The 64,592-nt window shown below is 43.8% G+C and overlaps 2 protein-coding genes, 3 long non-coding RNA genes and 1 other non-coding gene across 10 annotated transcripts; 2 read left to right on the top strand and 4 right to left on the bottom strand.

Annotated features, from left to right (window-relative positions):
- The first annotated feature begins 6,134 nt into the window (after positions 1–6,134).
- Positions 6,135–16,065, top strand: LOC124265762. 5 transcript variants are annotated; one of them, XM_046700581.1, is made up of 9 exons: positions 6,135–6,545; positions 7,781–8,092; positions 8,729–8,764; positions 10,336–10,461; positions 12,502–12,615; positions 12,819–12,867; positions 13,219–13,262; positions 14,228–14,305; positions 15,674–16,065. In XM_046700581.1, exons 1-9 carry the CDS (start codon positions 6,488–6,490, stop codon positions 15,793–15,795), a joined length of 939 nt encoding a protein of 312 aa, XP_046556537.1. In that variant the 5' UTR covers positions 6,135–6,487; the 3' UTR covers positions 15,796–16,065. The 5 variants fall into 5 exon arrangements, with proteins under 5 accessions (XP_046556537.1, XP_046556536.1, XP_046556539.1 ...); XM_046700580.1 differs by having other exon boundaries at positions 6,137–6,545; positions 12,496–12,615; XM_046700582.1 differs by lacking the exon at positions 8,729–8,764 and having other exon boundaries at positions 6,140–6,545; positions 7,781–8,119; positions 12,496–12,615.
- A 953-nt stretch (positions 16,066–17,018) lies between these two features.
- On the bottom strand, positions 17,019–17,290 carry LOC124265764. Its single transcript, XR_006895535.1, has 2 exons — positions 17,142–17,290; positions 17,019–17,098 (listed from the first exon to the last, which is right to left on the bottom strand). It is a non-coding gene; the product is annotated as an uncharacterized LOC124265764 (long non-coding RNA).
- Positions 17,291–34,563: 17,273 nt separating this feature from the next.
- On the bottom strand, positions 34,564–35,969 carry LOC124265755. The gene is made up of 3 exons (XR_006895527.1): positions 35,941–35,969; positions 35,497–35,543; positions 34,564–34,637 (listed from the first exon to the last, which is right to left on the bottom strand). It is a non-coding gene; the product is annotated as an uncharacterized LOC124265755 (long non-coding RNA).
- A 1,389-nt stretch (positions 35,970–37,358) lies between these two features.
- LOC124265754 lies at positions 37,359–38,335 on the bottom strand. Its single transcript, XM_046700575.1, has 3 exons — positions 38,204–38,335; positions 37,830–37,958; positions 37,359–37,636 (listed from the first exon to the last, which is right to left on the bottom strand). The coding sequence occupies exons 1-3, from the start codon at positions 38,331–38,333 to the stop codon at positions 37,359–37,361; spliced, it is 537 nt and encodes a 178-aa protein (XP_046556531.1). The 5' UTR covers positions 38,334–38,335.
- Positions 38,336–42,446: 4,111 nt separating this feature from the next.
- On the bottom strand, positions 42,447–44,653 carry LOC124265768. The gene is made up of 3 exons (XR_006895536.1): positions 44,534–44,653; positions 43,845–44,013; positions 42,447–43,001 (listed from the first exon to the last, which is right to left on the bottom strand). It is a non-coding gene; the product is annotated as an uncharacterized LOC124265768 (long non-coding RNA).
- A 6,627-nt stretch (positions 44,654–51,280) lies between these two features.
- Trnam-cau lies at positions 51,281–51,352 on the top strand. Its single transcript has one exon. It is a non-coding gene; the product is annotated as a tRNA-Met (tRNA).
- The last annotated feature ends 13,240 nt before the right edge of the window (positions 51,353–64,592 follow it).

The following is a 64,592-nucleotide window of genomic DNA, read 5'->3' as shown; positions in this document are numbered from 1 at the left end:
AAAGGTGATTGGGCTTGTAAACAGTATGTTTCCATGGATGTATCTGGACATACCCAGAAGCAAATATTCAGCAGCTGATCTGCAGCAAATTCTCAGTAACGTTTCACTCTTCAAAATCTGTACATCATCCTAAAATGACACTGAATATAAGGAAATCCATTTTTATTCATCTTTTCCAATTTATTTTTCTGTGTACTTTGTTGTGGACTCCTAAGTTACAAACCTCCACTATACTGGACTTCATGAACTGCCAGCATTTATCTACAGGTATGTCACAGCACCAGAACACAAAGAAGATCCAAGATACAGTCTGCACCTGTACATTAGCTGACCCATCTTCCAGAAATAGGAAACCTGTGATGCAAAATCTTTGAACAGTGGATCCACAGTTATCCAAACAATTAACTAGCATTGAAATAGAATGTTACTGAAAATACAAATATATTGCTTTTTCTTCAGATATATTCAACTGCTAACTACTAATGTAAGTTAGGTGCCAAGAATATATCCCAAGTTCAAAGCTTTATGTCAATAAAATTGGATATTGACATTATTGCTACTTAAACAATGGTAATCTTTGTTTTATTAGATCTGAGACCATATCCCTAGATATTGATCTATTTTGATCTATTTCCATTTCTGAGATACTTACTAGTGTCATAAAAAATATAGTAAAGTTGATTCATAATTTGGTAAAAGTCATAACAAAAGTTTAGGAAAACACACATGGCAATGTCCTGAAGCTTTCCCCTCCTAGCTGCAAACCAGCGTACATTTTGTTATGAAACTCATTTTCCAAATATCCATCAACAAACCTTGAACAATTTGTCCAAAACCAACATTTTAATAAACATTAGGTTTGACTCAGACTTCAAATATTGGTAATCTCCTCAAAAGCTGATGATTTATAGGAATAATTACATCGGATTTGGTTTAAATATATGTTTTAATATTCAATCCAGCTACATGAGAAGTCAACTGAGAATTGTTTAAGTTATTCTGTTCCAGGACTGAATACTGCCTGACCAGGATGAGACCAAAACGTAGCCTTTGTTGTTGCTTTTTCAATAAATTTAATGAGTTATGATACTAGCAATCACTTTACGAATTATCTTATTAGTAAATATATTATTTAAAAAACCAAAGATATCTTAAAGCAGGAGCCAACAAACTAAGTACCAAGCGATTGTTCTGTGATGGTATATAATGTTTGTTTGTCTAGTTCTGGCTTAAAATCATGTGAATCTGATGTGTCAATCCATTAAATAATTATTCATAATTAATTAGATTATTATTTATTTTATTACCTTTCCACATTTACTAAATGACGCAAGATTCTTAAAACATACCTCGCTATCATTTCCTGTGAATTATTTAAAATGACAGTTGTGTTATTACTCCTAAAATGTACCAATATACCTCCCCCACATGTAAATAATTTATGTTGTAACAAAAATATAAATATTGTTCTCATAATTAAGCAATACACTTTATTGCACTCCGTCCAATATTCCAGAAAGCCACTATTCTTCTCACATAGTTTTCGTATTCGATCCACATGGAATAAGGTAATTCAATTCAAGGTCCCATATCGCTTTATAGAAATGCTGAAATATTTAAGGCATGGTTTTATAGGCATTCATGTGAATTTATTTTGATATTTGGATATTGCATGATAGGCAATTGCTGACACTGACCATATTTCCGTTTGAATAAAAAAAATATTACTCCTTGACTATTTTTGCACTATTAACAGACACTGAAGGCCTTCAGATTGTGTTTTGAAACTTTAAAGTATCCTAAAACGTGTGACAAATTTAGGAATTTCTAAGAGCGAAGGCAACAATATCAACAACAAGGTTTGCTATTTCGGTCGACCTTAAGCGAAATCAGATCGCTGACAGATTTGTTTTGTGGTGCTTTATGGTATACCAACTCAATGCCAAGTAGTGACTAAAAACGTTAAGCAAAAAACAGTTTTGTAGCTTCAAGAATTGTCCGTGTTTGTAACACTTGCAAATTCATAAACTGCTATTTGTTGTCATCTATTGGTAATGATTTTGCACATGTGCGAAAGTGTGGAAATTCGTGCAATTTCTCACCTTCGAGCAGACGTAGGTTTCGTGAACGGTAGTGCCGACATTTAACTGATCGCCAGGCTTATCGCATTCCTTGATCCACCTCAAATCTTTTGTCTTGACCGTAATGGTTTTGATAAAGGTTCATATGAAATCGCAGCAATATGTAATAGATCTAGCGAGTGTGTAGGACATAATTCGAAGCACATCGCTTCGTAGTCATCGCTTGACCCCGGAAATAAGTCTGACAAATCAACAATACGCGCCCGGCCTGCTGATTGGCCAAAACTGACTCATGCGCCAGCTTTGATTGACAGGCTGGATCGGTCTATTCTCAAGTTAACATAACATTGAAAACAGGTGACATGCTCTGGTGCAGCTACATTGTAAGTGGCGAGTTGAAATATTCTCCTGCAGTTGCAAGTTTAGATGCCACGAGAGAGGACACGATTCACAGACGTTCCATCACATCCCGATCCCGTACGTTATTTGGGAATATACATGTGTCTATACATCATGAATACTATCTGCCACACCCATGAAGATCCGAATTACAATTGATCTTCAGCAACCCATGGTTGTTGTAAGAGGCGACTAACGGGATCGGATGATCGGGCCCGCTGACTTGGTTGACACGTGTCATCGTATCTCAATTACGTAGGCCGATGCTCATGATGTTGATCACTGGATTGATTTGATTATTTTCAGACCGCCGCCATAGAGCTTGAAGTGTGCCACGTTAATCAACAAACACACAAACCCGTTTTCATAACAAACTTTGTGCGTCATTGCTTAGACAGAAACAACAGAAGACGCTTACTGTCTGACTGAAATGCATAGTCTAACATGCTTTGGTCGATGCCCATTGTCATTGCAGCATTGTAACAAAGTCAAAATAGCAAGACATTGCTTAATCCCCGGGAACTGAACATGCATAAAACTAGTAGTAATGTTGGGCGATATGTAGACTGAGCAGCAAAAGTAACGTCAGTTTGGAATTTTCCTTCGCAGAAACGGATAACTGTAAACTCATTTAATGTCTTGATTGTATATGTTTGACAGCATCTCAACAATTTTACCTGAGCAAAGACATACCTTCCCAAACTCCGACTTGAACCCAGGAAATGGTCTCAAAAACGCAACCTGACCTCGGAGATGGTACGGTGTTCCCCATGTTCTTCATGCAACTCATGCTGCACTCATGCTGCACGTGCTGTTCACAAGGACCAGCCCTATAAAATGCACACCGAAACCTGGTTGAAACATTCTCATTACAACGTCAGCAGGATGCCGCGACTCACGACAGCTCAGAAGGACCAGGCGCTAGGAAGACTTGAAGCTGGCCACACTGCACAAGCCGTTGCCAATCACTTCCAGGTCAACGTTCGAACCATCTACAGGCTGCAGCAACGTTTCCGTGCCACCAACACCACAAATGATCGCCCCCGTACTGGCAAACCAAGGGTGACCACAAGACGACAAGACCGCCATGTTGTGCGACAGCATGTACAAAATCCCTTCATGCAGGCATGCGAAACAGCACGCCAGACAGTGGGAACACACGGAAGACCAATCAGTACTGATACAGTACGCCGACGTCTTAACAGCGGGGAACCTCCATTGCCGTAGACCTTACCGTGGACCTATCCTCACACCTCGTCATCGGCGTGAACGTCTACAGTTTGCCCTACAACACCAAAACTGTCGATACAGGCAATGGAGAAATGTTCTGTTTCCAGATGAGAGTCGGTACTGTGTATCAACTGCAGATGGCAGAACAAGAATATGGCGACGACGTGGCCAGCGTTACTCAGACCAATGTGTCATGGAAAGGGACTCATGGGGAGGTGCAGGCATCATGGTAAAGAGTGGGATAGGCCTGAACCAGAGAGTGGGTCCTGTGGTGTTTCAGAACCTTGGTCCAGGAAGAGAAGGCGGCATCACAGCGGTGCGTCACAGCGTTGCTACATCGGCCAACCTCTCTGATCCCACGTCATACCACATTTCACACGTCACCGGAACAACATTTTCCAGCATGATAACGCCTGGGCCCATACTGCCAGAGCTACAGGGGAATTCCTACAGCAGAACGGTTTCCACATTATGCAGTGGCCAGCCGTTAGTCCTGATTTAAACTCAACTGAACATCTTAGGGATGATTCAGAGGAGACTGAATGATGTCATACCAAGGCCGAACACAGACCTTTCTCAGAGCGTGGTTCAAGGTGCCAATGGCCTCCATCAATTGAATGGTGCACTCCATGCACAGACGCTATGCTGCAGTTATTGTCGGTCGTTGTGTTCATACAAAATACTGAAGTCAAGAGTCTGAATGGACTGCAAGCGTTCACGTACGTAATGTCTTGAAATTATGCTAAGTTATTCATTGATGTGTCAAAATATTGTACAGAAAAATGTTTTTGATCCGCTTATTATGTCCATTTCTGTAATGATTTGATTACAGTATCTATCTAATTTTGAATTCGTACTGGCGTTTTTCTTGCTGCTGAGTATATTTCTTTCTCGAGATCCGTAACCTCCTGTATGCCATTTACAGTCCACGCTGCATAATCTGTATGATTCCAGATACAGTGTATTGATATATACTGGGTGCATTAAGCAAACAACATGACATGCGGCCGTGTCATGTTTCATAGATAATGCTGCCATACAATCCGTCATTCCTGTCTGTCAGAGCGCAAAGTGAACAGTGTCTGTGTTTCTCAGAGTGGAACGTGAACAGTGCCTGTGTCTGTCAGACTGCAATAAGAACAGTGTCTGTGTCTGTCAGAGTCGAAAATGAATGATATCTATCTGTCAGAGTGCAAAGTGACCAGTGTCTGCGTATGTCAGAACGAAAAGTGAACAGTGTCTGTGTCTGTCAGAGTTCGAAAAGAACAATGTCTGTGAGATAATGCTGCCATACAATCCGTCATTCCCGTCTGTCAGATCGCAAAGTGAACAGTGCCTGTGTCTGTCGGACTGCAATAAGAGCAGTGTCTGTGTCTGTCAGAGTTAAAAAAGAACAATGTCTGTGAGAGTGCGCAGTGAACAGTGTCTGTGTCGGACATAGTGCAAAGTGAACAGTGTCCGTGTCGGACATAGTGCAAAGTGAACAGTGTCCGTGTCCGTCAGAACGAAAAGGGAACAGGGTCTGGTCTGTCATAGCACAAAGTGAACAGTGTCTGTGTCTGACAGTGCAACGTGAACAATGTCTGTGTCCGTCAGAACGAAAAGTGAACAGTGTCTGTGTCTGTCAGAGTTCAAAAAGAACAATGTCTGTGAGAGTGCACAGTGAACAGTGTCTGTGTCTGTCATGATGCAAAGTGAACAGTGTCTGTGTCTGTCAGAGTTAAAAAAGAACAGTGTCTGTGTCTGTCATAGTGGAAAGTGAACAGTGTCTGTGTCTGTGAGAGTGCACAGTGAACAATGTCTGCGTATGTCAGAGCGTAAAGTGAACAGTGTCTGTGTCTGTCAGAGCGCAAAGTGAAAAGTGTCTCTGTCATAGTGCAAAGTAAACAGTGTCCGCTTGTGACCTATATGTCTACCTATATGTGAGCAACCCACTATATTTTCTGAAATAATAATTTTATGCATTACATATCACACATGAACGGGATAAACGGTTAATTCTTCGAACAAATCTGGATTGAAAAGGAAACAATTCCATAGTTTCCGATTCATCGAGACATCAACATAAAAGTCGATTGGTGTTGACATTTCATACAGAAGACTTGGATGTACAGGCAAATAATGCCAAGCCCATGACTCATATTGTTAACTGTGTGTATTCTACAGTTGATGTTTTTTTTTATCCATAGATAAGTCTCAAAACTGCATTTTAATTAAAATACATATTAAATCTGTAAATATACGTTCTGTGGCGCATTCCAACATAGGCTGCAGTCTACGTACAGCACCCGGTATACTGAGTATCAACAGAGTTATGTTGTTACAACAATGTTCACTAACCACATACTTTCATTCGCGTGTTTAACAGTGTTTGCAATGTCAAGGTAACTAGGGTATTTGAGCCGGGTTGTTTATCGACAATAAAACATCCTGGTCTGACATAAACTGGTATCTCATTCCGAATCAGGTTCTCTGCATGGTCGACAGGGTGCCTTATATTGAAATGTGGCTATTGGTCCGTGTCGTACCCAGTGTTACAGCATAATAACGACACAAGCTTAAGTCAGCGGTGAATACAGCCCACACGAGGGCTGCCAATGGCTGGGACAACGACGTATTATATGGACGTGTAAACGTAGATCGGGTCCTACAGAAGTGACAGTTTTAGTCGTGAGGGGTGGATCAGTAATCTTGTCACTGGAGATGAAAAGGCCATTTGGGCAATACGCAAGCTGAAATCCACAGTTACAACTGGTATATATCCTCACTGTGTTGACATGGATGTTCCACTTACAGTCGTGTTGTTCGCCTGCGGATGTATTACATATACAGTGGGTGAGTTGAAGCTTATCCTGGTTAGATATTGATTTCTTTCAGGTACAATTTCAGCTACCATGTCATGGCTTTGATCATGAGGAGTGTTCGAATATGTTTAATTACATGTAAGAGTAAGTTGAGTAAAACTTCCTTATTTCGGGTTTTGTTTGCATTTTTCTTGTATCACAAACACAATGACGAATAACTCGCAAGTACATGCAGTCTGGTTGTCGCATACTATGAATAAACAAGACATCGAAACAGCGGAAGTGGCCACTCATCAATACTTACTGACACACAACACATTAATAATATAGTGTAAAGTAGCAAGCCTTTGGCGAGCACAATGCAGTTTGTGCTTTATTAATGTATTATAGTTACAGGTATACACACCGAGCTAGTAATGCCGCTATCATCAACTGTCATCCGAAGAAAATGTGAAATTTAAGCAATATTCTCATTGACTAAATATTGCCGTGAAACTCCCAAGGCCACACGCCCAATAACAAAACTTCCTGTATGTTTATAAAAACATTTATACAAGATTGAAAATCCTAGTAGCATCCACACGTTGTGCACTCACTCACTCACTCACTCACTCACTCACTTAGATCACTCACTTACTCACTTAGATCACTCACTCACTCACTCACTCCATATATGTTGTGTCGATCTGGTGTTTGGCAGCTATTTACCGTCACAAAGAACATCACTCACTCACTCACTCCATATATGTCGTGTCGATCTGGTGTTTGGCAGCTATTTACCGTCACAAAGAACATCCAGGTCTGCTTCCCCATATGATAGAGATTGTGTAGTCTGTAATAAATCTTCCCCTGTTCAGTGCAAGTTATCATTACTTGGAAAAACACAAATTTTGGCTGCGGTCACGGAGACTTTGATGGTAAAACAATCGCCATACTGTCACAGTTTAGTCTTGAATGTGCTCGCAATGTGTTTCATCACCAATCTTCTCGGAAAACGAGTAACCAGGCAGCTGACATCAGTGTAAATGGGTTTATTTACCACAAATCAAGGTTGTTAAGACAATTCCTATTCAAATTAGGAAACAAATGTCAGCATTTCCGTGCATCCAATGACTCAAAATAATACGTGAATCTGAAAACCAACAATGTTTATCGAGATTGTAAAATACAAATGAATTAGTCTATTTCTCAAGCACTGTGTCTACTGATCTCCAGCGGTTGTGAGACATACAAGCCTACTGGAATGACGTTTGTTATTTGCTACAGGTTCCTCCACTCTGCAGCTGACAAGTTATCCATCAACAGCATCACCAGGCCAGCCGTACACCTTGATGTGTAGCAGTAGTGGCAGCAGTGGCAGGAGTAGAGAGTGGTACTGGAGGAATGATATAATCTTCCGTACACGTTATGTGTCAGACACACAATGTGCACTAGATATAGTTAACAATGACAAATATACTGAGTATCTGTCAGGACGTGTCAATGTCAGCTGCAGTAACAACCTGTACAATGTGACTCTCAGGGTGAACACTTCCATAGATAATGGATCTGTCTGGTGGTGCGTGGATAGTGAGGGTAGTCAGCAGAGCAACAATTGGACGATACGTGAGTGTGCTGTGCTTTGTTTATGTAAATAATCCGTGTTGTGTTGAAGCAAACTAATGCGCTATTGAGAAACGTGTATTGACTGTACAGAATACGGCCGCCCGCATCATGTATGCGGTAAAAATCATGTCGCATTACTCCAGTCCTCAAATCACTTCATTGGCTCCCAATTGAATCACGTATCAACTCTAAAGTTCTCTGTACTGTCTACAAATGCCTCCACAACCAAGCCCCATCCTACCTCACTGACTTGATCGCTGTATACACACCAGCCAGAACTCTTCCATCTCAGAACCAGCTCCTACTTACTGTACCAACTTTCCGACTTTCCTCATTTGGTATACGATCGTCCTTTCCCGCAGCCCCAAGACTATGGAATTCATTGCCAGTCCACATCAAGGACTCTGATTCTCTGACAGCTTTCAAATCACGACTTAAGACTTACCTTTTCTCCTCTGTATATAACTGACTCTCTCCCTCTTCCCCCCCGTGCTTTGAGCATGTACTAGTGTGTGGATTATAGCACATAACAAATGTCCATTACTATAATTTATTATATTATTAAACACGACTGTAAGTGGAAGAAGCCTAAACAATCTACCAATCAAGGTCAAGGTAGACTGGAGAGCAACAGATGGACGATACGTGAGTATGTTATGACTGGTCTGAGTGACTAAACACCTTTACGAGACACCTGTGTAATCGTATAATCAAACACGAGTGGAAGTAACCTGTAAGACAAACTACTTTCATTTGATTAATGTTAGATCTTAATTTTACATGATACTGAATTACTGACAATATATACTTCAGTTTTAAAGTAGACGACTACAGTACTATATGTATACGCGAAAGCCTGATGTCCATACCACTCTGAGCAATATGAACCTTTAACAATTTAGAAACCTCGTCAGTACTCCTGGGTAGGCCTATACAGTGCTGGGTATCGATGATCTGTCCCTGAATGACGAAGGCCGGGTTTTGAAACACATCTGACCGAATATTTCTCATCTTCATAAGACCCGTGAAGATCCGGGGTAGAATAGGGCTTCAGCAACGCATGCTTGCCACAAAAGGCAACTATGCTTGTCGTAAGCGGCGGCTAACGGGATCGGATGGTCAGGCTTGCTGACTTGGTTGACACATGTCATTGGTTCCCAATTGCGCAGATCGATGATCATGCTGTTGATCACTGGATTGTCTGGTCCAGACTCGATTATTTACAGACCGCCGCCATATAGCTGGAATAGTTCTGAGTGCGGCGTAAACCTCAACTCACTCACTCACTCATCATCATCATCATAATTTGAGAGAGATTCACATATATAATTCAATTCACTACCAATGTAACTACAACCTCCAAATTTTCTTTACATTACATTTACGGATAACACACGACTGATGTTATAATTTGGTTGAAAATTATCACTGCACAACTAAACTGTGAAAAGTGTTGAAATGTGATGAGCACTTATAATTGAATGAATCTACTTTTCTGTCGTTAAGGCCTCACACTGTTGTAAACGTCACAGAATGTAAACTAATTAGTTTGTGAATATATGTAAAATCTCAAAAACGCAGCATGAACATTTTCTGAATGTATCTGGAACCGAAAATGTTTAGACAAGGGTTTAGACATGCTAAGATAATTTGCTTCCTTATCCAGTAGTTATATTGTACTATACACACGCACTCTAGGGTAGAAGACAAAAATAGTTGGAAGTATTATCATGGCATCAACACCAATACCTATTACTTCAAATGCCTTTGCATGTAGATGTAGCAATAGAAGAATATCTAGCACTTTAATGGGGCATTTTCTTTATTCAAAACTATTATCAAGGCATGATTATGAGATTGGTCAAATAATTTGCAGCACATAATCTGTTATACTAAATGTACAAAGTACTTGATAACTACAACAAGTTCAGCTTCACGCGTACAAATACAATCACACAACGGTTCTATTCTGACTTCACGCTCGGTTTTAAACACGGTCAACGTCTCTCCATGAACGGTAACGACTATGTAGTGAGATCATTGCCCATTTCATTGCAAAATAAGCACAATCCCTATGTTAACTAATGTGTGACGTTGATTCTGAGTGGCTGTTTACAAATGACGCTACACGTTATCCACGAACTGACATTTCCACCATTTCCACCACTTAGTCAATATCCCGGTGTTAATGTAATAACTATGACGCAACCTTTCAGACGTATCAACAACTACTACATCAACTACAACTGCTGCAGCTAGTACAGCTACATCAACAACAATTTCGGCCACAGCTATTACATCCCCGTCTGATATGACGGGAAGCAGTTCTCCCCACGAAGGAGGTGAGATGCTATAATCGTGTCTTTACATCCGATGGAACCTTTTTACCAGGTCAGGAGCATGGCTCGTTTCTCTCTAGCTTTTCTATAAACAGTGAGGTGGGTTTACGTAGATAACAAGCTTCCTTTTTATTTCAACATACGTAGCATTGGATCAACGATGACCTCCACAACAACCTTTACAACAACTACTGATGAAGTCGGTAATAAATTCTCTTCTGTGACCTTGATGGGTTTTTTTGTGCTTTTTTGTCCCAGGTATACATACAGGTTGACATGTGTGAAGGTATACAGTTCAATATGTACGTGTAAGGTTGATAATACTTCAGTATAATTTTCAATAACATTGTTACATGTACACTGAGATAATTGACTTACTCAACGGTTCTGAATAGCATGTATAAACTGGACCGTAGTTTTAGGAAGTAGGGTCCCTGGTCAAGATTAATGTATACATATTTTGTGGCATTATAATATTGTATAATTTGTCTCTTGATGTATGACATAATTGGAATGATACCTTTCTTACTACAATTGTATATAATATTTTTGACGAAAATAATTATCGGATTTAATGCATAGTTATGCTCTCGTTTAATCCCAAACATTACCTGGCAGTCAGTAAGACTCAATTCTCCGTCTACAGTTCTGAGCCATATTTTCATTTCACGCCATATGCTTTCCACCATGTCACACTCCCAGAAGATATGATCAATTGTTTCGTCATGATCGTTACAAAGGTACATTTAGGGCTATCCACATAGGTGATTTTGTAGAGGAAATGTTTCACTGGCAATATTCTGTGAATGGTTATGTACTGCAACCATCCTAACTCAGTACTTGGAGTACATATATTTGCGATCGAGTTGAAGCATGTCCAGTCAAAGTCCGAGTAGTGAAAACCACTGACGTGTTCCCACTTGTCATAGCAGGGGAGTTTAACAAACCGTGAATCAGCTAGCATATCATATACTTTCTGATGTCACAGGCGACTGTATGTATATTTCATTATATAGGGATACACAGGATTACATAATTTACCTCCGGATAAACTAATGCCTATGGAATTTGCATAACATAAAACTGCTCGTTTAAGGCCCTCATATTTAAGAAAGTATGTGATTTGGTTCCTCCATTGTAATGTTCCCAATGTAATTTGGGGGCGATGGGGTAGCCAAGTGGTTAAACGTTGGCCTGTCACGCCGAAGACCCGGGTTCGATTCCCCCCGTACATGGGTACAATGTGTGAAGCCCATTTCTGGAGTCTCCCGCCGTGATATTGCTGGAATATTGCTAAACGCGGCGTGAAACCATACTCACTCACTCACTCACTCACAATGTAATCTGCTGACAATACAGTTTGAAGTTCGACATGTATGAAACAACACAAACAAATAGTTTCACGATTACTCTGACGCCGTTGTTTTAATGGATATAAAGTAATCAATGATTCAATAATGTTTTCAGTTCTATTTCATGATAGTGACACTCACATATCTCGTGTCACTTCAGGTAAAGTTTCTTTCTACTCACATTCCTTCTATGTGTCAGATGCCAGAAGGTTTAAGTTACACTCTGTGATACTTTAGTTGTTTATGTTCTAATTCGATTTCTTTTAATGAATGAATTGTTCAAGTCACAATATGTCAGAATTATTGCCGATGTGACACCAAAGACTCACTCACTCGGACAATAATACTGATGAGTTTGATACATCTATATGAACCACCTGCGTGATTAGTTGGTGGGTTGGTTTGTTGTCTAACCACACAATCAGTATATGGCGGCGGTCTGTAAATAATCGGGTATGGGACAGACAATCCTGTGATCACCAGCATGAGTATCGATCTATGCAATATGGATACTATAGCATGTGTCAGCGAGCCTGACGACCCGACCAATTCTAACCCGGATCTTCACAGGTCCAAATGCATGAATATGAGGCCGGGGATGTTTTCCAATCAGATAACTTTCACCCTTATATATCATCGGACATACCTTTTTGCAGGGAGTACGTTGAGTTACATTTCTTTACAGGTGCAGGTAATGAAGTTGTCTACATTGCTGCTGGTGTAGGGGGAGGTGTTGCAGTCACCATTGTCGTCGTCGTCACTGTTCTGTGTATACGAAGACAGAGACGACGTTCTGTCAGTAAAAGTAAGGAACACACCACCCTTTTCAACGCAACAATACTCGATGTTCTGATACAAGCTGTAGTTTGCTTCAAGATAATATATATCGGTTTGCAATGAAACAGACTTACTGTCACAGGAGCAAACCCTTATTGTTCTGGGAAATGATTACTTCACATCGTCTTGTGGGAGACAAATCATATCCTATGCACACTGATTTCGTTACAGCCAGGACGTGTGACCACAAGAACGGGCAATCACATACCTACTACAATGAGTAAGTAATCTCCAGTATAAAATGCTTCATGGTGTTTAGGGATACGTGTTTAACACAAAGTCGGAATGGTGCAATAGACTGGTTGGGGCGGAGATTTGTTATGAGTATAAAAATGTTTAAGTGGCTTGTTAATTACTTCCATGAGATATTTAATAATTTGCAGAACAGAAACCTATCGGATTCAGTGTGATGGCTGTTACGCCGCTTTCAGCAACATTCAAGCAACATCACGACATAGAAACATATCAGATTACATGTACATATTTGAAGCAAGGTTATAGTCTAAAAGATAAGAGTATATTGTATGATTTGTCTGTTGTTTTTCTTAAATGATAACAAAATGTATTTCAGAGATCATGACTTACAAGGACAAGACATCGACGACAAAATTGTCGGTAAGATCATACTATTATGTTATGTCTTTTTTGCTCAGGCGGCGATAGTTCTGTTTATATTTGGAATATACAATAGATCATCTTTATGTAAGTGTCTCATACTGCATAGCATGATAGCAACATGCTGATTTGTGCAGTGACCGGTGAAATATGGACCAGCGGTGTATATCAATGGTGATATATTGACCTGTCCATTGACCGGAGTAATATGGACCAGAGATGTACAGGAATGGTGATATCTTGACCTATCTATTGACCGGTATAATATGATCCAGAGATGTACAGGAATGGTGATATATTGACCTGTCCGTTGACCTGTATAATATGATCCAGAGATGTACAGGAATTGTGATATACTAACCTGTCCGTTGACCGGTATAATATGATCCAGAGATGTACAGGAATGGTGATATATTGACCTGTCCGTTGACCGGAATAATATGGACCAGAGATGTACAGGAATGGTGATATATTGACCTGTCCGTTGACCGGAATAATATGGACCAGAGATGTACAGGAATGGTGATATATTGACCTGTCCGTTGACCGGAATAATATGGACCAGAGATGTAAAGGAACGGTGATATATTGACCTGTCCGTTGACCGGTATAATATGGACCAGAGATGTATAGGAATGGTGATATATTGACCTGTCCGTTGACCGGAATAATATGGACCAGAGATGTATAGGAACGGTGATATATTGACCTGTCCGTTGACCGGTATAATATGGACCAGAGATGTACAGGAATGGTGATATATGTTCACCTGTCCGTTGACCGGAATAATATGGACCAGAGATGTACAGGAATGGTGATATATTGACCTGTTCGTTGATCGGTGTAATATGGTCCTGCAATGTATAGTAAAATGTAACTACAGATATGCTTATTGCTGTTGTTATCATATATATTAAACGCGTGAATGCATATCCCTGTTCAATATTTTCTTTTGGGTATTACAGTTGAAAATGATATTTATGAGACTTCAAATGACGTCACATCACCCAAGCAGCCTTCAACAAATGACCATGTGATCACAGGTAAGGAATTCACCTATCACTAACACACCAGCTTATTATCTTACGATCCCTACAAACAATATCACCAGCAACAATTTTAAAATTAGTTTGCAACCCAAGAATTCAACCTCAAATTAACACAAAACAAAACACACGCAACAACAACAGAATACTAATTCAAAAACCAGTCCCCTTTATTCTACTGATGCTACCATGTGACTACGTGATTATCTGGATATTATGAGAAACGTCCATCTGGTTAGAACATATTGCATCAGAGTCTAATATTTGACATAAAAGCACATTTTGAACATTTTCAACTCAATTTTCCTTAAATACTGATAATTACGACTTCCTTGCTATTACATCCCTGTGTTGTGAAGGATGTAGCGTGCACGCCAGACAGCGAGTATTGCATATTGTTTAGCTGTTTAGTCTGAGTATTGCATATTGTTTAGCTGCTTAGTCTGAGTATTGAATATTGTTTAGCTGTTTAGTCTGGGTATTGTCATATTGTTTAGCTGTTTAGTCTGGGTATTGTCAACTTGTTTAGCTGTTTAGTCTGGGTATTGCCATATTGTTTAGCTGTTTAGTCTGAGTATTGTCATATTGTTTAGCTGTTTAGTCTGGGTATTGCCATATTGTTTAGCTGTTTAGTCTGGGTATTGCCATATTGTGTAGCTGTTTAGTCTGGGTATTGCCATATTGTTTAGCTGTTTAGTCTGGGTATTGTCATATTGTTTAGCTGTTTAGTCTGGGTATTGCCATATTGTTTAGCTGTTTAGTCTGGGTATTGCCATATTGTTTAGCTGTTTAGTCTGGGTATTGCCATATTGTTTAGCTGTTTAGTCTGGGTATTGTCATATTGTTTAGCTGTTTAGTCTGGGTATTGCCATATTGTTTAGCTGTTTAGTCTGAGTATTGTCAACTTGTTTAGCTGTTTAGTCTGGGTATTGTCATATTGTTTAGCTGTTTAGTCTGGGTATTGTCAACTTCTTTAGCTGTTCAGTCTGGGTATTGTCATATTGTTTAGCTGTTTAGTCTGGGTATTGTCAAATTGTCACACCAACTTGAAATGTACAAAGAAATAGCAGAGATTATATTTTCTCAAATTGTGTGTGACCTTATGTAGATTTTAATTCAGCTGTTTAAATTGTATCCATACCAGATAATGTGATACCTTTAACTTTATGTCAATCAATTTGATCGACTGAGAGTGTGCTGAAGACATGTGAAACATCTTTGTTACTGTTGTACTGATGTGTTCCTGGTTGGCAGTGAATGTGTTCAACTGAAGAGTAACAGTTACTTAGTATTATAGTCAACAAGCATTGTAATATGTAATTGTTACTTCTGTATTTCAAGTATAAACCTATCATTTTCCTTCAGATCTTTACGCACAAGTGCAGAAACACAAGAAAAGTAAGCCAGGGCCTACAGTTAAACCTAACGACACCAGTGTGGAGGATCTGTACGCCAAGCCTGACAAAACAAAGAAACGCAAAGACTAATGGAAGTACATTTGTGAATCATCAGGAAATGTTGAAGATACACAGAAAGTAAATGTCATAGTGTCCCCAATATAGGTCATGAACGGGTGGAATTTGACTTGACAATGTGTTTTTGTAGCCAAATGAATATAATTACGCATGTGGCAAGTGACTATTTCTGTGTTCTTTCAGAGTTTGGAATGAGTGTGCTCGAAATGGACAGTCAAGTGAAATGCCACAATTCAGAATACGGAATATACTGTAAATACATTCCTCAGCTGCAGCAGAGTATGACTGGTGTAATGTCTTCATTGTAAAGGTTTGTTGTGGACTTACAAATATATGTGAAGTGAAGTGAAATTAGGTTTAACGTCGTGCTTGAGAATATTTCGACAACAACGAGCCAATTTGAATCAACTACCTGGTGTTTATATGACAATAACAAGCCAATGTGAATCAACTACCTGGTGTTTATATGACAATAACAAGCCAATGTGAATCAACTACCTGGTGGTTATATGACAATTACAAGCCAATGTGAATCAACTACCCGGTGGTCATATGACAATAAAAGGCCAATGTGAATCAACTACCTGGTGTATATATGACAATAACAAGCCAGTGTGAATCAACTACCTGGTGGTCATATGACAATAACAAGCCAATGTGAATCAACTACCTGGTGGTTATATGACAATAACAAGCCAATGTGAATCAACTACCTGGTGGTTATATGACAATAACAAGCCAATTCGAATCAACTACCTGGTGTTTAAATGACAATAACAAGCCAATGTGAATCAACTACCTGGTGTTTATATGACAATAACAAGCCAATGGGAATCAACTACCTGGTGGTTATATGACAATAACAAGCCAATTCGAATCAACTACCTGGTGTTTATATGACAATAACAAGCCAATGTGAATCAACTACCTGGTGTTTATATGACAATAACAAGCCAATGTGAATCAACTACCTGGTGTATATATGGCAATAACAAGCCAATGTGAATCAACTACCTGGTGTATATATGACAATAACAAGCCAATGTGAATCAACTGCCTGGTGTATATATGACAACAACAAGCCAATGTGAATCAACTACCTGGTGGTTATATGACAACAACAAGCCAATGTGAATCAACTACCTGGTGTATATATGACAATAACAAGCCAATGTGAATCAACTACCTGGTGTTTAGATGACAACATCAAGCCAATGTGAATCAACTACCTGGTGGTTATATGACAATAACAAGCCAATGTGAATCAACTACCTGGTGGTCATATGACAATAACAAGCCAATGTGAATCAACTACCTGGTGTATATATGACAATAACAAGCCAATGAGAATCAACTACCTGGTGTTTATATGACAATAACAAGCCAATGTGAATCAACTACGTGGTGGTTATATGACAATAACAAGCCAGTGTGAATCAACTACCTGGTGTTTATATGACAACAACAAGCCAATGTGTTTATATGACAATAACATGCCAATGTGCATCAACTACCTGGTGTATATATGGCAATAACAAGCCAATGTGAATCAACTACTTGGCGTATATATGACAATAACATGCCAGTGTGAATCAACTGCCTGGTGTTTATATAGGGTAATAACAAGCCAATGTGAATCAACTACCTTGTGTATATATGACAACAACAAGCCAATGTGAATCAACTGCCTGGTGTTTATATGACAATAACAAGCCAATGTGAATCAACTGCCTGGTGTTTATATGACAATAACAAGCCAATGTGAATCAACTACCTGGTGTATATATGGCAATAACAAGCCAATGTGAATCAACTACTTGGCGTATATATGACAATAACATGCCAGTGTGAATCAACTGCCTGGTGTTTATATGACAATAACAAGCCAATGTGAATCAACTACCTTGTGTATATATGACAACAACAAGCCAATGTGAATCAACTGCCTGGTGTTTATATGACAATAACAAGCCAATGTGAATCAACTGCCTGGTGTTTATATGACAATAACAAGCCAATGTGAATCAACTACCTGGTGTTTATATGACAATAACAAGCCAATGTGAATCAACTACCTGGTGTTTATATGACAATAACAAGCCAATGTGAATCAACTACCTGTCGGTTATATGACAATAACAAGCCTATGTGAAGTGTATGCTGAAATTCGTATGAAAGAAAAACTATTCTAACCAACTTTATAAACGTGTTGACAGGCGTGCCTGAAAGTGTACTTGTCCCACTTTTGCAGAGCACTTATTGTACAGTCAATACCTGTCACTTATGCTCAACTGAAACATTTCTTTCAGCTTTTAGCTTATAAATGTTCATGTCCCCACATTCAGACATGTGTAGGAATGTCTTGTATGTCAGTGAAATAACCCACAGTTGTTTCACCGTCTAGTCTGGCCACCTGTAACAATACATAGTTTACAGTCGGGTGCGATGGGTTACCGTGACACGATATGAGCATTATCCTGTTGTTAGACGTGGTGCGGCGTTGAAACTATTGTTGAATATCATTTCCTGGGCGGGGAAAACAAACTCGTTTTACCTGTTTCCGCATGCTTGACAGGAGCACAGCCGAGTTGCATAAGCAGGGTTGAGTCGATATACAGATTGTGTACGTCCTATCAGCAACTGCGTAACTCTCCAGGGACATACACAGAGGCTGTTGATATATTTGTGGTAGGAGTGACTGAGTGCGTGAGTATTGCTTTACGCCGCTTTTAGCAACATTCCAGCAATATCACGTCGGGGGACACATGAAATGGGCTTCACGCATTGTGCCCATGTGTGGAATTGAACGCGGATCTTCAACGCTTCAAGTACTAAGCTACACAACTGCGCCTGGTTGGTTGGAGCTGCTTCCCTTAGAACAACCAGCCAAAACGTCGATGTTTCACTCACTTATCCAACCATTTATTATTCCCCTGAGAGGGTACGTAAGTCCCAAAACATTTAAAGCAAATTAAACTTACTATGATTTTGACTGCAGGATATATGCTATTTTAATATCATGGTAGACCGTCAAAAATTGCTGACAGCTGAAGGGATGGTATAAATCCAGCTAAGGTCCATGCAGGTAGCAAAAGTCCCACGGTCCCTAGTATGGTGATCCACCTTCAGTTGTTGGCAATCTATAGCCTGTTTTTATATTGTATTGTCATGCATAGTTAAAATGTTTTAGTTTATATTACTAGTTTTACATTTATATATCTCACTCGCTCACTTATCCAACCTGAAATATTTTCATCTTGGGACCCCGTGCACTCGGAGGTTATACAAAATATTTGGGTTGACCCAAACAATCTCAAAAAGGAAAGAAACTGTTGTCCCCCCGAAAGATTTATGTCATGTACAAAATCAATGACGACCCCCTAGTTCATGTGTGTACAAAATAGGTGAAACCCACCTTAGATTCAAACCCCCACCCCGCACCCCAAAAAATAAATACAAAAAACAAAACCAAAACACACACACACACTCTCTCTCTCTCTCTCTCTCTCTCTCTCTCTCTCTCTCTCTCGCTCTCTCACACACACACACACACACACACACTCTACCCTAGCCATAACGTATGAACCGTCCCTAAATATGAGAGCGTAGCATTGTCATACCTGTTGCCCAATAGAGAGTGAACCGAGCTGTGACGAGTCACCCTTCACGTGGCTGGCAGGTGTATAAGTATATACTTATATATACCTTCCATGTAAAATCCCTTCAGCTGACCTATCAGATTCCACTGTCAAATCACCCGTGAAGATCCGGGTTAGAATTTGTCTTATCGCAAAAGGCGACTAACGGGATCGACTTGTCAGGCTCGCTGATCACTGGATTGTTTGGTCCAGACACGATTAGGGACCGTTCATAATTAATGGCTTAGGAGGGTGTGATGATGATTTTAAAGGGGTGGGAGGTTGGGGTGTTCACCAGCTTTGTTGTGGGGAGGAGGGGAGGTCATAAATGTATCAAGTTTGTACACCAGCACGGGGATGGGTGGGGGTGGGGGTGGGGGTGGTGTGTGTTTGTGGTTAGCAATTTTGTACATTAAAACATTAGAAGTATTTGCATCAAAATTATGGGGAGGGTGGGGGGGTCATTGATTTAGAACATTACATGCGGGGGACTTACTTTGTGCATAGATTGGGGGGAGGCATTCACATTATACATGCTTCTCCATACAAATCCTCATTAAACCCCAACCCCCCACCAACAGCCATAGCTAATGAACGGTCCCTTATATGCCGCCGCCAAATAGTTGGACTATTACTGAGAGTGTGAACAACAATTCAACCAACCAACCTTTTTATGCATTTGCCTCAAACAAGATGGCGCCTTCCAGTCAAGTCTTCTGTAATGAATATCCTCATCGTGAGAAAACAGTCTTACCTGGTGAAGTGCATATGATAACTTCACCGTGTTGATTGGATACCTGAGAACATTTCCGAGTCTTAGCGGAGGCCCAGTTGGCGGGCTTGTCAAATCCGGAACTGTTCGACAGTAGCTATGCTGTTTTCGAACTTCGTTTCTCGATTTGGATTGGGTTTTGCACGAACTTGTTAGTTCAGCCGAAATATAACTCCATTTTTCCAGCCTAGTTCAGCAAGGTTGAAAATTAAACTTTTTACTTTCAGTAACTCCATAGCCTCGTGAGTGAGTGAGTGAGTTTGTACGCCGCTTTTAGTATTAATTTATCCAGATCACCCTGAGACACGCCGAGCATAGGCGTTAATGAAAACAACGAAAATAACTACAATAAGTTATTAATGTTATTATTTATGAAAGCGAATTAAATTTACCTCTTTCTTTGTCTCAAGCTACGTTTCGTTTGAGTGATACCGACATTTGTAATTCATTATTTGGCAACAGTCTACCTTAATGTAAGAATTTGAGTTTTTGTACAATTCTTTTTCGAGATTAAAAAATCACGCAGTCACACCCTGACTTCATGACTTGACCTTATTACCAGGGAGATATTATCACTCTCGTTAATATATTGTCATATCATTCACTACGAATTTCATGTACTCATGAATATTCATCGAAACGTTCAACATAATGTTAATTACACTATTACAGTATCAGTGAAGCTTAAACGAACTAAAAACTACTAAAACTAAACAAAAGCCATGACATAGAGACCTGGACATATGATAGAGTATTTATTAAACAGAGTCATGGGCACGTAAGCACACGCACTTACGCGGACACATACACACAGGATGATCGCTGAATGCCGAACTGTGGTACTTCGTGTTAGTAGTGTTTTGGTTGTTGTCGTCATTGGCTAATTTCATAACTCTGGTACCCCTTATTGCGATCTGATACCTGTGCTTCAAACAATTCAAAATTAACATTGAGGTGTTTGGTAAGATAAACACGTTGTTCACTGGTCCCTCAGGGCCCATGGGTTGATGTACCCTCTATGTTTGTTTATGTTCCCCTCGCCGTTCTGGTACATCAACCCATGTCCCCCTCGTGACCAATAGGGCTGCGCAATAAACTGGTTTACGGGTATTTACCGGTTCAGACGTGAAAACGATACGTATTGCAATACGCTGATCGAAACCGGTATTTTGACTTGCATTCGGAAAACTTCGTAACACTCGGAAATGTTCGGATATGTCCTTGTTTCATTTGTGCCAAATATTATTCACATGTTTATTTTATCATGATTAAAAGTTGTTATTAAAGCTTAATTTGTTGTTGTGTTTTTGCTCTATAAATCAAGAAATAACTCGATTATAAGTAGTTTTTGTAGAAAATAACTTCATGCAATATATTGCAATACATATCGCAGTACATGCTTTCGCATCGCAATATATCGCAATATGAGAATTCTCTGCAATACCCACCCCTAGTGACCAATAAACAACTTATAATGAAACACATTGTGGGCGCCACCCTTCACATATCATCAATGTAGTCAGATACTACCTCACGTTTTAAAGCAAGTCATCTACTATTGTTGGCACGGATCCATGGTGAGAGCATAGCAGTATAGTATAATGGGTCCAATGACATTTCATTTGTTTATCACAGCGAGACTAAATGAAGGCGTACAATAATTCCAATCTTAGAGTCCTCTTGAACTGCGTCACAGAGCATCCCCGTGTGTTACTCATCCAGGCTTATGGCTAATGTTGAACTCGCGGTGTCTGGTAGGGTCGGGCGTATTCCAAGTCTTCCAACATCACTGGGCGAGAGATGGTGCTAGGAGCACTCGTTGTTTTGTCCTTTGGCTCATCAAAATCTGGAAACATACATTAAAAAGGTGATATCATATATACACATTATAAGGAAAGAATCCCAACACTCAGTTAAAGGATCTCTCCCAGGGTGATTGGTAAGTTTGCCATATACATAATGGCCCTTCCGCAAACGGCAGGGGATACTTGGAAAATTGTTGTAACCTAACAAGAGATATGCATTACAGTAATATCTGTGTGATAATATTGAACGAATTGGGTTACCTGTTCACCAGTCTGCTCATGACTGGCACATAGAATACACTGGGAACTACAGGCTGGTTTCTGTCAGTCTCTGTCATACCAGTAGTCCTTATCTTACCTCACATATAGATGGCGCTCTCTGTTTGGCTGAGAGCTGTTCTTTTTTCCAATATACCCCGCTTACAAGCGAGTAACATTTTCTATGTTAACCGCTGGGAATGTCGAACTGTGGGAATTCATTTGGTTCTCAGTGTTAGTAATTCTTTATCTCGAATAATTGAGTCACGTATGATGTACGGGAACTCTGGTACTCCTTCTTATGACCCGATGCCCGTGCTTTAAACAGTTCAAAATTAACATTGAGGTGTTCGGTGACTTAAATACGTTGTTCACTGGTCCCTTGAGGTCCACCGGTTGATGTACTTCGGGCTCAGGGAACATAAAGAAACATAGAGAGTACATCAACCCATGTCCCCTTCGTGACAAGGGAACAGCTTTAACTAAACAAAACGTTAGTTCATCGCTCGTTCATAGGCAGTGAGTAAAATCAAGAAAATACTGCATAATTAGCAGAAACAATGCGAATGGCAGAAATAATGTCCCCCCAGAGAGATAAATCGACCGGCCTTGAAAATGCAAAATCTAGGAATTATACACTCAAGCCAGAGTGTGGTGTCCACACGAGTGGTACGTGCTATACAACTTTAGTAAGTGGTTTGGTGTACATACATATCACTTAATTTGACTTTTGTCATGAACACTTATATCTTGTGATCCCCTGCTGTTTGGAAAAGTATTTCAATACAGGACCAGACATATCATGTAGAAACGTGTTTGGGGTCCTCCACCTTTTTATATGTATTACACAGGACATTATTTCCTCTTCTGTACCGCCGCCATATAGCTGGAATATTGATGAGCGCGGCGTAAAACTCAACTCACTCACTCACTCTACTTCTGTGGTTGTATTATGGCAGTGCCAATAGAGCGTAAGGAAAGGGTTGACCACAATGTATCATGTTAATCTACCTAGTTTCTCTTCTTGTGCTTTCCTTCTTCTTAAAAGTACAACAACGATGATGAAGATGACAATGGCGATGACAACGACAACAGCAGCACATACGCCAACGGCAATGTAGATGACGGACTGCTGATTCCCTGCAACAGATCAAGTTACATAACAACAGTAAAACGAGAATTATCTGTCTCCGGGCATTTCGTCTATCATATCCAGAAAACAAATCCCCGTTTCGAGAGAAACGTGTTTTCCTGACGGCAAGAGAATATACCAGCTTAGTGCCTTTGTAGTTGAAATTATTCCCTGAAATCCTGGACAACGAATAATGAGATCGTCAATGTTTCAGCTGTTGGTGACAGTGCGTTGAGTGAGTGAGTGAGTTTAGTTTTACGCCGCACTCAGCTATATGGCGGCAGTCTGTAAATAATCGGGTCTGGACCAGACATTCCAGTGATCAACAGCTTGAGTATCCATCTGCGCAATTAGGAGCCGATGACATGTGTCAACCAGGTCAGCGAGCCTGACCACCCGATCCTGTTAGTCGCCTCTTACGACAAGCATAGTCTCCTTTTGTGGCAAGCACATGGGTTGCTGAAGACCTATTCTTCCCCTGATCTTCACGGGTCTGGCAGTGCGTTGATATCATATGACTTTGTAATTGGCATCTTGAGAAAAAAAAAACAACAGCAGAAATATCGGCCAGTTAACATGCATCAAGGAGTGAGTGAGTGGGTTTGGTTTGTTTGTTTTTCTTTTTCACAATATTCCGGAAGTTGACGGCGGGATATCGGACCGGGATCTTCAGCGTGACGAAGATGCGTTTCAATCGTCATGAGTTTGTTCCACGACAAACTTTTGTTTTCACTGTTGCTTAGCGCCGCATCATCAACATTGATATCCAGTGATCAACATCATGAGCATCGATTTACGCAATTGGAATACGATGACATGTGTCAATCAAGTCAGCGAGCCTGACCATCCGATCCCGTTAGTCGCCTCTTACGATAAGCATGGGTTGCTGAAGACCAATTTATAACCCGGATCCCCGAGGGTTCCTCGACAAACTGGTGGTTGAAAGTATGAACATGTACCCATGCTGTTGGGGTATGATGTCAAACGTCGGCATGTTAATCGACTTTAATACGTTCATGATGACATTTAGAGCAGCCCACCAAGGCAAACATATTACATTACCTATATATGTGTCACTGACAGTTGATGACGCTGTTGCTGCATCGGTTGTAGTTGTTGGCGATGTAGTTGTAGGGGGTGTACTTGTAGGTGACGTAGTTGTAGGCGTTGTAGTAGTGGGGAGGAATGAAGTTGAAGTTGCTGGTTCATTTATTATATCTGGTAAAAAAATATTAACTGACCTCGTACAAAATGCACTTTACAAGTCTCAAGATATCAGTATTTTATCCTTACACAGCCATACAGTTCCATTATCTACAGGAGAAAGTACAGTACCTGACAATATCTACTTACCTATTGTCACAGTATTGCTAGTTTCATCTGTAGTTTTATCCTTACACCACCACACAGTTCCATTGTCTACAGGAGAAAGTACAGTACCTGACAATATCTACTTACCTATTGTCACATTATTGCTAGTTTCATCTGTAGTTTTATCCTTACACCACCACACAGTTCCATTGTCTACAGGAGAATGTACAGTACCTGACAATATCTACTTACCTATTGTCACAGTATTGCTAGTTTCATTTGTAGTTTTATCCTTACACCACCACACAGTTCCATCGTCTACAGGAGAAAGTACAGTACCTGACAATATCTACTTACCTATTGTCAACGAATTGTATCGTTACACCACTGTGCAGTTCCATCGTCTACAGGAGAGAGTACAGTACCAGACAATATCTACTTACCTATTGTCAACGAATTGTATCGTTACACGACTGTGCAGTTCCATCGTCTACTGGACATTCTACGGTACCTGACAATATCGACTCACCTATTGTCAAAGTATTGCTAGTTTCAGCTGTAGTTTTATCCTTACACCACCACACAGTTCCATTGTCTACAGCAGAAAGTACAGTACCTGACAATATCTACTTACCTATTGTCACAGTATTGCTAGTTTCATCTGTAGTTTTATCCTTACACCACCACACAGTTCCATTGTCTATTGTAGAGTTTATCCGTAGGGTCACATTGTGCTGGAAGACACGACAGGTCATAGCATCAACACGTCCTGCCAGGTACGTATCAACCACTCCAACATTGAGTACAACAGTATCGCACCTAGTACTAGTGTTTGAGTGGTGTGTCTCCAGGACGGCAGCAGTCTCCAAGTACCAGGTTCTCTGTGGTACTGTTACACTGCTGCTGGTACACACCAGTGTGTACAGGTTGCCTTCTGTTGCCGTGGCAGGGAATGACGTCAGTCGTAGAGTACCTGGGAACAGTTAGATGTGTACTAAATTGACTGGTATTACGTTTAACGTGTATTTTCCCGTTATATTTAGTGGTTAGTATATTATTACTTTTTTTCAAATCTACGACCGGTAATTTGATGTTGAACGTAAGGTTTCAGTAATAATCAAGCTTTCGCTCCATATGAAATAGCCCAATAAACACATCGCACTATAATCAAGACGAGCTGTATGTCTCTTGTCCTGTTAGTGTTTGGGGTCAGTGCTTCCTACGTTACATCAACATTACAACGGCAACCTGTTCAACATTAGTTGTGTCAACATTAGTTAGCACAAATTTTTCATGAAACGTGCTTTGTATTATTACTAAAACTGCAGTAGTAGCTACTTGCCAATGTTACTGCCCGTTACAGGTCAATGATTGACTTTTTCTTGGACATCAGTCCGTCACAGATCAGTAATTGACTTCTACAATGGCATCAGTCCGTCACAGGTCAATGATTGAATTCTACAATGGCATCAGTCCGTCACAGGTCAGTGATTGACTTCTACAATGACATCACCTCGTTACTGGTCAATGATTGACTTCTACTATGAAATCAGTCAGTCACAGGTCAGTGATTGACTTCTACAATGGCATCAGTCCGTCACAGGTCAGTAATTGACTTACACAATGGCATCAGTCCGTCACAGGTCTATGATTGACTTCTACAATAGCATCAGTCCGTCTCAGGTCAACGATTGACTACTACAATGACATCAGCCGCTTACAGGTGAATGATTGACTACTACAATAGCATCAGTCAGTCTCAGGTCAATGATTGACTACTTCAATGACATCAGCCGGTTACAGGTCAATGATTGACTACTACAATAGTATCAGTCCGTCTCAGGTCAATGATTGACTACTTCAATAACATCAGCCGGTTACAGGTCAATGATTGACTACTACAATAGCATCAGTCCGTCTCAGGTCAATGACTGACTACTACAATAGCATCAGTCCGTCTCAGGTCAATGATTGACTACTACAATAGAATCAGTCCGTCTCAGGTCAAGGATTGACTACTACAATTACATCAGCCCGTTACAGGTCAAGGATTGACTTCTTCAATAACATCAGTCCGTCACGGGTCAATGACTGACTTCTACAATGACATCAACCCGTTACAGGTCAAGGATTGACTTCTTCAATAACATCAGTCCGTCACAGGTCAATGATTGACTTCAACAATGACATCAGTCCGTCACAGGACAATTATTGAATTCTGCAATGGCATCAACCCGTTACTGATCAATGATTGACACCAATTAAGAACTGATCAAAGTAACTGACTGAGCACTTGAGTCAGATAGCAGGAAGTTTTGTGTGGTTGGAAAACTATAAACAATACAAGGCACTTTACCACTTTAGCGAAACCCACCAGGGCGTGAATGGCGATTACGGTATTGGAATCAACAGACACGGAAGGCGTTACAGGAAATGACCGGACAACCCGCACCAGTGAACAGTTTTATACAGATCTGGTTTATGAAATAAATGTAGTGTTATAACAGCCACACAGGTGTCATGTTGCAATATTTATCTGTATTCTGACCAGCTATTTGTGACCGATTGTAAGAAGAATCTACATCCACGTCCCTGTTTACGAATCTAAGTTTTTAAAAACAAGGAACATATTATTGCAAATGTAATACATAAATTATGACTTGGTAGTTACTCACCGTTGACAAGTACGGTCACACGACACCCCATCACCAACAACAACATGTATAAATTACCCATTCCCTACACTGGGACACTCAGCGCGGAAACTGCAGTTTGTCATAGATAATCAGTTACTGCAGAAGGTAGTCAGACAGGAACAAGTATATCTCCTGTCTCTGCGTTGTGGCCATGTTTGGGTCCTTCATATGTAGGACATGCAGGTATTAAAGCTGACCCTGCCTTAAAGAGAGATGAATTAGCAAGGGTACACATTCAGTGAGACCCTTTCACAACACAACAAGCTGTCATCCTAAAACCTATACGGTGGTGTGGTGCTGAGCCTACCCTACACTTCCATTCAGCTGTGAAAGCAGTCGGTTGTTCAATTGTATGCCAGTGTTCAATAGGGCTGCAGTACAGACTGAGACGTGTAATAGGGTTGAAGTTTTATGTAAGTCAGTTAACTGGGTTGAACAGATTGTAAGTCTTCAAAAGTATTCAAGTACTCGGGTCGATTTTAGTTGGACTCTAGCATTCTCAAGCACTCGAAAAGGAGAGACCACTGGTCTCTGGATAAGGGGAGAGCGCCTTCGATGTTTCTCGTGAAGTGAATGGCGCGTGGTCTCTTGATAAGGGGAGAGCACCCTCGATGTTTCTCGTGAAGTGAATGGCGCGTGGTCTCTGGATAAGGGGAGAGCACCTTCGATGTTTCTCGTGAAGTGAATGGCGCGTGGTCTCTGGATAAGGGGAGAGCACCCTCGATGTTTCTCGTGAAGTGAATGGAGCGTGGTCTCTGGATAAGGGGAGAGCACTCTCGATGTTTCTCGTGAAGTGAATGGAGCGTGGTCTCTGGATAAGGAGAGAGCACCCTCGATGTTTCTCGTGAAGTGAATGGCGCGCAGTTTGCTTTTTGTATATATTTTCTTTTCTTTGTTTAACACCGCACTTGGCAATATTCCAGCTTAATGACGGTGATCCTTAATTAATCCAGTGGATGACATCATGAGCATCGATCAACGAAGAAAAGCCAAATCAACTCAAGTAACCCGTCTACTAAACTTAAATTGTCTGCTATGTTCGAGTAAAATAACGATTTCAGTTTATTCTGACAAATGGTTTTTGTTGAGTTTTCTCACATTTCAGTAAAAACATTAACTTAAGTTTGTTTCGAGAAGTCGGGGCCAGGATTCAGTCTCCTTACCGTACCCTGCTGAAGACCTATATTTGATTTGTTTGTTTATCACCGCAGCAGTCCAGCTTTATGAGGGAGGTTTGTAAATAACCGAATCTGAGCCAGACCATCCAGTCATTATACTGGTATTTCTCGTAAAGTATCTTCAAAAAACATTTTTAGCGTCCATTGGTTCTACATACATGTCTAAAGTTGTTGAAACAAAATTTTATCGGTTCAGTACCTTGATTCACAAATAAGAATATAATTATTTTCATGAAGATTCATGTTTTCTTCTGACCACACTTTACTATGGAATCCTAGAAGGTACATTGCCTCGTTGTCGTCCTTAAAAACACATGCAAAAGTGTTAAAAGGTGCGACCTTTTGGCCATTTGTCGCACTGTCGCCCTTTCATTTGTCTTTTATCCAAAGAGCGAGAAAGTACATCATGACAATTTGTATGGTCAATATATGTCGCGCTGACTTGAGGAACAGCGATTCATGCCGAGAGGTGCTGTATGGCATTTGTTTAAGTATAAGAAGACAGTTCATTTTTCACATTCATCATATTTATTGACCAAGAGACGTTACAACGACGACACCAATTGTGTGATACACTTGTAATTTAAATGACAACTGTATGCTTGAATTGACCTTACTATGTTGTTATGGTCCGTTAGGTCACCGGTTCATCGAGTTCAATATTTAATTTTCATAAGAGAGTAAGAAACAAACATTATGGTCGTTGTTTTCCCACATTTTCCCTGTGTCACCTAGATAAAAGTTTAAAATATCATTAAGGTTGACGATATGACGATTGAATCAAGCCAATTATTCATTTATAACATTCCTTTGTCATTTGATGGTTTCAAGCTGAATTCTGTAGGAAGTACATTTCTAGGTGAACTTTAGCCGGTTATTCAACGTGGTTTGTGAAATAAAGCAGTGCTGCGGCTGATCTTGTTTCTATACACCCTTGTATTATTGCAATGAAAGGTTTTCAACACGTACGTAAAATTTCTCGAGGTGACCACGATGGAAAAACATGAGTTTTTCTGAACCGTATGACCCTGAAAAACGACAAAATGATTGGAATCCATGTTGATTTATGATGATAATTGCTCATTAAAAAAAAGCCCAATCATTTTCATACAAAACAATGTCTACAAGTATGACCCTGGAATGTTTAATGTTGAATTTATTGGTGAATGTCAATATTCAAAATGTCATATTGTGTGTCTTACACGATTCAAGGTCAATATCGAGTGCAATTTGCACTTCTCCTCCTCATACCACTGTCAGCCCCCTGATCCTCTAAAGGGGCAGTCTACGCCACTCCTCGTGTAAAGCAGCTTCTAGTTGGGCCAGGTTCTGTACAGGAGGTTCCCATTGTTAAACGCGACGACCAATAATGTCCCAGATATGCTCCAGAGGGATAAGATCGGGGCTCATTCAATCGTGAGATATGTCAGGGGGTGCTTAACTACGTTCTTTAGCTGTATTCACAGCAACAACGGTGAGCTTTGTAAGCATGGCTGACTTGATACACAAACACTACTCCTGGGAGGTTACACTACACTAAATCAGTATCGCTTGCTCGTTGAGCCGGTCCGTATGTAAACAAGTCAAGAGAGACAGAGACATGTGACAGCTGTGATTAGATGAAATAGTGTGAGATGTTTGTTTTTCAAAAGCACATCCAACCAGTAATTAAAACTGACCACAATTTATAATATGTTGTGCTGTCATTTTTATCACCATCACTTATGCTTATTGTGTGTACAGATATTTTCCAGTAGGTGACATTTGGTGCGAAACTGGGGTCGATGTGTTCCGCTTCCTGTGCTCGCAAAACGAGCCGGACAAGTTGGCCAGATATTGTGTTTTTATGGTAGTTTAAAGGCCAGAGTGTACCCATGTGTATATGGAATGGCTGTTGATAGCCTGTCTATTTTTTAAAAAAATTATAAGGTTACTATAGAAGTCTGTGGGAAAACATTTGGTGGTGTGTAACCTGGGACAGACACACATGGCTGGCTAATCGTCTCATGCAACACAATTCTTATTGCAGAGTTGCTTCCCTTGGGAGCAGATTTATAAACCATTCCTATGTGGTAACATGAAAGGCGACTAACGGGATCTGAAGTTCATTCTGTTGCGTTGATAGACCATGCTGTCAAACACCAGATTGTCTGGCCGGCAGTCAATACTCACATGCACGCACGCACGCACTCACGCGCACAGTTCGAATAATGATGTTTAACCTTCAAAGGGATACCGACATTTTGAATACCCTATCGGTATTTCCAGTCACCACTGCCATGAACAGATGAGAGGTCTATTTCAAGTGCGCATCAACATTCTTTCACGAGTTACCTCCCTTATAAGCTGGGCTCTCTCAATATCAGTAACGTAAGTCCCAAAACTTTCAAAGTTAAATTTGAGCTTACCATATTTTTTTAACGTAGTATTTTTGTTACATTAAATTTCGGCTAAATATTTCCTACAATCGCCAGCGGCTGAAGGGGTGGTGTAAATCCAACTAAGGTCCATGTAGGTAGCAAAGGCACTGTAAGTCTCCATGGTCCCTGATATTGGGATCAACCTTCAGTTGTTGGCGATCTACAGCCTGGTTATATATTGTGTTGCCTTGCATTATAAAGTTTTAGTTACAAGCTAGTTTTGTGTCTCTATCTGTGATACACTAGTAGTTTTACTTTTCATCGTAAACAGTTTTATAGCTTCTAATATTATTGATCTTTACTGATTATTTATTGTTCTCTGAAATATTGCCGATGTGATGATAAATATTAACTCACTCACTCAATATCAGTAAACGAAGGCGTAAAGGCGTGCGTAGTTACGCCGATATTGATCTGTTTCATCAATATTAAGGGTTAAACTGAGAAACACAATAAACAAGTCGCTACAACTGATTGCTCCTGTCTTTGTTGTTTAACGCCACACTCAGCAATATTCCATCACAAATACGACTTTCTGTAAATACTCTACTGATTACCATGTTATTTGCGAGGGATTTACATACCGGCGTTTGACATGAACACTATATGGTAGCATACACATTTCCATATACAGTGACGACACATGTACAATGGTGATTGATATATGACACAGAAACACTAACTATCGAGTATTTGTTATGAACAAAAATCTGAGCATATGATCACTACAGTGAGATACGATGGGCATCTATCTACAGTGAGATACGATGGGCATCTATCTACAGTGAGATACGATGGGCATCTATCTACAGTGAGATACGATGGGCATCTATCTACAGTGAGATACGATGGGCATCTATCTACAGTGACATACGATGGGCATCTATCTACAGTGAGATACGATGGGCATCTATCTACAGTGACATACGATGGGCATCTATCTACAGTGAGATACGATGGGCATCTATCTACAGTGAGATACGATGGGCATCTATCTACAGTGAGATACGATGGGCATCTATCTACAGTGAGATACGATGGGCATCTATCTACAGTGAGATACGATGGGCATCTACCTACAGTGAGATACGATGGGCATCTACCTACAGTGAGATACGATGGGCATCTATCTACAGTGAGATGCGATGGGCATCTATCTACAGTGAGATGCGATGGGCATCTATCTACAGTGAGATACGATGACTGTTGACGATGATCCCGTTAGTCGTCTACAGCTGACATGTTAGAGAACTGGAACACATTACTTGTCAAACTATATCTTCCTTTCCGTAATTACCCAAAACGTATCTGCAAGGAATTCACATAACGGCGTATAACATGAACACTATATGGTAGCATACACATTTCTATAGAGGACACATGTACAATGGGGATTGATATATGACACAGAAACACTAACTATCGAGTATTTGTAAAACATATATCTGAGCATATGATCACACTCTCAATACTTCGGTGGAGAGAGTGAAATTAGTTTTACGCCGCGTTTAGCAATATTCCAGCAATATCACGGCGGGGGCACCAGAAATGGGCTTCTAACATTGTACCCATGTGGGGAATAGAACCGGACCTTCGGCGTGACGAGAGACCGCCAGTACCACTAGGTCACCCCATCGCCCACTTCCGTGGAGGCTGAACTGATATGCAGGCGGTTGAACACATACATAAAAGTGATTTAAAACATTTCATCTGTATCTTTTTCGTAAAATAATAAACAAATATATCAATAAATACGTTCACAAAACTTCTATAATTAAATTTCAATCTGTCAGTACAGTGTTACTGTGTAAGGGAATACAATGTAGATGAATTTGAGTATGTTTCCAAGGAAATAGCCGAGTGTATTTCATCGGACTCATGACATATGTTGAACTCGAGGTATCTTGCAAGGTCTGGCGTACTCATCCACGAATACATCACTGGTTGACACACGCTGCTCAGAGGCGCTCATGGGCTTGTATATTTGCGCATATAATCCTGGAAATATAGTAAAAAGATACACCAAAAGAAAGTGAGTGAGCGTGTTAGGTATTACGCCGCTTCCAGTAATATCACAGCGGGGGACACCAGAAACGTACTTCACACATTGACCTATGCGGGGAATCGAACACCGGGTCTTCGGCGTGACAAACGAAAGCTTTAACCACTAAGCTACCCCGGCGGCCCTCAAAGAAAGAAGACGCTTACGCAATTAAAATATTTCTGCGGGGAGACCTGAATGTTTATGGAGTAAGTGAAGATGAGTTAGTGAGGTGGAAGTAACGCCGGTTTGAACGGTAGCCCAGTTACACCACGGCCTGCCAGCCTGGTGTGAGAGACAAGAGCCACGCTAGTTCAAAAGGATTAAAATGAAATAGAATCAATCGAGATCGCATGTCAAACATGTAAGGGCTTTTCAATTTGTACTGTTACAAACCATTACTTGTGCGAGTGAACTGCATCTGGGGGCGTATTTATAAACATTCTCATAAATTTCTTAAGAATACTCTTAAGTCGTTAAGAAAATTCTCAGCTAAGAGTTTCACTTAAAAGTGTAGTTATAATGACTCTGAGCGTAACTCTTAGCTAAGAGGAAAAGGAAACTCTTAGAGCGTAACTCTTAGAGCTGACATTGGTCGTAAAGAGGGGATTCCCTCTGCTATATTTAGAATTTAAAGCACTCTTACGGTTTGGAGGCGAAACTTTATACCACGTGACTGTCACATGATGTAAACAAGCAGACGTGAATCTGACATCATTCTGTCAAAACTTCGCGCGATGGATTCATACGGCTCCTTGAGACACTCGGTGTGGTAAACACAAGTAGAACGTGGTTGTGTGACGTCACAAACAAGTGGGGGTCACATCACAGACTGTGATGTCATAGTATAAGTTTGCCAGCCAGTAGTATGGATTGTCCCCATAAGGTATTAGGCTACTTGAATGCCACATTCTAACCAGTAATGATAATGACATAAATATGCTTGGTGCTGACTTTAATCGAATGCGTTTTATAAACAAATAATTATTTGTTTTTTCACAAACAGGTCTAAACGTTATATGAATGCCCTGAATTACTGATTTTAGTTAATTAAAAAACATAACCAATGGCTTTTTTTTAAATGAAATTTTATGTTCAACCAAGTTACACTTAGACACAGGTCTTTAATATTCATAGTCGTGGTTTTGCACCCACTTTTCCTGTAAATCCTAACAGCTGTGGGCGTCTCTGCACACACATTCTGATTAAGTAATATGACTGCAAATATGTGCGGTAATTTTCACAAGTTATAAACAGCAAATAGATGAAAATTGTTAAATAAAAATTGAGTTATAAAAATCCCTTTTGTGTGTTAACAAAAATGTCTCCTACAGATATAGATATTACACAGATAATTATATCTAATGATCTGAATAGGACAGGACCACCGTCGTTGAGACTCAATGTGAAGAAATACATAAATATCTGGGAAATGTAGTATAAACTGCACATTACTGAAAGAAGAAGGTTTATTACGTATAAAATAAATTATGCAGGGAAGTACAAGTGAATCTATGCCTGTGTTGGTGGGGGGAGACACGCTGGGAGGGTCGGGGGGACAGGACGTCAGATGACCGGAAGTAGAGCACGTTTTCCTGCATCACTGGGGGTGAATAACGAAAATAAGGAACAGTGCATTTATCACATTTGTGTGATATTCGTTCAGATTGTATCCAGTCTGAATACCTGTATTGATGAATCACATACAATACATGTTATTGAATGGTGGCACGTGGTCCTGTGCATAGAGCTCAGGCCCCGATTTCTCGAAACAGACTTAAGTTTTTACTTAAATTTCAAACTGAATTTGACAATTTGAAACAACTGAACTTTTAACTCAACTGCATTTTTCAAATAAAAACTCCAAACAACTTAAGTAATCTATCCACCAAACTCTAATTGTCTACTATGTTTGAGGTTAATATCAACTGCAGCTCATTCTGGGGAATGCATTTTCTCAAATTAGAGTTAAAACTATTACTTAAGTTAAACCTCAGACTTAAGTTTGTTTCGAGAAATCTGGGCCAGATCACAAATCAGTTGTAGCAAAGCAACGCTGAGTTGGGAGAGTCCATGGATGGGTGACTGTGTTTTGCAGCTTGACTCCGGAGTGTTTGTAGAACTTCAGTCGTGCCCCACAACGAAACACATGTGATACATGTGGTCTCACCTTAGGAGAGAGAGGTTGATAAAAATTGCCTCTGTTCACCAAGCAGAAAATGGGTACCCGGTGGGATAAAGTCATGTGACTATAACCTTCTAGCGTCAAACAGGCAGCTTCGGTTATCCGGGGTAATAATGTTGTAGTGTCTGTGCACGCTTTGAGCATGCCCCTTTGTGGTGTGGAGTATTGCGCGGTAAAACTTTCAACTAAAAGTACCCTCGTTATTATTATGTGAAGAAAATATCAGATTTCAGTGAGCTTGTTTATTGCATATATCAACACTGTAATAATACCATACCTGAACTATTGTCCCATGGCGTATTCACATATTCCAAAACAGTATTCCTGAAAAAAACACGTTAGAAAATATGATGTACTGTCTGAAGATTTTCTGTAAAGCCCTAACAGAATGCATAGTTTTGAGGCCGCCATGTCAGTTCATAATCAGGACTATTTGCTCACACTGTTCAGAATTCGGCAACGCCTTGAGGGTAACAATGCGAGTTCTCGCCAAGACTGGGTATACTAATGTTGACAGTTAACCTTATGTCTCGCATGTAGCCGGTGTGTAAAACACATACTTTCAATAAACAGGACACATTGAAATAAATATTAAACCATACGGTGTTGAAATGTGGTACAGTGAAATAAGCTAGTTAAATATCCTATTGAAAGAGGGCGGTTGCCGCAAACATTTATCTCTGTGGAAGGACGGACTTGGAATACAACGAGTACAACTCACACATCAGTGCCCTTGTACTTGGATCTGACATCCACTTGATGATCAAAGCTCTCTGACAGGATTTAGAAGATAAAGCTACTCTGTTTTCAATTTGCGGTCCTTTATCGTTGATTTAAGACCGCTAAATGTAATTTAAAAACCGAACGCGTTAGCGTGAGGTTTTTAAATTGAACATTTAGCGGTCTTAAATCAACGATAAAGGACCGCAAAATTGAAAACAGAGTAGCTTTATCTTCATTCTAGCACGACAGATAAGCGTTTTAAAACCGCACTCTTTGGAGCGCAAGAACACAAGGCGTGAAGTGGCCTTTTTCCTGGAAATTGCTTGGAATCGTCCAGTTGAGGGACAGGTTGTATAATGAACAAAATAAGACATTTATAACAGCACAATTTGCTTTATTTCAGGAACCAGTATGGTTCCAGTATGTAACAAGTAGCATAAATAGATCACAAAATATACAGTTTATACTGTGAGCAACTACAGTTATTTGATTTTATCAAGTGAATTATTCACCTCCCCTTCTCTATCACAATCGACTCGCCCCATTCAAGTTATGAACTCGCAAAGTTTACTCGCCGCTAACTTTATTCGTGGAAGTAATTGTTAATAATGACGCTGCTATTCCCAATCTGGATAAGACCCGACATACCAGCGTTTATGTGGGAAACCTGGACAGTGGAAGTTGAAGGACTGGGCATTACGGCGGGGATGGAAGCGGACAGGTTAGGACGTGTGTTGTTGATGTCATGTCCGCTAGACCCAGTTTGAAGTATGGCGGAATACTGCCGCTTTTGCGCTGCTGACGAATCAGTGTTATATGAGGACAGACTCTGGCAGTTTTTGTGCCCAGTAATCTTCACTATTTCCCTTGCTTCCACCCCAGCATGTGAAAGCAGTGTAACGGTGGTGGATCTAACACAGTGATTTGTGTACACCCGACTCAACTCGCAACTGGCCGAGATCCGTTTCATCATCGTTTTCAGTGTGTTGTGACCGAGGGGCTTACTTGTGTACCAAACTTCATCATTCTCACACACATTCTTACGAGGCTGCTGAAAGAGGGCTTCATTTTCTGGATTTAACTTGGACATGTACTTTCGAAAAGATACAACAGGACAGAGGGGGAGTTCCTGTCGCGTATATACGTGGCTTTGTGTACTCGGAATCGCCTACGCCCCCAGGATGATTTTTCGTGGATTCGCTATGTGTCATGGATATGAATTCACAGCCAACATCGTCTGTTTTGACAACAAAAGAATGAACAGACAACTCCCTCTGGTTCTCACAGCCCCTTCGTCCAAACCCTAGGGTCAAATCAAACCACACTTTGTTTTGAAGGTCTACAGGGTTTTCCAAATTTTGTTTGTTTCTAATTTTAGCTAAATCACCATCTGAAATGGCATTGTGATGTGCTGGATTATCCAGACCTAACTGCTTTATTTTTTTTAACATTGCTGCAAAAAACGGCGTTGGCCGAGTGAAATTCTTTGTCTTGAAGAATGCTAATGTTCATGTTAAATGGTGGCTGTCTAAGGTGTCTGTGGATCGCTGCTCGGATCCCAACATACGATGACTTGGCATAATAATTCCCGTCGGAAGTTCGGACTTCAGCGTAGAATCGCTTCAGCAGAGCGTTCATTTCACCAACTGGAAGTGTCTCAAACTCGGGAGAGTGTTCGTGAAATTGTAGCCACTCTGGAAATATATTTTAATAAAAAAATTATTATTTTACGTGCGCTTCAATGTTTTAATATCAATTTGTTAAAAGGTAAGTAACAACTTTATTTAACATGTTCAAGATGATTTACATCACCCTCGTTTATCATAGGATATGTTAGGCCAAATCTTGATCAGTTTGTTGATTTAAAAGGATTGTCTTTGCTCTTACGTTTCAAGATTTTTACTCCCCACGCAGTTGTTTGAAGGGTGGTTTTGCTCCTCGAATCCAAAACAATATGTTCCAGATCATTGTCGGTCACTGTTTTGAAACGCTTGGTAGCAGGTTCATTTTTTATATCTAAAACAGTAAAATCGTAAATTTGAGTGAAATATTTACTTATGAATAAATTAAACTGCCGTTAAATTTAGTAATAAGTGATTATTTATGCAAGGAAACATTTCCTACAATACAAGACATAAATTAAGGAATATTTTCAGTCCATTTTTTTTCTTTCCTTTTCATATGAATAGACATACACCTAGCGTTCGAGTTGACGCCTGCTGACTTTTCAATTTAAGAAATGTGAAACGAATTATCGCTACCTGTAGAATTTTCCAGCTTCGAAGTTTCTTCATTTGCGTTAGGCTCCAGAAATTCATCGTCGAACCATTCGCTGTTCAGTTCAAAAACATCAAAGATGCTGCCGAGGTAGAAGTCTCCGATGTCAGACATGTTTGTTTACAAACAACAGGGTCAACGAGTTCGTTGTATTCATACGCGGTGAATCGGTCACTTTAATTAGCGGTCCTTAAACTGTCATTTAAGTACGGTTTTGATGAGCTCTCAGCCAATCAGAATCGAGTATCACACATTGTCGTGCTAATTACACTAGTGTAAATTTTTCGTAAAAATATTACACTGCAGTATTTTCCACGTGCGAGTAATAAAAATTATACATTCATAGGAAAATGGATTCAAATGAGACAATTCAAGGCGAAAAAACCCACTGCAATTGTATTGCAATAGTTGGCCGCAACAGACTATCGCTATGGCATTATTTGTTTCCCCCACTATAGTCCCTCCTAGTACTATAAGTACGTGGGACCTGTGGCAATGTTATTGACAGTATTATTAATCTGTCAACATTATATCTCGATATTAATGTAGCCACGATGGTTTACTTAATACTTACTGATAGCTATGTCATTGCTGTTTTGCCTGGTAAAATCATCACGGCACCGCCACACGGAACCATTGTCTATGCTGGCGTTGATGCTGATAGATATGTTGTGTTGATAGGCGTTATGTACCACGCTGACACGACCCTCCAGATCAGATGGGGTCACTGACCCCGATGGTGAGATGAACACGAGGCTATTGTCTCTGTACCAGAATACTTGCATAACGAAGAAGTCCCCGTCGGCTGTTCTGCCATTGTAGTTACACATGAGTGTATACAGACCCCGTCTGTGGCTCGGGAAGGGGAGCTCGCTAGGACTGGCTTTCTGAACGGGGATGCAGTAATTGACTCTGTTGAATAAACCATCTGGTTAACACCAGTTGTCTGTCACAGTAGTTGTAGCCAGCTCATAATAACTGCTGGTTGTTACATACGAACACGTACACACCAACACACACACACACGCTCAAGCACGCACGCATGCACACAGATCAACACCCAAACACGTACGCACACTTACATATAAATGTATGTTACCGTATGATCAGGGGGCGGGGCGGTAGCTTAATGGTTAAAGCGTTCACTCGTCACGCCGAAGACCCGGGTTCGATTCCCCACATGGGTACAGTATGTGAAGCCCATTTCTGGTGTCCCCCGCCGTGATGTTGCTGGAATATTGCTAAAAGCGGCGTAATATCAAACACACTCAGTCACTCACTCACTCGTATGATCAGTGCGTTATCTCAGTAACTACATCGTGCGTGTGCCAGTCTCGCAACAATGTCCCGGCCAAATCAAAGATATGAAACTGGAACTTCATCTACAGCGGATCCTGCCTCCTCTAAGGACGAAGACTGTGAACAATCGAGTGCCATCTGATGACACATGTAATATTATGATATTTCTTATAGCACCCACACATAGATTAACCAATACCTTACCTGTAGATAGCCGAGTCTGATACATATATAACACTCCAATCAACGCGACTATGTGATACTCCATGGTCAGTGGAGAGTCGTTGTGAACCAGACACAAACAGTCGATCTCAGGAGACGTGAAAAGATTCCAGTTCAGAACGTACAACAAACAAGAGTTATCAACACGTCGTCACTAGCAGTGTTAATCCTCCATGCATACAGCCGGACATACGTGTGCATGTTGTGTTGATGTAAGGGCATCTTCCTCAAGATGTGTCGGCTGGGATTCACTAGCTGTGTGTACATTTCGAGGTCACATGGCAGTTCATTCAAAAGGATACAGTATTTACTTTGGTGAATAGATAATGATTGTGCTTCTTTCGCCTGATCTAACTCAAACATGTGTTGTATTTCCAGTATCGTACAGTTTTCCCCATAGGCTGTGGTTCAACATATTGACACGTCATCTGCCAGACCATGTTCAACATATTGACACGTCATATGCCAGACCAGGTTTAAGATATTGCACGTCATATGCCAGACCAGGTTTAACATATTGCACGTCATCTGCCAGACCAGGTTCAACATATTGCACGTCATCTGCCAGACCAGGTTCAACATATTGCACGTCATCTGCCAGACCAGGTTCAACATATTGCACGTCATCTGCCAGACCAGGTTCAACATATTGCACGTCATCTGCCAGACCAGGTTCAACATATTGACACGTCATCTGCCAGACCAGGTTCAACATATTGCACGTCATCTGCCAGACCAGGTTCAACATATTGACACGTCATCTGCCAGACCAGGTTCAACATATTGCACGTCATCTGCCAGACCAGGTTCAACATATTGACACGTCATCTGCCAGACCAGGTTCAACATATTGACACGTCATATGCCAGACCAGGTTCAACATATTGACACGTCATCTGCCAGACCAGGTTCAACATATTGCACGTCATCTGCCAGACCAGGTTCAACATATTGACACGTCATCTGCCAGACCAGGTTCAACATATTGACACGTCATCTGCCAGACCAGGTTCAACATATTGACACGTCATCTGCCAGACCAGGTTCAACATATTGCACGTCATCTGCCAGACCAGGTTCAACATATTGCACGTCATCTGCCAGACCAGGTTCAACATATTGCACTTCATCTGCCAGACCAGGTTCAACATATTGCACGTCATCTACAAGACCAGGTTCAACATATTGACACGTCATCTGCCAGACCAGGTTCGACTCCTCATGTTGTACTGTTGTTGGACACGGTCGATGTACATGTATATATTTCCCGCGCTTCAAGGCATACATTTTCTGACGAGTATTTTTTGAGTAACCAGCTAGTCACTGGAACGTTCAATATCTGTAAAACTTGAGGATATTTTTTCAGCATTTTTGGGGAAAATGATTTTTATGTCACCAGCCATAACACATCTCAGTTCATTGTTCGATTTCTACTACATCAAAAGTATGTCTGAATCACAATCCAATACTGTCGATAACATGTGTTCGTGAAACGGTGAGCGTTAAATTGATTGATTGTTATTTAACGCTGCACTTTGCAATATTCCAGCTATATGGCGGCGATCTGTAAATAATCGACTCGGGGCCAGACAGTCCAGTGATCAGCAGCATCAGCAGAGTTCAACACAGTTGGGATACGATGACATGTGTCAACCAAGTCAGCGATTCTGACAAGATCCCGTTAGTCGCCTCTTACAAGCATGGGTTACTGAAGGCCAATATTCTAACCCGGACCTTCACGGGTCGTCATCAGTTTAGAGTATAGAGGATAAAATATGGTTATCCATTGAAATATACAAAAAATTTGCAATTACAAAAGGAGGCTTGACAAAACATTTTGGTACTCACATGCATAACTTAATGTATTTACATAATTTTGCAACACTATTTTTGGATGGGTTTGTAAATAATTGTCGAATTTCAACATACTTGGTTTCTTCCAAAAATAAAATTTAATGCGTTGTTTTCGATGTACAGTATGTTTTGGGCAAATTAAAACGAAATGATATTCATCTTCAATTACATTTACATTATTTTCTTTAAAGTAGATACAGTATATTTTCTGCCTATCAATATTTTCATAACGCCCAGTTTCATTTTTTAAATTTATGACATGAAATTAGTAACATAGTTAAATACCTAACAGTGTTTGGATGTGAAGCATCTAAGTATAATATATATCCAAATTCACATTTGATATTACTGTATAGCGATAATTTACTACCTGAAGTAATGTCATGATACCATTTCTGAATAAAACAATCAATTAAACGTTTTAGATCCGTGATAGAATCGGTCTTCAGCAACCCATGCTTGAGGCGACTAACCGGATCGGGTGGTGTGGTGCGATGACTTGGTAGACACATGTGATCGTGTCCGAATTGTATGGATCGAAGCTCATGATGTCAATCGCTGGACTGTCTGGTCCAGATTCGATTATTTTCAGACCGCCGCGACAAAGCCGAAATACTGACGAGTGCGGCGTTAAACACTAAACAAACCTTTCTGTACATTTGTGCGTACACGTCCTTGTGATATATCATTGGTGGGATAAAAGGAACATGTTTGCTGCATTCACCTTTGCTCATTGATGTTATTAAAAACAGACCTTGTCTCAGAAAAATAAAACGTTTCTGAAGCAGTTCCTTACGAAGACGGTTATGGTTGAACATACAGAGTAACACTAAACTTGCAGAAAGTCGTACAAAGTTTGTGACACTTTATCCAGAATTTCTCATAAATCGGAAGACACCCTCTCAGAACATTTTAGCAGTACCTTCTGCTCGTTATTTTAAATTCAACCATTAAGTCGCCTCGGAACCAGAGGTCATCAATGTAACACGTTGCGTCCCATCGTTTACGTTTGTTTGGTCAGCGCCATTCAACTAATCGTGTGTTTCACAAAGCGGTAATGTCTAATTATCGTGTCCCTTCAGGCAACCTTCCAATCAAACTACCACGCCATGACGTGAATGGAACACTGATGAAGTCAAGCGTGACTTTATGTCTTTGGACGACCTCAGGCAAGACAAATTAAGCAACATGTGGATATCATTTAGGACCGTTTTATTGTCTCCATTGCCAGGTGTTCATACGGACTCGTATAATATCGTCCGATCTTCCTTCAAAAGAGGTAAGCCAAGGTAATTCACAAGCCTCTAACCGCCAACATCACACCAACAACGATGACTACTACACCACTCAACGTGGGTTCATCTGCATGACCTGTCGAACGCATGTGAGGATTCGCTTTAGGTTTACCTACAATGAGATTAAATTGGATTTTGTAATGGTAACAATTTATCAAAATATTACGGGCATGGATCCATTACGTAAGGCAACTTAAATACTCCATGTTACCGTGCAATCTCCCAAATTATTAAGACTGATATATGAGTGTAAGTACATTATTTTTTTTGTCAAATAATAAATTTATTGTCCAGATTCCATACACAAGTCTTTTCATTTAGCAACCTTGGCTGATACCACTGTCTGCTAGGTAAAGTTTGTGTGTCAGTGAGCAGCTCGGCTGATACCACTGCCTGCTAGGTAAAGGTTGGGTGTCAGTGAGCAACCTCGGCTGATACCACTGTCTGCTAGGTAAAGGTTGGGTGTCAGTGAGCAACCTCGGCTGATACCACTGTCTGCTAGGTAAGGTTGAATGTCAGTGAGCAGCTCGGCTGATACCACTGTTTGCTAGGTAAAGGTTGGGTGTCAGTGAGCAGCCTCGGCTGATACGAGAGTCTGCTAGGTAAAGGTTGGGTGTCAGTGAGCAGCCTCGGCTGATACGAGATTCTGCTAGGTAAAGGTTGGGTGTCAGTGAGCAGCTCGGCTGATACCTCTGCCTGCTAGATAAAGGTTGGGCATCAGTGAGCCACCTTGGCTGATACCACTGTCTGCTAGTCATGCAGTCATTCGTGACAAAGCCAATACAACCACTCTCCGCTTCACACCGTTTGAAGTATCTCTAGCATATTTGTATCCTACAAAATGTTAGCCAACTTGAGCTCTAAGTCTTCAACCCATAAGACGTTATCCACAGGCACAAATGCACACTGGCATGAAGAGGGAAATACATTAGCCACATTGTTTCAACATCATTACCTGGGCGTGAACATACGGCTGTCCGTTGTCGTTGGGAGAGGTCGAGGCAGTTTGTTCCAGGACCAACCACACAACATGTTGTATTGACATCATGGGCTTCGTCGCGAACTGGAACTGCAACATCGCCTGTCAACCCATTATATGTCCGTTCACCATTCATGAGTTTCAACTGAAAAAAGGAAGAGGAAAATTGATGTTGTGTTGTCCCGAGTCAATATACCATCCGTTTGCAAGTTCTAGTGAGTGAACAGTGGCGCATCCCCTTCCCCCTTTTCCTCCGAGATTTGTTTTTCCATGTGGAGCATTTTCCCCCTAACATTTAGACTTCATGATTTATGTGCACCCCCAACCCCCTTTTCTAAATCCTGGATCTGCCCCTGGTGTCAGTGAGTAAATACTTTTGTGACAACCCTTGCGGCTCTAGATCTATGGATTATACAAACTGAAAACCTCCCGGACTAACCAAACTAGCGATAACACGAATAACACTGTTGATACAATTTGCTGTGCAGAGTTGGGTCCCTTGGTCGTGTCAAAAACATTTGGACTGGAATACTGCATTTTGCAATTTAACATGAACATTTCTATAATACAATCAAAGTCCACACAGGATGTTACATTTATCTTATGTTCATGCATGGGTATTGGTCTTTGTTAGAGACACAAATACATGTCAGAGACTGCCTCACTATCACGTTAACTCTTGGATCAGCGCTCAACCCCGTACATACGTCCAAAACACGGAACGTCTCATTCTTCAGTGGTGCACAATTAAGGTGCAGTCTTGATGCAACATCACCCAGGTCCTCTGAAAATGCATCGCATAGCCAACGCTTCAATAATAATTCAAATGTATCTGAGTGAGTGAGGGAGTTTAGTTTTACGCCGCACTCAGCAATATGCCAGCTATATGGCGGCGGTCTGTGAATAATCGAGTCAGGAACATACAATCCAATGATCAACAGCATTGATCTGCGCAATTTGGAAGCGATGACATGATGGAAGACATCACAAAAAACATTTTGAAATCATTTGTTGCAATTATATTGAAGTAAAAGGTACAAGGCTCATGGTCCTATACCAGATGCTCGAAATACATGTTGTAATTAGGTATACGCGATATGATACACTACAAACTGGAGGCAGGAGACAGACAAGTCAGAGAGATCATGACCTGTTGTGAGACTATCTATCTGCCTCAGCCATCCCATCAAGGACAGTACGTATTGTTTCTCAATGGTAATACTTGCACTTTAGTTTAATATACTGACAAGTGATGTTTATTGATTTGAAAACAAAGTTACTTCCGATGTTACATGACACGTTTTATGGATAACAGTCTGTTTCTACTCTTTATACGACATTTCAGAGCTAATTCCTGTTCCTTCAATAAGGAAAAGTATACTCATACCAATAACGGTTGTCACAACCTTTAATTTTTAAATTGGAGGGGTGTGGGGTGGGGTGGGGAGAGGGGTGACAACCATTATTGGCATGAGTATATTATCATCAAGCTCTGAAACATTTTATAAAAATAGTGAGTGAGAGTTGTACGTTGCAGTAAAGCAATATTCCAGCTTTATGCCGGCGGTCTGTATATAATCGAGTCAGCGAGCCTGACCACCCGATCCAGTTAGTCGCCTCTTTCGACAAACCCCTGGCGCCTTTTCAAGATGGCGGCACCGGTCCGGTCCCCATGGGCGCCGCCATCTTGGATCAAGATGGCGACCCACGGGGACCGGATGTGCCGCCATCAGGGGAGATCACTCGGGTTCCGGTTCCGGTGCTTCCGGTTCCGGTGGGTGCGCACGCATCGCGATGACGTCACGTCCGGTTCCGGTGGGTGCGCGCGCATGACGATGACGTCACCTCCGGGCCAAGATGGCGGACGCGTTTCAAGATGGCGTCCCATCCGGTGGGATCGCGTGAGATCTCGCGGGATCTCGTGGATTCTCGCGGGATCTCGCGAGCGTAGACGCCTTTCAAGATGGCGGAACGGACGAGCGGCGGACGGGACGGGACGGAGAGGAAGGGAAGGGAAGGGAGAGGAGGAGGAGAGGGAAGGGAGGGAGAGAGGGGGTGAGGCGGACACGATGGCGTGGCTAGACAAGTGTTAGTGTGTGTGTGTGTGTGGTTAAAACAACATTGGATGGAGCATTCTTTCGAGCCAGGTGGGTGGCCCTGAAAAGGGCCGTTGGTATGAGTGGGTGAGAGATCACCGAGGTATCTATGGTGGTGATGGTGGTGCACTGGAGGCACTGCTACTGGAATCGTCCATGGGTTCGACAAACTCCAAGATGCGTTGAAGTAGAGAGTACATGGTGTCTATGCGATCTTGAACGAGGAGGACCTTGTCATGGAGTAGAGTCAGTAAATGTTGGCTTTCACGTTTACTCACTTTCTTTGGCGGTTCACTTGGCTGGTAGGTGGGGGGAGCCGGACGTTTCTGGCCCTTGTTAGAGCAGTTCATACTCTTATGGTCCTCTTGACCACAGTGGCGACAGGGATGTGGACAGGCGTAACTGAGATGACCTTCGTTTCTTCCACAGTTGTAGCAGGTGTTGTTATCGTGCTTGTTGTTGTCCTTGGTCTTCTTGGGACATACGTAATAGCGATGACCTTGAGCACCACACTCGGCACAGGTCACCTTGGGACAGTGTAGATAACTGTGGTCATCTGTTTCGCACAGGCGGCAACGGAAGGAGGCGCGGAGGCGGAGGCGGAGGCGGGAGACGACTGCATGCTTCCAGTTTCAGTGAGCAACTGATGAGGAGTGCTGGAAAACCTTGAATTTATATAGCTGGGGTTGATGACGTCACTTTGACGCCTCTGGTTCGCACCGGTTGCATCCGGTTCGCACCACTCTCCTCCTGACTCAACAGGCTAGTGTGACGTCATGGGGTATGACATCATTCCTATAAATAACACATGAGCTCATGGTGCGCACTGGCACGACCTATTGTGACGTCATAGGGTGACGTGATGTATATAAACCAGGCTCAGCGTGGCTCTGACCAGTTCTCACCATGTCGTCACCACGAATGAACGAAGATGAACTTGAAGAGGAGCCTGTGCCCTACGAGTTGGAGCGGACGACTCAAAAAAACAACCAAGAAATTCCGGACTGGTACCCAGCGCTACCACCTGAAGTTCAACCCTGTTTGGCTGCAGCGTCAACAGCCTGAAGACCTTCCCGTCGTTCTCAGAGAACAGTTTGATGCCGTGTTAGCAGATTTGAGAGACGATGTGGGTGGCCAGGATGGTGATCGCGTGGGATTGGCCCTGGAACACCCCGCCCTGGATACAGACATTCGAATCACGTTTCGGCGGATGGGTGACCTCCAGGGGGGAACACATCATGGGCGAAGTGGAAAAAGTACAACAAAGCAACCACGACTTACATATCGATGACACCATGGACATTTTCTTACTGCATGTAGAGGATCCTGATCGTATCGGTGAGGGACACGGCCGGGCAACACACCTCGTTGGCTTAAACGCTTTCCTGGAAAAGAAACAATGCATCGTTCAAATCAAGAATGAGGATCAGCTCTGCTTTGCCCGTGCCCTGGTCGTGGCCAGTCACCACGCACACCAACCCGATCCTGTGACCAAAGAATGGACCAAGGAATGGAAATACATACGTAAGGCAGAAAGACCAGCGCAACTGAAGGCTGCCAAGGGCTTGTTTCGCCAACTCAAGATCCCCGAAGGTCCTTGTACAGGGCGTGCCACGTGGGAGTTGTTCAGTCAACGTTTGGCCCCTTACTATCAGCTCAAAGTCTACTCCCAAGATGTGTTGAATCGACTCCTGTACAAGAGTGAAGTGCCTCAACCCACCAAGATCCTTCACCTCTATCATCACCATCACCATTACGATGTCATTACCTCCATGCCTGCTTTCACAGGTTATCCCTACTATTGTGAAACGTGTGACCAAGGCTACGCCCACGCTGAAAATCATCGCTGCACCCGAGAATTTCAATGCCACTGGTGCCAATGTCTTGGATACTGTGGCGACGTGGTCAGGGGAGGGCTCTCCTGTCTCCAATGTGGCGGATGGTTCCGAAACCCTACTTGCTTTGAACGCCATCGGACGGCCTCCGCCAACCATCCCAGCACCTGCTCCACCATCCACACCTGTCATCGTTGCTATGCCAAAGTCAACGTGAGAAAAATCCAGGGCATGGCCAACCACCAGTGTGGCACGAATCGTGACTGTAAGATCTGCAAAGAACCCTTGAAACCCAACCACCAGTGTTACATGTCCGTCATCGAACCACCGAAACAAAATGAAGACGGTGAAAAAATGGATGAAGACAAAGAACGACAACAGCGTCAGTTCATCTTCTATGACTTTGAATGTACTCAAGATCAAGGGACTCATGTTCCCAACTTGTGTGTGGTGCATCTAGGATGTGGAAAATGTATTTCCGAGGCCTCGGATCAGCTGTGTGACAAGTGCCCCTGGCGTAAGGAAGGAGAAGGGCCTAGCCGCATCAAAGTGTTTCGGGGATCGACGACCTTGAAGGACATGGGCGACTGGCTGATGTCCCTGGTGGAAAAGAAAGAGAAGCAGAAGAAGAAACGTAAGGCATCCCAGCAGCAGCCGTCAGGCCGTGCCTCGAAACAACCCAAACTGGTATCACCAGAACCCGATGATGATGATGATGTAGAACAAGACAACGACGACAAAGAACAAGGCGACGAAGACGACATTTCTCCTACCATTGATGATGACGACGTGTTGGTCATTGCTCACAACTACCGAGGGTATGATGGACACTTGCTCCAACAGTACTTCCATCAACATCTCGTGAAAGCACCCCAGGTCACACTACGTGGGAATCACATCTTGCAGATGACCGTGGGACGTCTTGTTTTCAAGGATTCACTCAACTTCCTCACGATGGCTCTGAAGCAGTTTCCAAAAACGTTTGCATTGACGGAACTCAAGAAAGGCTACTTCCCTCACTTCTTCAACACCGAAGCTCACCAAGGCTATGTGGGTCCTTATCCTCCCGTGTCTACCTACGATCCTGACAGCATGTTTTCTGCCGAACGCAAAGCTTTCTTGGCCTGGTACGATGCACGGGTGGCTGAAGGGACTGTGTTTGATCTGGATGAAGAATTGTTGACCTACTGTCAGAGTGATGTGGACATTTTGCGTCGAGGCTGTGCTGCATTCCGCAACATATTCATTCAACAGAACAACGTGGACCCTTTCTATGAAGCAGTGACTCTACCCATGGCTTGTATGCTCACCTTCCGAAAACAGTTTTTGGAACCCCGCACCATCGCCATCCTACCTACTCAAGGTTATCGTCCCCAGCGTCGCTACTCGCTTCAGTGTCTCCACTGGCTCAACTGGGTCATGCATCAACACCCTGGGGTCCACATCCAACATGCTCGGAATGGTGGAGAAGTAGGCTTTGACTGTGCTGACGGAAGTCGTTACATGGCAGATGGCTACGACGCCAAGACACGCACCGTGTACGAATACTTGGGCTGTTTCTGGCATGGATGTACTCGCTGTTACAAGACGAGTCGATGTGAACGCCATGCTAGCTTGGGTACCACCCCCTTGGGAACGATACCATCATACCATGTACCGCCTGGGTGTGTTACGTCAACATCCCGACATCGACCAAGTGGTGACCCTCTGGGAATGCGATTTTCTGAAACAACAGAAAGACAACGGTGATCTGAGAGCCTTCCTGACTACCCTGCAAGGACCCCATGCCTACATGCCTGACCCGTTGAATCCTAGAGATGCTTTCTTTGGAGGTCGTACCAACGCCACCAAACTGTACTACGAAGCCAAAGAAGATGAAGAAATCAAATATGTGGACGTTTGCTCGCTGTACCCTTACATCTGCAAGTATGGTACTTTTCCCGTGGGACACCCGAGATCAAAGATCATCCTCCCGTGTCTGACTTGTTTGAGCTCCACGGCCTGATCCAGTGCCGAGTCTTGCCACCCACCGACCTCTATCATCCTGTTCTTCCTTACAAGTGTCAAGGCAAACTGCTCTTTCCTCTGTGCCGTACGTGTGCTGAAGAGCAGTTGGATGCTCCCTGCCCCCACGGGGATGAAGACCGGGCATGGATCGGTACCTACGTCAGCAAAGAGCTTCAGTTTGCTGTTGAAAGTGTGGCTATCAAGTGCTTCACATCTTTGAGGCTTGGCACTTTGACACGCTTGCCACCTACGACCCTGACACCCAAGAGGGAGGACTGTTTGCCAAGTATGTCAACAATTTCTTCAAGATCAAGCAAGAGGCCAGTGGCTACCCCGAAGGTTGTCAGACCCAAGCGCCTACATCCACGAGATACAGCAGAAGAGGGGAGTCACCTTGGATCCTGCTCGCATTCACAAAAACCCAGGACTACGTGCCTTAGCCAAGGCCTGCCTGAACAATCACTGGGGCAAGTTTGGTCAACGCGTTGGGTTTGCCAAGACGGAATATATCAGTTCCCCTGAGAGGTACTTTGCCCTCCTCCGGGATGAGTGCCGTGTGGTGAAAGACATTAACATCATCAATGAAGACCTCATCTGTGTCACTCATGAACCTCAGGCAGACTTTCACGACCCTCATCCAGCCCACAATGTGGCCATTGCAGCCTGGGTGACAGCACAAGCCCGTCTCAAGTTGTATTCTTATTTGCAACCGTTGGATCGACGTGTCCTCTATTTTGATACGGACAGTATCATTTACATTCACCGTCCACGAAGTTACAACCCACCACTGGGAGATACCTTGGGAGAGCTGACTGATGAACTGGGAGGGGGCAACAGCATTCAAACCTTTGTCTCGGCAGGACCCAAAAATTATGGCTACAAGCTGCGCCATCCTCAATCTGACGGCAGTGTGGGCATCAGCAAGGTCCGAGGATTTACTTTAAATCACAGGGCGAGCCAACATGTCCACTTTGACAGCATGAAGAACCTCGTCTGTCAGAGGGATCAAGCCAACATCACGGTCCCGTACCCACACCGCATCATTCGCGGAGGACTTCGTCAGGGCAACGTGTTGCTGTCCAAGGACACCACCAAAACCTATCGCTTGGTCTACACCAAACGCCGAGTGCAGTACGACCCCAAAGGCGTCCCCAGGGGAAACTCTCCCCTATGGCTATAAAGAGTGAACCCATCCCTCCCATGGACTTTTGATGTAGACATGCTCTGATGTATTGATGTTTAACCCATAAAATGTGATTGCCTTGTTCATTTGTTGTTCTATCATTCAATAAATTGTGATTGTATTGTACTCTTGTGTTATGTCGTCTCTCTCTCTCTTCAGGGCCAGACCTGGTGGAGTCCATGGTCACCCTCAACCCTGTTGTACCCTGTTCTTAGACTCAGACCTGGTGGAGGCCACGGTCACGTTTACCATGTCATAGGTACTGTCACAAAAAAAGGGAAGAGAAGGGAGAGCAGAGTGGCGCAGTGGAAGCGTGCTGGGCTCATAACCCAGAGGCCCGTGGATCGAAACCACGCTCTGCTAACGACAATTTTTTTCTTTCTAGTTTGACGTCACACACCCTATGACGTCATCACGACCCTGCGTGTATATATAAAGAGACGTTTCTGTCAGAGTCATTACAGATTCTGTTGTCTAAGAAAAGAGAAGGATGGAATCCGTTCACTGCGATAGGCTTAGGGAGAATCGTTGTGGTCTCGTGCTCGCTATCAAGCAGGTCGAAGCCGTGGTCGACAAACTGATGACGTTTAAAGTCCTGACCATCCTCATGAAGGCAGAGATTATCGAAAAACCTCGGACCTCCTTTGACCGTGTCAGAGAATTGTTAGACATGCTTCCCCGACGTGGACCCCAAGCTTACTCCCTCTTCTGCAAAGCTTTGGAGGAATGTGGAGAAACAGAAGCCATGACCTTGCTGGGTCTCAAGACTCCCACGGACAAGGCACAGTCACAAGTGACACTCCCTGGTTATTCTTCTATGGAATCCAGTCACCGTTCAGCAACTTTCATCCAGCTGTGTTTACCTTGGATGGTGTTACATTTAATTGTGTTGAACAGTGTTACATGTACTCTAAAGCCATGTACTTTGGAGATTACGACAGTGCGACGCGTATTCTGCACGAGGCTGTTCCAGCAAAGCAAAAACGTCTGGGGCGATGTGTGAAAGGTTTCACTCAAACAGTGTGGGACACGGTCAGTCTGGAAGTGATGACCAAGGCGATCACGGCTAAATTTTCCCAGAACAAGGACTTGAAACAGAGATTGATTCAATCCTACCCAAAGTCGTTAGCTGAAGCTAGCCCCTACGATCAACGATGGGGAATAGGAATGGGTGTATCTCATCCGAATATTGACAAACCCTGGACATGGTCGGGGAAAAACAAGTTGGGAAAAGCGCTCATGCATCTTCGTGACACGCTGTTGTTGTTGTGAGTGACGTCATCCATGGGTCAACTCCCAATGACGTCATCCATGCACGAGCCACGTGACGTCATCCATGCACGCGCCACGTGACGTCATCCTGTGTATCTCTATAAAAAGACTCTGACCCCATCGTGATTCGTCATCATGCTGTTCACGCTGCTCTTTGTGCTTGCCACCTATCTAGAAGAGAGACACTTTATAGAACAGTTCAGAAAAGCAGTGCAAGAGGCCATCCAGAAACAACACGATCGTGACGCCATTTGAAGTGACGTCATTTGAAGTGACGTCATAGCTCGCGCTGTTGGTGTTGCCTATAAAAACGCAGGATCGATCGAGCGGGTCATCAGTTGCATCAGTTCAGTCGTTGCAGATGGCATCTCCAGGCAACCTCCCTTCTTCCTTCGTCAACTTGGCTTCGCAGGCAAAGGACCTCGCTTCTGACATGGCCCATCTCCACAACACCATGATGACTCAAAGCCAGTTATACAAGACCAACTACATGGATCTCCAGGACCGGCTGCGTGTGATGGAACAAAAGTTGCCGTCGATCATCCGCAAGCTGGCAGATATTCAGCCGAAAAGAGAAACACTGTATGGCATGATGGGTCGCTTCTGTGAGTTGACTGAGGAAGACTATTACTGGATGGCGTATCACCAAGACCACTTGCGTATCCTCTCCGACAGCGCCAACAGATCGTGTCCTCGCTTGATCCTCATCGGTATCAACGATGCTTATGCCAAGGAAAATGCAGGGGAGACCTTCCTCAACAAGCTGTTCCACATCGTGTTCAAGTTGAGGAATGGACGTCCTATGACCTATGACCATGGTGTGCTGTACAGCAAGCTGTTGGCCAAACTCCAGGTGAAACTCTGGCCTCACCCACCCAGCTATGATCTTCGATATGCCACCTGCACTCTACCTTTGTTCTCCAATGATCCAGAGGTCACCGACATGACGCCCAAGCCCGTGCCTCGAAAAAGAATACCTCCCAAGACCACGCCTGCCAAGACTTCTCCAAAGAAGAAGAAGAAGAAGGTCTCCACCCCGCCCCTTCCCAAGGCACCCACCAAGATGACGTCACCTCCCCAGGGGACCCTGGCCACGACTTCTCCAAAGAAACAGAAGAAGAAGGAGGAGGCCCCACCAAGACAGTCACCAAGAAGACGTCCCCTCCCAAGACACTCACCAAGAGGCACCCCCAAGCCTAAGAGTCTCAAAGCACCCCAGACTCCAAAGAAACAGTTGGAGATGACTGACTTGTGGGAGGCGAGAAGGGTCAAGGGATCAGTCCTGGGGCCCCAGAGATCCCCGGCAGAGTTACCTCCAGATCTGCAAGACTTGTATGATCTACTCCCGATGGCTATCACCATGGAAGCAGAGCAGACAAGGGCAGAGCAGAGAGTGAGAGCAGAGAGGGCTCAGAGACGACTTCAGTGACGCTCCAGAGACGATCTGGTGATGACTTCAGTGACGGCTCCAGAGACGGATCTGGTGATGACTTCAGTGACTTCAGTGACGGCTCCTCAGAGGAGGAGCCAGAGACTTTTGCCGACATTCCCATGTTTAACGATGAAAACCATTTTCATCCCGGTCAAATGGACTTTTTACGGTGTTCGACTTGCAATCCCAATGATCACCTGAACTGGTGGTGATCTGTGGATGACCTGTTGTTGTTGATCTGTTAATGCATCATTATTATTGTTGATCTGTTTGCCATGTTGATGTTGTTCCTCAATAAAATGTGAATTCCATTTTCAAAGGGTTGTGTCTTCTATATCTTCAGGGATCTTAGCTCTTAGAGGTCATTTCCGGTGCAACCCGCAGGGTGGTAAGACGTGTGTCAGTATGTCAGGGACACTATCAGGGACAGTGTTAGACTCAGACCTGGTGGAGGCCATGGTCACCCCACTCACGTTACGTCATCCCTTTACCATGTTAATTGCAGGCCCTACAGGGTCAGGTAAAACATCGTTTGTCAAAGCCTTCATGGAACATGTGTTTCAACCGGGGATCCTTGATCTTCCACCTCAGGGCATCGTGTGGGTGTACAGTGAATGGCAACCCATGCATGAGGACTTGGAAGTTCTGACTTCGAGGTTAGGGATACCCCTGACGTTTGTGCAAACGATGGGGGAAGCCAACACGCAGTTACCTGCAGGGTCTGGGGCTAAGACCGAGAAGGGTTTGCCTACGCCCCATTGGTTGATCATTGATGATTTGCTGGGCGACAATACCAAAGAGGAAGAAGCCGAAGTTCTGCGATGGTTTACCAAGAAAAGTCATCATCGCAACACGTCCGTGTTGTACTTGACGCAAAACCTCTTTGCTTCATCGCCTCATCATCGCACCATTAGTTTAAATGCCCACTACATGGTGCTGTTTAAAAACCCCGAGGGACGCCTCGCAAATGGATCACTTGGCCAGACAAATCTTTCCAGGACAGACGGCCTTCCTTCGGGAAGCCTATGAGGATGCCACTTTGGCTCCTTATTCCTATTTGTTTCTGGACTTGAAACCGACCACGGCCAAAGAGCACCGTGTACGGTCCCATCTCTTTCGTAACCCCACCATCCTTTACATTCCCAAGTCGTGATAAATAGAGATGAGCGTCTACCCTACGGCCAGTTGACCCAGAGCTGCCATGGGAGACAGACGGAAACAGACCCAGCCCGCAAACGTGCTGTTGCCACAGGGTTGTTTAAACCGATCCATAAAACACTCCTGACCACCTTGGGTCGTGATCCCACCGAACAACATCGGTCAGGTGTGCAACGACTGTACGAAAGTCTAAGTGCTCCTCCTCCCTGCTTCTTCCTCCTCCTCCAAACAAAGACGTTCCTTAAAGCAGTTGTACCCCACAGCACCCACCATGAACACGTTTGTCCCTGTCGGTACGTATCGTGCCTCTCCTGCTGCCTTCTCTCCCCTTCTTCTTTTCCGGCCTCTCCCCTTCATTTCCATCGTCTCCCCTCTCTCCCACCATGATCAACCCTTTCAACCCTTGACCCAACGGCGTACCACCAGCACCAAACGCACCGGCAAAGAAACGTACGGGTGCTAAACGCTAGCCGGGCACCCACGCAAAGGAAGCCACAGAAGCATGCCCGCCCGCAGAAAAGTCAAACCCATCATCGTGAAGAAACGACTCCCTTCGGCAGAGGCGTGGCTGTCAAAGGACGTCATCGACTGTTGCAATGGTTTGTCATTGCCGTGAAAATCTGCGAGCAGGACGTGTTCCTTTGAAGACGCAGCACAAGACCTGGCTGTTGAGACACCAAGACATGCTGACCAAGATTGCGAATCCGACGACTACCTTTGGATGAACGCCTGAGTTACCTGATGAAACGCAGTGGAAGTGGTACGTTGGCTGGTGTGTTGACCCGTATCTTGCTGAACTGGCAGTCCTACCTACAGGAAAAACAGCAGAAGCCCTCAGCACCTCGCCGTCGCCGCCGTGCCCCTAAGCAACCCCAGGGGCGTCGCAAGTCACCCACCCGACAAGAGAACAAGAAGAAGAAGAAGAAAAGGGTCACTTCACCCTCAGCCCCAGGTGCAGCCTTGACCCGGATGGTGTTACGAAGTCAAAAGAAGAAGAAGACCACAACGGCATTACCCCCACTCCCTCCAGCGACATTACCATAAATAGAGGCCTCCCACCCCATCCTGGTCAGTTCAATGGTAGCAGCTGCAGGGACGACACCATCATCATCATGTCGGCACGTTTGAAGCGTCACAAAGAAGCGCTCTGTCATGTGTGTAGTCCTTCTGCGACACCAGCCATGCGACAGGCTATTTTGAAACAGGCCCCATCGGAACTGATTCAAGCCATCTGTGAATGCGTGGTGAATTTGTATGGAGGCAACATTCCTATGACAGCACAGCAACGTCAACGTTTACAAAGCATGGGTCACTGATGCATACGTTGATGAAAAGAAGGTGTCTGTGTCCAAGAAACGTCAACTTTACAGCAGAAAGGAAGGGGATTAGGTCTCTTGTCTGCCTTGGCATCGGTGGTGGGTCCCTTGGTGTCTGGCCTGTTGGGTAGATGATCCTCAAGGAAGATCCTCAAGGAAGATCCTCAAGGAAGATCATAAATAGAGGACACATCCTAGATTGGCGTTAGTTGCATCTGCACCGTCCTACCACCAAGATGAAGCATGCACGGAAGATGGTGATGGTCCCAGAAGAGGTATGGCAAAGTCTGCAAGAAGAAAAACGTCAACGACATTTGCTCAAGTCCAACCTGTTGGAACAGAAACGTGTGCACACGCTTCACGATATGGATACCCTCGTCCGTGATGACACGGTTCCTTTTAGGGACCGAGAGCAGCAGTATAACACCTTGCTGCAACACACCTTGGCGTTTCAAGACCAAGCCGCTGTCAAACCACGACCTTTAGAGGCCACGGGCACCCCCAGGGTTGGCACTCCCAGGGTTGGCACCCCCAGGACTGGATCTCCTCACCGTAAGTACGGTTGACTTACTGAGTCGTGTATCTACATGTCCCGCGTAGAGGTCGCCTTCCTAAGAAGGAGTCCGCGAAGCCGGTCGTAGAGCAGTGGCTCATGGTTTGTTTGTTCTTTTTTTTTTCAGAACCCGATGATGTCGAAGCCATTCTGAATGAAGTCGTGCAAACGGTTCCCAAAACGCTACAGACCAAGGCCAGGCAGTTGATGGCCCGTATTCGTGCTCATCCCGACTTGGGTTGGAATGAGGCGGGTCAATTCGTGGTGGAAGGGGAACCCATGCCTGGGACGCACATGGTGGATCTCATCAATGATCTTGTTCGACAACGTACCAAATTAGGCCCTCCACGGGGTTGGAATATTCTGGGTCAGTATCTCGCTTCCAGCAATGTACCCCATGAACTGATTGGTAACCCTCTACGTTGGTCCTGGATGATGAAAACCAAAGGGTCATCCACCCAGCCTCCTCCTGACACCCCCGTGAAGCGTCCACACCCTCCACCCGCTGACTTGTTTTTGACACCCCCTGCATCCAACCTTCCTCTGGAACCCCAGAAGAAGAAAAAAGCTGTAGAGACCCCCTCCTCCCCTCTCAACCGGGTGCGTCAGTGGATTCACTTTTAATAAAAGGGAGCAGAGGGTGATGTCAACGACAGTGTCATCATGAGACGTCCAAAGAGAAACAACATCAGCAAAGCATCATCATCATCATCGTCTTTGTCACCTGCATGGACACGATGGCTCCACCACACCTATTACGATCCCAAACACCCAGCAGGCTATGGAGGGTGGCTTGCCTTGTGGCAAGCAGCAGGACATCAAGCCAAAGCAGGACATCAAGCCAAAGCAGGACCCAGGAAGGGGAAGCAAAACGGGGCCAAAGGGGCCAAGGCCCACCCAACGCCAGGTGCGGCAATGGTTGAAAACCAGGACACGTACACCTTGCACAAACCAGCCCGACGCTCGTTTCCCAGGGATCATTACCGTGTGGGTGGCGTGGATGAATTGTGGCAAGCCGATCTGAGCGATCTCCTTGCGTATCAGAAGAGAACCAAGGCAACCGGTATTTGCTGTGTGTCATCGATGTTTTCTCCAAAATGGCTTGGGTGCAGCCATGAAAGCCAAGACCGGTGCCACTTTGATAGAGGCCTTTCAACGGATCCTGAAACAAGCCAAAGGACGTGTGCCATCCCAGTTACAGACAGACAAAGGGACTGAATTTGTCAATGCCCTTTTCAAGCCTTCCTCAAGAAACGGGGTATTCATTTCTACACCAGTCAAAACCAGAAACCAAAGCCTCTGTGGTGGAACGTTTTCAAAGGACGTTGAAAAACCGTATGTGGCGTTACTTCACCCAACAAAGGGACACGCCACTACCTGAAGGCCTTACCCCAACTGATGCATTCCTACAATCATCGTGTCCATCGTACGATTGGACAACGCCCCGTGGATGTACGTCCTAACGCTCCCTACGATGAAATTCGGGTGTTGGATCACATGGAACGACAGAAGAAGCAGAAGCAGCGCCAACTCAAGACAAAGAAGAAGAAGAAGAAGTACCCTCTCTTGTTACCCGGGACCCGTGTCCGTTTGAACAAGACCAAGGGCACGTTTGACAAAGGGTACCTTCCCAACTGGACCACCGAACTGTTCACCGTGGATCGGGTGGTGAAAGGGCGTGTTCCTCCTGTCTACCAAGTGAAAGATGATCATGGAGAAGTGCTGCAAGGCACCTTTTACCCACAAGAACTGCAACCCATTCAGAAAACGGATGATGTGTACACAGTGGATCAGGTCCTGAAACGACGACGTCGTCAAAAAAAGGATGAAGTGTTGGTGAGATGGTCAGGATACCCTGCCAGCTTTGATTCATGGATCCCTGCGGCTCATCTGGTCTTTAAATAGCGTGGCCTCCAGTCTCCCACCGTCAGTGGAGCCTCCACCATCATGCAGAGTGAACCGATCTCAAGGTGTAAGGAGGGCGGCAAGCCATCCCACGCTGGTGTTGCTTTGGCATGGACTTGCCACGAAGTGAAGTGGTGTTTTTCTCCCAAGTGTTTCTGATATATGGCGTGGTCATCATGAGGCATGGTTCAGTTGGCATTGGACAACGGTGAGAAACAGTTGTGGACAGCTTTGTTGGCCAGTAGCTTGGGGTACTTGCTCCCACAACCCACGTTGGTGTCGTCGTCGTCGTCGTCATCATCCACGTTGCCACCTTCCTCGACTACATCTCCAACCCCCTCTGTATCCAGTCTGGTTCCCTAAGAGAGAGATGATGTCGGTGTCTGTGTTTTCCAAAGCGGGACTTTTACGTGACCTTACCCAGCGATGCGTCCATGGATGTTCATCCGACAACAGAGTGAATCATTACGAAGTCAAACTACCCTTTCCCATTCAAGTGAATCGTCAGGAGTGGGAAGTCGGCGTCAGTGAACTTCATTTCCCCATGACATGGTACAATGTGTCATACCCCTTCAACTGGTTTGTCCTTCATGTGAACTTGGAACGCATGACCCGGACTTACAGTTCAGCAGAACGCGATGCGACCGTGACAGAAGAGAACCCAGGCATCATCAGAGCCGTCAGCGAAAAGGTCATTATTCCAGAAGGAGTGTATTCCTGTCGCCAACTGGTCCAGAGACTGAACATCCTGCTTCAACACACCTGTGCACGGCTGTTGGACAAGCATACGCAAGATGTTTACCAAGCGGATGCCAGAGCTCGTTTCACCGTCACCGTGAACTACCCCAAAGAAGACCTCCGATTTGAAATGCGTGGCAAAACGCATGTCAACTTTTATGCTCCCACCCGGAAAGACATGTGCAGAGCCATCACGGGTTCCTCCTGCAGAACCGCAAGTCAACCTGACCACGATGCCATCAGGTCTGCCTACACCACCCGATTGGTGTTGCCTGCTCCTTTAGTACGTATGCTGGGATTCATACAGCTCCCCATGGTGGACGAAGCAGAAGAAATAAGTCAAGTCTCTGCTCAGCCTGTGCAAGTGGCTGTGTTTGACCGTCCTCTCGTCGTGGGTGAACAGGAAGCACACCATCTGGCTGGTTTTGATACCGTGTACGTCTACTCGGATGCAGTGGAAGATCAAATCGTGGGGGATACCATGGCTCCCTTACTGATGTATGTCCCCGTGTCGCGCCAGATGATGGAAGACAGCGTCGTGATCAAAACCCCTCAGCACCTACGCTACATGGGATTGCGTCAGGGAACCACGGATGCCATTCGAATCTATTTAACGGATGACGTAGGACGTCTCGTGCCATTCCAGACTGGGAAGACCATCGTGACACTTCATTTCCGTCCCCGTCGTCTGGGTACGTACTGAGAATCAGCATGGTAGGACATCAGTGTATCAGACTCCGCAGCGGCAGCGGCTTGGGTGGACAGCAGCGAGGAGGAGGCAGCTTAGCCGTGTACCGAGGACGCATTCATCAACGAGGGAGAGGTTTCGGTAACATCTTGGGTAACTTGGGACGTTCAGCGCTCTCCATCCTCAAGACGGTGGGAAAATCAGCTCTCAAATCAGGCGTCAAGATGTTGCCGGGATTGGTGCAAGATATCCGTTCAGGACACCGAAGTGTGGGGGACAGTTTGAAACATCATGGAAAACAAGCCTTACTCGCCACCTTGCGACAGCACCCCCACCAGGATCACCTGCTCGCAAACGAAAACGGAAACAGTCCGTGGGATCCACCAAGAAACGTAAACCCTTGTTTTGAGAGAAAGAGATAAAGACCCACCCCGATGGGAAAGGAGTTCAGTTCAACACCAGACACCGTAGGGTCAAGACCTGTTGTGCAGACCTGTGGTCCAGATCAGCTGTCAAGATGATGCGCCGAGATGCCTGTGAATGCTCCAAGGCCCAACTGGATCTCTTTTCTGTGCCCCCTGTGGTGACGTCCGTCCAAGAAGGTCAGTGGATTCGATACAGCCCTCTGGCACCCCCTTCGGTCGCGGGCCCCTCAATTTAACATTGCTAACCCTGTCAATGCCTACATCGATTTGAGCCAGTGTTACCTCCGCATCTGCCTCAAAATCAAGAATACAGATGGTACGAATGCAGTTCGTGAGGGCGATGGGGCACTCGCCGTGTCCACGGTGAACAACATGATGCATTCCCTCTTTCGTGAAGTGCGTGTACAAGTGGGACACAACCAACTGGAAATTACTCCTTCCATGGGTACCTATCCCTACCGAGCCTATTTGGAAACGTTGCTGAGTTATGGGAAGGCAGCCAAAGGGACCCATCTCCAGTGTCAGGATGGTACACCGATGAAGCTGGAAAAATGGATCACTTTAATGCTGGCGCCCAGAATGCCAACGCCGGACTTGTCGCACGACGAGGGGTCATTCTACCCACCCGAGACGTGGAACTGACAGGACGTCCCACTGTGACCTGTTTCTCCAAGACCGGTACCTGGTGGATGGAGTCCCCATGAAACTAGAACTGATTCGCAGCCCGAGTGATTTCTACTTGATGAGTGCTGGAGACGTCGAGTGCCGATTTGAACTGACCAAAGCCGAGTTTTACGTGCGCCAAGTCAACATTGATCCTGCCATGCAGGGAACAACACGTGAAACACATGTCACCAGGAGTCACGGCCAAATATCCTTTGACCCGAGTCAAGTCACAGCCCACGACATCTCAGGAGGAGGACGCGATTTCCACAAAGATCAACTGATTGGAGGCCAACTGCCCAAACGAGTGGTGTTGGGATTGGTGGACAATGATGCTTTTGCCGGCAGCAAGGAAAAGAACCCTACCATTTCAAGCACAACAACGTGACCAGTCTCAAGCTGAAACTCAATGGGCAAGAAGTGCATGGCACCGAAATCAAAAGCGACTTTCAGGACAACAGTGCCTCGCTCAAACAGTTGTACATGAACCTGTTCCGCAACACGGGACACCTGTGGCAAGAACATCCCTGCAACCTCACCCTGGACGAATTCAGGAACGGATTCACCGTGTGGGTGGTGGATCTGACGGCGGATCTGGGCGCAGATGAAGGGTATAACTACCCACGACAGACGGGCAAGTTGGGACTTGAACTTCAGTTTGCAGAACCCTACCACGCCCGTCACGCTCGTCTGCTACGAGGAATACGAAAGCGTTTTGGAAATTGATCGGTTCCGCAACGCTCTGATGGTCTAAGGATGGACGACGACGACAGTGGCTTGACGACCAGACACTTGAACGCCTACGTACAACAGGATCCCCTGCTGCGACCCCTCTACCAAGGTACCTTTGCCCGAGATCACTTTGCCACCACCGTGCTGTGTGAACAGCAGGAGGGACATTATCCTAAAGCCTACATTGTCAACACGGACCCCAGCCATCTCCCAGGACAACACTGGGTGTGCGTGTATCGTCAGTACCAGGTGCCATGGACTACTTTGACAGTTATGGGCTCCATCCCTATCAACAGCATCCAGACTTTCGAAATGTCATGACCTTCGCCGGATGGCTCCAACAACAGTGGAATGGCCAATCACTTCAACCCTGGTTCAGTGCCTCTTGTGGAATGTACTGTTTGTATGTACTGGCTCATCGTGCCCGTGGATGGTCTTTTGACGAAGTGATGGAACAGTTTGATCCCTACGATACCCTCGTCAATGAAGAACGTGTAAGACGTTGGTTTCAACCCGCACGCCTGACAGACAACAACAACAACGCTGACCATGATCCACACCCCTGCCAAAGGACACAACCTTATCGTTCTGATGTGATGATGTTACAGTTCTGATGTTACAGTTCTAATGTTACAGTTCATACCGTTTGTAAACAAAAGATCAGGGACGCCCCTAATCCTGTCTCTTTTGTCAAAGTGTTCTTGTTAGCGGGGGAAATAAAACGTTTGAAAAATGTCAACCTAGTGTTGTTATTATTGTTGTTGGCATTGAAACGAACCTTTCTTTTGAGAGAGATGGATGGCCCTGAAAGGGCCGTTTTCAGGTGTACTTCACTCCAGGGACCACAGTGGGGTCATACATTGGCAGGGATGGATGGTCATCTTTGTCTTGACGGGGCACTTGCTCCCATGGGTCAATCGGCGGATGTACGTGTCCTTCAAGACAGTGCCACAGTACACACATTGGAAGGTACCACGATAGTCATCAGTCCCATTAGCGTAAACAGGCAGGCAGCCATGACATTGTTGACACTGCCATGCCGGCAAGGGGGGTGGCGATGCTGTGTCCATTAATCAGTCTAAATCCCAGTTTTCTTCAGACATGATTGCTGGTTGTAACACTGCTTCCGTCATCCCGCTCATCCTATATAGTGAGAGCTCACGATCATGACGTCAGTGGTGCCACGTCACTACCCTCACGCGCGACCATGACGTCATCGATACCACGTCATTACCCTCACGCGCGACCATGACGTCATCGATACCACGTCATCGATACCACGTCATCGACGACACGTCATCGCTGTCTGGTCGCCCATATATAAACTCCAGCATGGGTCAGTGAGAGCTATCTTCATGCAACATGAATACAAGAAAAGTAGAAGTCATGCGACCGACGCCTTACAGGAAAAATTGTGGTAGGAGGCAATGCCTACGATGCAGCCCTACCTTACAAGGGAAGGCTGACATCAAAGGGAAGAGACAGAAGCAGCGGCAGCCCACCATCCACGGCAGTACCACCTCCGCCACCGGCATGGCAATGTCTACCACCCAATTGGAAGTTCATTATATGCCAAACGTGTTGGAAAGCCTTGCCGTCCAACCAATTCGATGTCGCCCCAGGTGCACCGTACTACGTGTGTACCTACTGCGGGGGCGGCGTCCGCAAAGGGGCTAACCATCTCCACGACGAAGTCTGCCCCGGGAAATTTATTTTCCGGGGCCTCGACCTGCTCTGTCTATGTACCATCGCCACCACAAAGTGAGGTCTCACCTTCCCGTCCATACCATCACAACGGCCCTTTTCAGGGCCACCCACCTGGCTCGAAAGAATGCTACATCCAATGTTGTTTTAACCACACACACACACACACACACTAACACTTGTCTAGCCACGCCATCGTGTCCGCCTCACCCCCTCTCTCCCTCCTTCCCTCTCCTTTTCCTCTCCTTCCCTTCCCTTCCCTCTCCGTCCCGTCCCGTCCGCCGCTCGTCCGTTCCGCCATCTTGAAGGCGTCTACGCTCGCGAGATCCCGCGAGAATCCACGAGATCTCGCGAGATCTCACGCGATCCACCGGATGGGACGCCATCTTGAAACGCGTCCGCCATCTTGGCCCGGAGGTGACGTCATCGTCATGCGCGCGCACCCACCGGAACCGGTCGTGACGTCATCGCGATGCGTGCGCACCCACCGGAACCGGAAGCACCGGAACCGGAACCCGGTGATCTCCTGATGGCGGCATCCGGTCGCCATCTTGATCAAGATGGCGGCGCCCATGGGGACCGGATGTGCCACTCATCTTGAAAAAGGGCCAGGGTAACGTTGTACACTACTCGTGATGTTGACAGCCTGGCCGATACAGGCAGTGCGGGGGCAGGATGTACTTGTTTCTGATGCGTCTGTGAACAGGTCAGTGTTGATAATACTCACGGCAAAGGTACTGAGAATGGGAACTGAAAATAATTTTAACGACGTTTAAAATACAGGTATAATTAATATTATGTATATACTTCAGTTCCCATAATGGACTGATAAATTAAGAGGATATATAACGCTATGGTTTAATAATACTGATGCAACCATATTTGATTTGTAATTCGGTTTGTTGTTTTAATGCTGCACTCAACTTAGCAATATTCCAGCGTATATGGCGGCGGTCTGTAAATAATCGAGAGTCTGGACCAGACAATCCAGTGATCAACATCAAGAGCATCAATCTG

This window comes from Haliotis rubra, unplaced genomic scaffold (genome assembly GCF_003918875.1).
Source record: "Haliotis rubra isolate DU_JTF1 unplaced genomic scaffold, ASM391887v1 Scf992, whole genome shotgun sequence".
Classification (NCBI taxonomy): domain Eukaryota; kingdom Metazoa; phylum Mollusca; class Gastropoda; order Lepetellida; family Haliotidae; genus Haliotis; species Haliotis rubra.
This window is presented reverse-complemented; position numbering and strand designations above follow the sequence as displayed.

What these genes read in the sequence shown, in the direction of transcription:
- LOC124265754 (XM_046700575.1), bottom strand. Translation starts at nt 38,333, where the DNA reads ATGTCTGACATCGGAGACTTCTACCTCGGCAGCATCTTTGATGTTTTT. An exon ending in GAAGCTGGAAAATTCTACAG is followed by an intron (nt 37,959 to 38,203) that starts GTAGCGATAATT and finishes TTACTGTTTTAG; the next exon opens with ATATAAAAAATGAACCTGCT. An exon ending in GGGAGTAAAAATCTTGAAAC is followed by an intron (nt 37,637 to 37,829) that starts GTAAGAGCAAAG and finishes ATATATTTCCAG; the next exon opens with AGTGGCTACAATTTCACGAA.
- LOC124265762 (XM_046700580.1), top strand. Translation starts at nt 6,488, where the DNA reads ATGGATGTTCCACTTACAGTCGTGTTGTTCGCCTGCGGATGTATTACA. An exon ending in GTGCGTGGATAGTGAGGGTA is followed by an intron (nt 8,093 to 8,728) that starts GTCAGCAGAGCA and finishes CTACCAATCAAG; the next exon opens with GTCAAGGTAGACTGGAGAGC. An exon ending in GAGCAACAGATGGACGATAC is followed by an intron (nt 8,765 to 10,335) that starts GTGAGTATGTTA and finishes GCAACCTTTCAG; the next exon opens with ACGTATCAACAACTACTACA.